Source organism: Puntigrus tetrazona, chromosome 16 (assembly GCF_018831695.1).
Source record: "Puntigrus tetrazona isolate hp1 chromosome 16, ASM1883169v1, whole genome shotgun sequence".
Lineage (NCBI taxonomy): Eukaryota > Metazoa > Chordata > Actinopteri > Cypriniformes > Cyprinidae > Puntigrus > Puntigrus tetrazona.
Window position 1 is genome coordinate 26,237,005 of NC_056714.1, and position 57,500 is coordinate 26,294,504.

The 57,500-nt window shown below is 37.6% G+C and overlaps 7 protein-coding genes across 7 annotated transcripts; 1 reads left to right on the top strand and 6 right to left on the bottom strand.

Moving 5' to 3' along the window:
• Positions 1-3,775: 3,775 nt before the first annotated feature.
• LOC122360601 (serpin B6-like) lies at positions 3,776-9,316 on the bottom strand. Its single transcript, XM_043261370.1, has 8 exons — positions 9,156-9,316; positions 8,865-9,041; positions 6,242-6,397; positions 5,961-6,116; positions 5,747-5,864; positions 4,998-5,140; positions 4,750-4,917; positions 3,776-4,407 (listed from the first exon to the last, which is right to left on the bottom strand). Exons 2-8 carry the CDS (start codon positions 9,030-9,032, stop codon positions 4,003-4,005), a joined length of 1,314 nt encoding a protein of 437 aa, XP_043117305.1. The 5' UTR covers positions 9,033-9,041; positions 9,156-9,316; the 3' UTR covers positions 3,776-4,002.
• A 3,771-nt stretch (positions 9,317-13,087) lies between these two features.
• On the bottom strand, positions 13,088-14,855 carry LOC122360605 (leukocyte elastase inhibitor-like). Its single transcript, XM_043261373.1, has 6 exons — positions 14,688-14,855; positions 14,369-14,542; positions 14,187-14,304; positions 13,878-14,020; positions 13,633-13,800; positions 13,088-13,535 (listed from the first exon to the last, which is right to left on the bottom strand). The coding sequence occupies exons 1-6, from the start codon at positions 14,853-14,855 to the stop codon at positions 13,128-13,130; spliced, it is 1,179 nt and encodes a 392-aa protein (XP_043117308.1). The 3' UTR covers positions 13,088-13,127.
• Positions 14,856-22,971: 8,116 nt separating this feature from the next.
• Positions 22,972-26,629, bottom strand: LOC122360602 (leukocyte elastase inhibitor-like). Its single transcript, XM_043261371.1, has 8 exons — positions 26,398-26,629; positions 26,103-26,279; positions 25,871-26,026; positions 25,624-25,770; positions 25,428-25,545; positions 24,368-24,510; positions 24,108-24,275; positions 22,972-23,502 (listed from the first exon to the last, which is right to left on the bottom strand). The coding sequence occupies exons 2-8, from the start codon at positions 26,268-26,270 to the stop codon at positions 23,095-23,097; spliced, it is 1,308 nt and encodes a 435-aa protein (XP_043117306.1). The 5' UTR covers positions 26,271-26,279; positions 26,398-26,629; the 3' UTR covers positions 22,972-23,094.
• Positions 26,630-27,739: 1,110 nt separating this feature from the next.
• On the bottom strand, positions 27,740-30,345 carry LOC122360603 (leukocyte elastase inhibitor-like). Its single transcript, XM_043261372.1, has 7 exons — positions 30,225-30,345; positions 29,886-30,062; positions 29,450-29,626; positions 29,265-29,382; positions 28,720-28,862; positions 28,475-28,642; positions 27,740-28,353 (listed from the first exon to the last, which is right to left on the bottom strand). The coding sequence occupies exons 2-7, from the start codon at positions 30,051-30,053 to the stop codon at positions 27,946-27,948; spliced, it is 1,182 nt and encodes a 393-aa protein (XP_043117307.1). The 5' UTR covers positions 30,054-30,062; positions 30,225-30,345; the 3' UTR covers positions 27,740-27,945.
• A 583-nt stretch (positions 30,346-30,928) lies between these two features.
• LOC122360606 (leukocyte elastase inhibitor-like) lies at positions 30,929-33,141 on the bottom strand. Its single transcript, XM_043261374.1, has 6 exons — positions 32,907-33,141; positions 32,669-32,836; positions 32,056-32,173; positions 31,795-31,937; positions 31,483-31,650; positions 30,929-31,358 (listed from the first exon to the last, which is right to left on the bottom strand). The coding sequence occupies exons 1-6, from the start codon at positions 33,072-33,074 to the stop codon at positions 30,960-30,962; spliced, it is 1,164 nt and encodes a 387-aa protein (XP_043117309.1). The 5' UTR covers positions 33,075-33,141; the 3' UTR covers positions 30,929-30,959.
• An 847-nt stretch (positions 33,142-33,988) lies between these two features.
• On the bottom strand, positions 33,989-36,687 carry LOC122360092 (leukocyte elastase inhibitor-like). The gene is made up of 8 exons (XM_043260419.1): positions 36,620-36,687; positions 36,336-36,512; positions 35,586-35,741; positions 35,315-35,470; positions 35,119-35,236; positions 34,794-34,936; positions 34,522-34,689; positions 33,989-34,438 (listed from the first exon to the last, which is right to left on the bottom strand). Exons 2-8 carry the CDS (start codon positions 36,501-36,503, stop codon positions 34,040-34,042), a joined length of 1,308 nt encoding a protein of 435 aa, XP_043116354.1. The 5' UTR covers positions 36,504-36,512; positions 36,620-36,687; the 3' UTR covers positions 33,989-34,039.
• A 4,724-nt stretch (positions 36,688-41,411) lies between these two features.
• On the top strand, positions 41,412-45,546 carry LOC122360074 (uncharacterized protein C1orf232). Its single transcript, XM_043260397.1, has 4 exons — positions 41,412-41,492; positions 43,673-43,750; positions 43,966-44,069; positions 45,195-45,546. The coding sequence occupies exons 1-4, from the start codon at positions 41,412-41,414 to the stop codon at positions 45,544-45,546; spliced, it is 615 nt and encodes a 204-aa protein (XP_043116332.1).
• Positions 45,547-57,500: the final 11,954 nt, after the last annotated feature.

Consider the following 57,500-nt stretch of genomic DNA (forward strand, 5'->3'; position numbering starts at 1 on the left):
TTAATTCACATTAATTTTTTTCTTTAAAATCACTGCTTCTTTATTAATGTTTCTCATCGGTTATGTTTATTAGGGCTGTATGTTACATCTAATGTTAAAATAATGTTTATTGCATGTTTCAGTTTAACGAGTCTCGCCCTGATGGTGTTTAGTGTTTGTGTGAGTCTTCATCTTATATATATATATATATATATATATATATATATATATATATATATATATATATATATATATATATGTTTATATTTAAAAGCTGCTTGTGATGGGCTTTGGTTCATCACATGACTTTCTCATCACCACCTGTTTTTGTATTATTATTTATTACTTTTGTATCAGGTAATCAGTTAATTTTATTTAGGACACTAAAACCTAAAACACTGTTACCGTTTTTTTTTTTACGGTAGAACCACAGTTCCAATTTTTTTACTGTAAATTTTACGTTTTTTTTTTTTTTTTTTTTTTTTTACAGTGTACCTATTTTACTATTACGGTCTTTTAATAATAGTCGTAATATTCCCCCATAACGCCATATCTTCACCAAACCATGGATTTAGTCGATTTCTTAACTCGTTTTTGTTCAGTTAGCGCAGGTTTTGCATTTATTCTGCAACTTTTACCTCACTCCTTTGTGTAAAAGTTATTTATTTGACATTTTTCGGCAATGTTTACTCAAAAAACGTATTATTGAATCAAATAAAAGGCGAATGCATTTAAAGATGTGATTTTAAGGGTCAAAGATGAGTTTCGAAGGCACTATTGACGTTTAAACCTTTTGAAATGTTGCCGAAATCAACGCGGATTAAGTGATATATTGCGATCAAGCGCTTATCGTGAAAAATAACCATGCGTCACGCTTTCTGCATTGCTGAGTCTTGTTCAAATATGAATGCCGCTGAATTTATAGGCATGCGTGGCCGTTCAATCAGATTTATTTTAATCTCTGGGAAGGTCAGAGTGTTTGAATTCTCTTAGGGTCATATTGTTTTTGCAAAGCGCTATTTTGAGCAGGAACACGGTGTACCACCCACACACTGATGCACATGTGTATTTGTATATACATGCATATATATATATATATATATATATATATATATATATATATATATATCAAGCTCATGCTCACCACCACTGGGAACGTTCCACAGCGGGATGCATGTGGGCTCAGATATATATTAGGGATGGATAGAGAGTCATTAAGTGGGTCAGTAGAGCAGTGATATATGACATAACACTCAGCACGCTCAGTATAGGTGATATGAAATGATACCGACATGAAATGAAACGCCAGCTGTCCCATCTTAACACCGCTCTCTCTCTCCCATAGATTCATTTCTGGGTGTGCATGTGTTACTGTAATCGCGAGGAAACGCTTTTGCATTAGAGATGGCACGGCAGCATTTGAGGTAAATGTTTTCGAACTGCATTGCAAGAAGAGATGTTTTAAATGCCTTTGAAATCTCTTGTCAGGTGTTATAGCATGTAGATGAATGGGTGCAGCCGGGGCATGTCGTCTCAATTTAAAGTGCAATTCAAATTTGGTTGGGTTTTAAACTGCTATGTGTTTTATCAAAATCAAATAGAATGTAATCTTCACTCTCACTGACGAAATTTAGCTGAAAAGAGAAAAGCTTTAATTTTTTAGAACACAGCATGCACAAGCATAAAAACAACAAGCACAATATTCTAAGGGTGTTTACAATTAAAATAAAACTACAATAGCACCCCAAAATAAAATAGCACCGCAAAGGGGTTTGTTACTATACATTAAAATATGTTAACTGAAAGGAAAAATTAAAAACTAACTTTATCTCAGCTAGTTATGAAAGCAACATTTCTCGTTCTCCTTTACTTACGTACTAAATAACTAAAACTGCATACATGAATATAACTATAAATACACAGACATAAAAAAACCCCGACTAAAATTACAAACCGACTAAAGCACTGCTTTAAAAAAAATCTCTTTTTTAAAAAAAGAATGTTACAAGAAATATTTTTTTAATTAATCAAAGAATTGGTTGCAAAATAAATATAAGACATCTTTCTTGAAAACGAGCAAGAATGCATTTAATGATTTCGTTTAGATTTTTTAAATGCAAAATGGTTGGGAAGTAGTAATGAAATGAGGTTTGTCTAACTCTATGCGTGTTTACACATTACACAAGACACGAGTTCTTGTTGTATGCTGCATATAGGGTGTGTAGCCTATACATTAGCCGTGCTGTAATAATAAATAAGCCTTCAGCAATGATCTCTTGACCTACGGTCACCCATCATCGCTGCTGGATATTAAAGCTCAGCTGCAGCATTAGAACGGCACAGAAGGACTAAAACGCACATACATGCAGACAAAGACTCGTTATGTGGCACGTGGGTCCTTCACAAGAACACTGTGTTCTGTACATTTTGTTCCACATGTCACGTAGAAAGAAGCGCGGGCCGCGGCGGACGTGCGCGTTCACGAAGCGCTCTGACGCCATCTGGCGGTGAAGACGCGTCATCGTCGAACTGTCTCGTCCAAATATTTCTTTTTATAGACGAAAGCGGGGCTGGCTGTCACATTTATCTGAACATTATATTAATAATTCAGAAAAAAAAAGTTCATTAGCAAAAACAGTTTTGTACAATCCAATTAATTATCAATCAAACTGCAGAATGAGTATTTTGACTGGGTTAAAAATAAATTTATATTAAAAATAAAATACTAAAAAATGTATTACATTTTTTTAGAAAATGCAAAAAAAAAATCTGTTTATATATTATCTATATATATATATATATATATATATATATATATATATATATATATATATATATATATATATATATATAAATATATATATATATATATATATATATATATATATATATATATATATATATATATATATATATATATATATATAAATGTCAAAATAATATAGTCTTAAAGTTAAACTTTAGTTAAAGTTAAAGTTAAATTAAAGTTACACATTGTAATTATGTGATGCTATTAGACTCAAAACTATTAATAGATGCATGCACAGTTTTATGCATGTATCTTACTTGCTATTTATTTTTAATAGTTTTTATTTTGATGTTATGTTATTGCCCTTGTATGTTCTGTGAAAAAAAAGAAAACTTCACAAAAAACCTATGTAGCCTATGCTACATGTGACTGGGGCTAGTGCCTTCTAGTGGTCGCACGTGTCTGTATTTGTTTACATTGCTGCACGATCGTTTAATCCCGACTCGAATTGAAAGGCATTTGTCTGTGGTCAGTAAGATACGTGCATGAAATGGATGCAGGCACATGATAACTGCGTGCATCCATCAATCATTTTGAGTCTAATATCTCTCAGTTTTCTGCCTGATATCCTGACCCTGTTTGTACCTCCTGTGGATTATCGCTCTGTCTCACCCCACTGGATTACGTTCGCCATGGACTGACCCTCGTTTGTTTTCTGGACTGCTCAGCTGACAGAATTACCAATTAATTAAATAACAATGCTCATGATAAGAGCGATCACTTCTGACATTTTTAAAGAACAGAAATCAGACCAAAAACATGCTCAATGGGCTAAAATAAAGGAACTCGTGTTTAAAATTGTTTAGAATGTAACTCAGTCATCATCACGATATTTCCCCATGACTGGCATTTTAAAAATATACAGCGATACATTTATTTTCCTCTCTTGCTGTTTATTGTCCAGCAAAACTCTCAGAAATCCATTTGAGTTTCTTACGCCATGCCTGTAATAGCTGTTAAATTATTGAAAAATCAAACAAGCTTTTATCGTTTTCTATCTTTTATTGTTTTCAGATAATCTGCAAAAAAAAAACCCAAGTGTGTAATATAAACGGATGCGTTTGATTATATTTATGACATCCAGAGACCCGCGCTAAAGCACGACATCTGAATTATCATCAACAGTTGAGACCGAGACGACCGTAATGCATTTCAATTACAAGCACATCAAGTAAACTAAACTGGCTAGATGGGTCTGAAGGAGCAGGACTCGCTCAAGGAGAACAGAAGCGTCCGTGAAACAGAATGCTCTTGGTTGGATTGTGTCGGATGAAGAAAAGGAACGGATGATCTGCGTAGAAGACCTGTGAGAGCCTCATACACCTCGTCATCATAACCACGCCGGTGGCTGCAGCCGCTTCGGTTCCTTCCTCGTTTACTTCAACAAAGGCTTTATGGATCACCTTCGTCACCACCAGATCATTGTTGGGAGACAAGCCTGAAAGATCGACCTTCTTCCCGTCAAACACGTCCTCCATTCCCATGCTGATCAGAAGACTCTTCATGTCGTAGGTTTCCTCCATCTTGAATCTGGGCAGAGATACCTGAACTTCTTGTTGACGCATGACTTCAGGTCTCGTCCACTCCATGAGCTTCTCGTAGGTCAGTGCCTTTTCAAGCTGGATAAGAAAGTCATGTTTAATGTGTGTGTGTGTGTGTGTGTTTAAACCAACATATATACTAAGAACTTGGCACATGTATTTAAAATAATGAAACAACAATCCATATACAATAAAGGTTCTATATTGGCTTCCATGGTTCCATAAAGAACTTTAACATCTGTGGAACATGTCTATTCCACGAATCAAAACCTTTCTATTCTTTACCATGAAAAAAGGTTCTTTAGGTGTTCTTCACATTCAGAAAAGGTGAAAGGTTCTTCAAAAGCTTCAATGCGAAAAATAAATCCTTTTTGGGGCATTTGATAAAGTCAGTATATACTGAATGCTCTGCTGTCTCACCTTCTGAAGGCCGGTGGTTTCGTCTTGAAAATCGTTAGGAAGGATGATCAACATACTGAGATTCTTCCCGACATACGGCAGCTCCAGAACCTGACTGTTCATCTCCGGGATCAAGGCCAGAGAAAACTCTGCCTTTAGATACATCATCTTCACTGGTTTAGTTTGAGTCTGGCAAGCATCAAACACACGTCAGAACTCCTCAGATTTCATTTGAAATATTTTAATTCAACAAGAAGGTGAAACCTCACCTTGTTCAGCCTGAACTGTCCGTCTGTGGTGGCTTCCTTTGGGAATTTCTTCTCCCAGTTCCCCTTGAAGTAGATGGCGTTCACCAAGACCAGTCTCGTCATCGCATCGATAGAATCCTTTGGAAGCAAGTCCTTGATCTTTCCTAAAAAAAAATTAAAAATGCTGTAATAGTATCTCATCTAAACTTAAGATCTATAGACAAAAAAAATGCATGAAAAATAAATTAAAACGTGGTTTTTGGTAAAGTTGTAACGTTTTGAATACATTCTAGTCTTTTTTTATTGTCGGTGAAACTGCATGTAGATATAGTCATCTTCTTATTTTAATCGTAGGAAAATAATCTAGTTAATATTAGTTCACCAGTGCTGTATGTCAAACACTCAGACTTGAGAATACAAGGGATGTGAAGGTCTATAATGCAAGGACTATAGAGCAGCCATCAAGTGTTAAAAAGTGTTCTAGGTTATTACATGCAACTGTTTTTTCCCCCCTAAACTTTTAACTACAAGGAGTTATTAATCATCCAGTTTATCAACTATGCATCCTGCTGGATTTGCAAATGCGTGCGTTTAGTCAGGCCACAAAGAAATATAGAGCTAATAATAATTCCTAATAATATCTCCCAGTGGTAATATGAAAAGTAGTGGTCCTACTGCTGAGCCTTGACTTTCAGAGTATGAAGAACATTAAGGCTCAATGACTTTAAGAATCACTTTAAATTCAGTATAAGTTAATGCTGGTTTTTTACCTTGAGTGTTTTTCTCCACCCATTTGTTGATGTTGACACGTGCATCCTCGGATTTCTTCTTGAAGTCCACCTTCTCCAGTCCGGCTTCATAGTACCTTTTTGCGTCATTAAGGAATTTCTGTTAACGTAGGAAATCAATTGAATTAGCGATCATTTCCAAAACCTTGGTCTTCATACCATGAGCTGAACTTGAATTTATTGTTTTGAGTCTTACCTCCACAAACTGGTAGGATTGCTCTCCGTAGAGGCGGTTGGCGAGACTCAACACATACGGGACTCCTGGTTTCTTCAGTTCACTCATGAGCTTGTTGAAGCTGGAATGAACTTGCTCCTCGGTTTTTTGCCCATGTGCCGGCTGAGCAGAACATCTCTGTTTGCATCAACAATATCTAACTTAACCAGATGAACCCAACGGCTACATGCATGACCACGACAAATACAACTGTTACTGCAAGTCATGAGGTTAGTGTTTTCATGTTAATACTCGTACTAAACCTTAAGTTCAGGAGGTAGCTCAAACGTCTGGGTTTGTTGCATCATTGACGGTCCATGTTGACCCTTGACGCCGCAGGATATCTGGGGTTTCTGGTCTTGTTGGTGAGGACCTGGAGTTGCTGCACTGGGTTTGGGAGGATTGGTAAAACTCAGGACCTAGATAGCATCATTATAGTAGAATAAAATCATTAGTATTCCCAGTCAGAACTGTCCGGTTTGTAAATTGTTGGTAAATATCACATTATGCTACATACAGGTGTGTGTCAATAAATTAGAATGTCATGGAAAAGTTAATTTATTTCAGTAATTCAACTCAAATTGTGAAACTCGTGTATTAAATAAATTCAGTGCACACAGGCTGAAGTAGTTTAAGTCTTTTGTTCTTTAAATTGTGACGATTTTGGCTCACATTAAAAGAAAGTATATTCATTTACTGTACATGTATCCAATACTTGGTAGGGACTCCTTTTGGTTTAATTACTGCCTCGATTCGGCGTGGCATGCTAAAAAAAAACCCTAAAGGTGGTACGGAAACCCAGATTTCTTTCACAGTGGCCTTCAGCTCATCTGCATTTTCTTGTTTCTCATTTTCTTCTTGACAATACCCTATAGATTCTCTATGGGGTTCAGGTCTGCCGAGTTTGCTGGCCAGTCAAGCACACCAACACCATAGTCATTTAACTAACTTTAACCAATTTAACTAATCTTTAAAAAGCAGTAGGAAGTGCTCAAACATTTCTTGGCAAGTGAGTGCAGTGACGTTGGTTAAAAACAAAACACACACACAATGGATCAACACTTGCAGATAACCCCAAATCATCACAGACTGTGGAAACTTAACATTGGACTTTTGGGCAAATTGAGCTACGAGCTTCTCCACCCTTCCTCCAGACTCAAGGTGCTTTGTTTCCAAATGAATACAAAACTTGCTCTCCTCTGAAAAGAGGACTTTGGAGCACTGGGCAACAGTCCAATCCATCATCTCCTTAGACTAGGTAAGATGCCTCAGATGCTGTCTGTGGTTCAGGAGTGGTTTAACAAGAGGAATACAACAACTGTAGCCAAATTCCTGGTGGCTCTTGATGTCTTGACTCAGTCCATTCTTTGTGAAGTTCACTCAAATTTTTGAATCGATTTTGCTTGTCAATCCTCACAAGGCTGCGGTTGTCTCGGTTGGTTGTGCATCTTTTGTTTCCACAATCATTTACACTGTCTGACACAGTTGCGTTTAAAAGTTAAGTGCTGGGCGTCCGGTCAGAGGAGAACTGACCCCAACTGAGTCTGGTTTCTCCCAAGGTTTTTTTTTCTCCATTCTGTATGCATGGGGTTTTGTTTCCTTGCCGCTGTCGCCTCTGGCTTACTTGGTTGGGGACACTTAACTTCTAGTGATTTAACGTCGAATTGATTACAGAGACCGTCTCTGCATTTAATAAGAAATTGTTCACTCTCGTCATTATACATCCCTGTCATTATACTGTACAGTGCTTTGATGCAACCTGTGTTGTTAAAAGCGCTATATAAATAAAAATGATTGATTGATTGAGTCAACTTCCTGTTAACATGCTTGGATACAGCACTCTGTGAACAGCCAGCTTCTTTGGTAATGAATATTTGTAGCTTACCCTCCTTGTGAAGGGCGTCAGTGATTGTCTTCTGGACAACTGTCACATCAGCCGTCTTCCCCATGATTGTGTAACCTAGCGAACCGAACCGAGAGACCGCTTTGAAGACTCGGGATACCTTTGCAGGTGTTTTGAGTTTATCAGCTGATTGGCATGCCAGCATATTCTGATTTGTTGAGATTGACGAGGTTTTCTGAAATGTGGGTCAAAATCATCACATTTAAAAGAACCAAAGACTTAAACTACTTTAGTCTGTGTGCACTGATTTTCACCAGTTTCACAATTCGAGTTGAAATAAATGTCTACTTGTTCACTCAAAAACTGAGCTGCATTAGATCACCGAGGTCTATGATCAATCATTTCCAAAAAGAAATGCAAAACTTGTGCAAACTGGAAAAAAAACAAGTTAATAAAAAGATCGAACACAAGATTTCGTGATAATATAAAACACAAGAAATATATGATACTCTATATACTCTAATATAATACTCAATACTCTCTGAGAGCAGAGTTTTAGTCAGATGTGATAAAGATTATATCTTCATTCATGTAACAACTATTATGAATCTATTTTTTAAACACCCCAAAATGCACTAAAAATTATAACATTTGAAGGAATAGATGATATCAGAAACATTTTGTTGATTTGTGCTTTCAGGGTTTTTTTTTTTTTAAAAAGTGAAAATATCCGGCAGCTTTTTGTTTTATGCAATGCCTAGAACTCAAACACTGACAAACAAGCAAAAAAGCTCTTGTTTCTGAAATCATTTTTACACATGTTCTGCGTGCAAGTTAATTATCACTGAACATCACACCTCTGCACAACATAACGACCAATGTTCATTTCTAGAGGAGCTGTTTCTTTAAAGATCTTTTGTGTGAAACGCTGACATCACTTCCTGGTCTGTTTCTATTCACTTTTTCTTCTCTCTCTCTCTCTCTCTCTCTCTCTCTCTCTCTCAGTTGAAGTAGGTGGAGAAATTCAGATTGTGTGAGATCACCTTAAACATCTGCTCCGCCGTGTTTCCTTTAGCTCCGAGAGACACCATGGCCAGAGCCGAGGAGATGCTGATCGGAGAGTAGAACACATTTTTTGAGGCGTTTCCTTCGCTGATCTTCTTGAACAGGTTGAGAGAGAACTGCGTGTTTGCTGCAGGCAAAACCTCCATTTTCACAAGCTGAGCAAGAAAGAGGAGAGATGCACTATCAGCGTAACGCACAGCTAGTTCTATTAGGCTACAAAGTATAAAAAAGCACTTCAAACTAACAGAGAAGTGAGTTAAAAGCCTTACCTAGAGTATTCAGAAGGGGTTTGGAGTGTGTTGGAGATGAATGAATTTTCTTCTGAATGTCATCCTAATAAATGCTGCCTCGCCCCAAAAACCCTGCCTCTAAACCAAATCGTCTTCCTGTCAAAATAAAGGCTTGTTAGAGCTCAGCGTGGAGGGAATGTGGGCGGTTGTAGTTGAAGGGAGCGGTGGAAAGTGTTGTCAGGCTGGATGTTTCAACATCTTACAGTAGATCGGTGATCTGGGTAAACAAAGACAAACACTGGCTTTCCTTCTCAGCTAATAGAGAACCATCGCCAAGGTTCTCTCAAAGATATTGGACAAGTTATTGGTTTTTTGAGTAAAAGAATAATGTTTTTAAAAACATCTTAAACCTTTTTAGCTGGTCTTGTCACTTTACATTGAACAATTCACAACAGCCACTTTATACTTTATATTTTATGCTTTGTACACTTCTTCATATATTTTTATATATTTTATATTTTTATATATTTTATATTTTTTTTATATTATATATATATATATATATATATATATATATATAATTTTTTTAATTTATATATATTTTTTTCTCTTATATATTCCTTTTTTAACTTTAATTTTTATCTCTTATTTATAATGCCTGCACTTCTTTTTCTTTCTTTTTCTTTTGTCCTTTCTTAAGTTTTTAGACGCTGGACGGTTGTATAAATGCATTTCACTGCATGTCGTATGTGTACGTGACAAATAAAATTTGAATTTGAATTTGATTTTTTTTTTTTACGTCAGCCTACTAGTTGTTTGGAGAACATTCAAACGTAACATCTGCGTAATATTTGCAAGCTAAACGTTCAGAGGACGTTCGGAAATTCTGCTACTTTCTGATTTTGCATCCATGCACAGTCAAGAAAATACACGACAAGCTAGATTTTGTAATTCAGTAAGGGTTAAACTGTGTTGCAACCGTTGTCATTTCCCACCACGCTCAGTTCAGAGCAAGACAGACAGCATTTTTGATGCGAGTGCACCAGTTGAATTGGAATATTAGAAATGGTTAAACAATAATTTAATGCATTTCAAATCTAATTTAGCCTCAGTGATGTGCGTTCTCGTAAATATTTGACCTTAAGTGTGGTAATGTTCCTTTTTACTCTTGTTCATGCAGCTTTCATTCATGCTCTTGTAAGTCAGCCTGATGTTATACACGCGAATGGCTATTATGTAACCTGCTTGATTTAAAATGAAGGTTAAGTCAGAACAGTGAGTTATTCTGGATGTGACTGTATGAAGACACTGTAGTGTGCAAACACGCTTTCACCATCATACAGTCAGGCTGGTGGAATCGGTGCGTCTTTGGTTTGGTGCCAAGTAGATTGTTTTCATTGGAAGTTAAAGAATTCCAGTTAATAGTCTACACAAACCACGAGATGTTCTTGCAAATGATTTCAGGTTCAGTTTCTTCCCACGCACTTGATTTGATTGATATATAAATATATGGGGTATCAAAATATATTGACCAAAAATGAATTAGATAGTCACTCTGAACAGTGTGTGTGTGTGTGTGTGTGTCTGTGTGAGTTTAATGCTCTTTTTTTTTTTGAAAAGTGGGGACATCCCATAGGCATAATGTGTTTTTATACTGAACAAACTGTACAATATGTGCTATTGCCCTACACCTGAACCTTCCCCTTACAAGAAACTACAGCCGGTTTTAGATTTTCAAAAAAACCTCACTCTTTATGATTTATAAGCATCTTGAAAACTGGGGACACTGGGCAATGTCCTGAAATGTCAGTATACAAATTCAGGTCCTTATTTGTCATGAAAACTCGTGCACACACACACACACACACACACGAAAAGAATGCACCATTGCCAAGTAAAGTGTGTCTTATCATGTGCGTATTATTATTATTATTTATAGTATTATAATATTATTATAGTATTATTATTACTTTTTGTATTTTTTACATTTTGATATTCAGTTTATAGATATAGGATTATATATATATATATATATATATATATATATATATATATATATATGTTCTGTATGTATATATATATATATATATGTGTGTGTGTGTGTGTATATATAATGTAATTTGGTTATTATCTTTATGTGTGTTCTCTATGGAACCTTTCCTTTTAGATTGTGTCATAAAATTTAGTTTATGTTCATTTACAGTCAGGATGGCCCTGTTGTGAAATCAGTTACTTACTGTGAAATAAAAAGGTCAAATAATTGGGTAGTGTAACATTTTTTGGAAAATTGTGAGTAACCTGCAGGTGAATACATGACTTCACCCTCGAGGGCCGATGAAATCAGACGGCGGCTGTTATGACTCAGGGGTCTAAAGCATTCGGATCCATTCTGAGGTTTTGCTTTAACAAAGGCATGATCAAATCAGGCAAAACACGGCAAACAGCAATATCAAAGGGAACGCAATAACAAAATCCAGAAACAAGCAAAGGTCGGGTCAGGCGGCAAACAAGCAAAAAAAACCAAAGTCAACAGAAGATCAACAGAGAAAACAAAGCAAAAAGAAACAAGGGCTTATGCAAACCACAGGCCAGGGAAAGGCCCGCTTCAGAATATATAGTCCACAAACAGGAAGTAGTAGCAGAGGAAGCGATCACAGTTCATACAGAGGTAAGAGCTCCCTCTGCTGGCTCGGCGTAACAGCGGCGATATCAGATATTTTTTATAAATCTGTATGAAATAAAGGTATTTTGAAGGACCATGCTGTTTGCTTTCTTTCACTAGCCAATTTTGCAGTTGCATTTTGTAAATTGTCTTTTTAGGAAGTTTAGGAAGCAGAATCTACGTGTGTTAGGACGAACACTCAGCTCGTGACATTACGGAGTATATTGCAAAAAAACTAAACGCACAAAGCGCACGACGTGATGAAGTCTCGTTAAGATAAGCAGAAAATATCCTTTCATATCGTAAATCAGTATATCACACGAAGAGTGACGTTTTAATTAAAAAATCAGCATGGTTACTCATGTGATATTGATTTTAAACAAAACATAATAGGTTAATATGAAAATTTTAAGTTTTAAACAGTATATACGCTGTTTTTGCTCTATTTTTATATATATACAATCCAATTAAATGGATTCTAACTAGTTGGTTAAACAAAATATGTGGACTTTTAACTCAAGGTAGCATTAGCTAGTTACTAGTTAGCTAGCCAGTTAACATCAGCTAACAATATTTTCAAATTATAATTTTGTAAATCATAATTATTCTAAATATTCTTATATGTAATATGTATGCATATATGTATTTTAACCTGACATATACATATATGTATTTATATATAAGACAGCCTGTGTCTCTGATCATGTGCTCTAATTAATTAATGATAATAATATTAATTTCTTAATTTTGTTCTTGTTAAGACAAATATGGGTATTACATGTACATAAATGAATTTATTTAATGCATTTTTATAATTATTATTTTTTAAATAGGGTTAAAATGTAATATCAAGATGCATTGCCAGCATTTGTTTTCATAAAGAGTTGCGCAATATTCGGCCAAGATTTTGTACTAACAAAGTCCTATGAAAGACAGTCAATGATCATAAGACTCTGTGGTGACCAAATCATGAAAATGATTGCTCCCTGAAACATTATTTCCCAAAAAAGGGTTAAAAAGATCTCTATTGCTATCTAGTGGTGAAGAAACTCGTTCAGTAGGATAAGTTAAGATTGTTGCTGCATCTTATGCATCTAAAATCTCACAGTTAATAGCCTTCACATATAATTCAATTTAATTTCATACTGTGCTGGAGTCCAGTCACATTTCAAAGCAAAAACTATAAGAATAACTCTTTCGAAAAATCACGAATGAATTACTATACACGAGTAACACAGTTTTAGCCCTACTGTTTTATAGTAGAACTCAAAAATCAGTGCGGAGCAAGTATAAAGTCATAGCACTTTATTTAACCGTTATTTACAAGCGCTATTATCACTACACCATCTTCAAGGAGAACAGAAGCGTCCATAAAACAGAATGCTGTTGGAGGGATTATGACGGATGAAGAAAAGGAACGGATGATCTGCAGTAAAGGTTTTGGGGGGTAATGGCATTGACATTGTTGAGATGACGACGCCGGTGGCTGCAGCCGCTTCGGTTCCTTCCTCGTTTACTTCAACAAAGGCTTTATGGATCACCTTCGTCACCACCAGGTCTTTGTTGGGAGTCATGCCTGAAAGATTGACCTTCTTCTCATCAAACAAATCCTCCATTCCCATGCTGCGCAGAAACTGCACCAACCCGTAGGTTTCTGTCATCTTAAATTTGGGCAGAGATACTTGAACTTCCTCTTGAAGCATCTTGCTGGGTTTGGTCCACTCCATCAGCTTCTCGTAGGTCAGGGCCTTTTCAAGCTGGATAATAAGAAACTCTTGTGAATTTCATTCAATAGTCGTGTAGACAGTAACTCAAATGATTTATATGCAGTCTATGCAGCAACCTCAATCTCACCTTCTGAAGGCCGGTGGTTTGGTCTTGAATCTTGTTAGGAAGGATGATCAACATACTGAGATTCTTCCCGACATACGGCAGCTCCAGAACCTGACTGTCAATCTCCGGGATTAAGGCCAGAGGAAACTTTGACTTCTGGTGCATCATCTTCACTGGTTTAGTTTGAGTCTGGCAAGCATTAATAGATCAATAGAAAGAAGTCCTCATATTTCATGACTGTTTAAAAAATGAGCAAGAAATCTCACCTTGTTCAGCTTGAACTGTCCGTCTGTGGTGGCTTCCTTTTTGAATTTCTTCTCCCAGTTTCCCTTGAAGTAGATGGCGTTCACCAAGACCAGTTTTGTCATTTCACTGACACTTCTTGGTGGCAACAAATCCTTGATTTTCTCTGAAATTCGAATGGCAACATTATGAATGAAACGGTGATTTAAATATCATTTTATCCAGCCATCAAGGTCACATTTCCATTGGAATTGTGTCATGAGCTTTCAGACGAATTCTTTAATAGCTTAACTCATACAGTTATGAAGACCAACATGCACATGCTGGTATACCTTGTGTTTTCTTCTCCACCCATTTGTTGATGTTGGTACGTGCAGCTTCTGAATTCTTCTTGAAGTCCACCTTCTCCAGTCCGGCTTCGTAGTATTTTTGTGCATCACTGAGGAATTTCTGTAATATAATCAGGTTGCACAGTTAACACAAAACAAAATAAAGCTATTTATTTGAGTCTTACCTCCACAAACTGGTAGGATTGCTCTCCGTAGAGGCGGTTGGCGAGACTCAACACATACGGGGCTCCTGGTTTGTTGAGTTCACTCATGAGCTTGTTGAAGCTTGAATGAGTTTGTTCAGCTGAATAATGAGCAGTCGTAGCACTGGGTTTGGGAGGATCGGTAAAGCTCAAAACCTACAGATTTGTTGAGGTAGAACCGATAAAAATAAGCATTCTGATCATTTCAACGCCTATTGTGAATGCACTGCACAAATAAATAAATACGTATATATCTTCTGAACTACTGACCACACAAAGTAAGTCATGAATGCGAGATCACCTTAAACATCTGCTCCGCCGTGTTTCCTTTAGCTCCGAGAGACACCATGGCCAGAGCCGAGGAGATGCTGATCGGAGAGTAGAACACATTTTTTGAGGCGTTTCCTTCACTGATCTTCTTGAACAGGTTGAGAGAAAATCTTGTGTTTGCTGCAGACAAGCGCTCCATTTTCACAAGCTGTGCAAGAAATAGACAACAGCAGATCTTCTTCATCAATAACACGAGCTGTTAGTTCTGTCTAAATCAATAATGCATTTTACAGTGTAGATTTGCCGTTTACGTTCCATGCATAGAAAGGTACAGTAAAAGCATTACCTGGAATAATCAGCAGAAATGATCGAGTTTCTAAGTGTCTGTGTCGAATGAGCCGATGGTTATGGATGTCAGTCTAATAAATGATGCCTCACCCTAAAACAACAATAGCTTTTAATCCAAGTCCAGCTTTCCTGTAAAATATAGATTATAGCTTCTGATATTAATTGGTATACTTAAACCGAGTGATTCATTCTTCATTTCACTTTTTGCTTACAGTAAATTAAGAGTGTAGCTGAGGAAACAAAAGCTGAGTACGAGAACCATGAATCATGATTGTATTAATTATTATTAGTCATGCTTAATCATCATGTGCGTACGAACCTGTAACGGCAACAACATCAGCTGATGAGGGCGAAAGTAGCACGTTAAAAAAAATTATTGCGACCACAAACCTCGAGCAATTCCTTTTCTGAATAAAATTAAGTGAGTTACACTATGTGTGTTGAGGATGCACACCTCACCAAAAACATTTTTACATGTCGTATAAATTATACATAATTATATAAGTCATATAATTACATAATTGTGGAAATATAGTACATTATGTACTGTAAACAGGAATGGGCAGCTTTTCAAATAGATGCATTTAAAATATGTATTTATTATTTTTGTATTTTCAAAACACATAAAATGTTTTTTTGCGAGGCGGGTGTATATACAGAGTAATGCTGCCTTTGCAGTCCAGTGCTTGCTGTCAGAAAGAACAGATTTCTTGCGGAAACATTTATTGAAGTCCAAATATATTTAAAGTCCCAAGTTCGAGTCTCGCTTGAGGACATTTCCAGATCCCATCCCCTTCTTTCTCTCTCTCTTACGTTCGTTTGTTGATCGATCCCTCAGCTTTCTGATGATTTTAATCAGAATTAGTTTTGCCGTGTATAAAGCTTACACACTTCTTGAAATGCTCCTTCATTGACACGCCTGACTTTAACATAAAAAACACTGTGATCTAGCTTTTGCAGGAAAAAAAAAAATTGTTTTCCCCTCTCGGAACTCTAAAGTATTATAATGATTTAATTTACCAGTAGTAAATATGACTTGTATTAACATTAATCATAGTATATTAATCATAGTATATAAAGTAAACTTGCAACAGCTCCAGTCTTCCTCATAATCCTGTTCAAAGCGACCCGTCAGTCATCTTGTCACAGTTAGCATCATGCATAATATATAATTAATTTCTAAAGTGGATCAAATCAAGTCAAGTATACAAATCCTTCGGATTTTAAAAGTGAATAACACAATAACTCTCTAGTAATGACTGAAATCCTTTACATGAAATATTGGATAGTAATGACTCGAGTTAAGATCATGCTAACTTCCTAGTAAGACAGATAGTAATTCCTTTCTGATGGATTTGAGTCATTACTAGGTTACCGTGATCTTCACTTTAAAATACTGATTCATAAAAGCGAATTAATTCCTTTAGAAAGAGGCAATGCTTGAGTCATTACTGTAAAATAACTCGTATAACCCTCACTATAATTTCAGTTTTTACTAGAGAATGACTGTGTTTTCAATGCAAATACAAATGAATAGTAATGCTTTCTGAAGGATTTGTTAATACTTGAGTCAATACTACAATGTATTTATGCATTCAAATTAATTTGGATGGCAGTTGTTATGTGAAAAAATATAGATTAGCTAACAAAAGTGAACTTACACCTAGAACTGATCACTAATACTTAGTTATTCATTTTTGACAGAGCAATATTACCAAATGCTGTTACCAAATATTCAAATGTGTTTGAATAATGATGCATTTCTGTCACGGTCTGAGGAGAGATGAGGCAGGCAGGCAGGAAAATACTGGCAACGTTTTAATGCAACTTAGGATTGGCGTAACGCCGAGCAAACATTAGCTCAAAACAAAGTGGAACACAAAACAAATACTCAAATGTGGGTAGTCCGTATCAGCAGGGGTAGTCACAGGAAGAACGAGTTCGAGAGTGCAGACAGAAGCAGGAGAACGTAACATCAATCCCAGCCGAGGAAAGACTGGGTTTCTGGAGTATATGTGGAGGTGAGTTAATTACTAACAGGTGTGGTGAACAGGTGGCTAGAATTCCGGAGATGATGAGCGGGTGATTGGCGTGGGAGACGGTGATCTGGTGGGTGTGTTTGTGACACTACCCCCCCCTCTACGGGTGCCTCCTGGCACCCGCGAACGGCGACGGGGACGGCCACGGGGACGTGGAGCTGGGCATTCTGGATGGGCCTGGTGGAAGTCTTGGAGGAGCGTCGGGTCCAAGATGTCATCGCGGCTTACCCACGACCGCTCCTCAGGGCCGAATCCCTCCCAGTCCACTAGGTACTGGAGGCGGTTGCCCCGTCGCCGAGAGCCGAGGATTTCCTGGACCCGGTAGACGTTCTCGGTGGGTTCGATCTCGGGAGGTGGGGGGGGTAGTTCCGCGTCTGTGGAGGGAGGAAGAACAGGGTTAGTGAATTTTTTCAGGAGTGAAACGTGGAAGGAGGGTGAGATGCGATATTGACGTGGTAGTTGGAGCCGGTAGGTGACAGGGGTGATCTGCCGGACCACGGGAAAAGGACCGATGTACCGGGGACTCAGCTTTTTACAGGGCAAGGCGGATGTCTCGGGTGGAGAGCCAAACCAATTCTCCCGGCTGGTAGATGGGGTTAGGTGACCGACGGACATCCGCCTGGTGTTGATGGCGTCGCACTGCCTGTTGAAGTTGGACATGGGCTGAGTCCCACACCCTCTCGCTCTCCCGGAACCAGTAGTCCACTGCGGAACCGAAGAGGGCTCACCCGACCAGGGGAACAGAGGAGGTTGGTAACCCAGCACGCATTGGAATGGGGTGAGCCCGGTGGTGGCCTGGCGGAGTGAGTTCTGGGCATACTCGGCCCAGGGCAGGTACTGGTTCCAGCTGTTCTGGTTCTGGTGGCAGTAAGCGCGCAAGTATCGGGCAAGCTCCTGGACCTTACGTTCCGTCTGGCCATTAGCCTGGGGATGGTACCCGGAGGTGAGGCTGACTGTCACCCCCAGTAGACGGAAGAACTCTCGCCATACCCGTGATGTGAATTGCGGGCCCGGTCCGACACCATGTCTTGGGTAGTCCGAAGTTTCGGAAGATGTTGTCGAAGAGAGCCAGAGCGGTGTCCAGAGCTGTGGGAATACCAGGTAAAGGGACAAATTTACACATTTTAGAGAACCGGTCTACTATTATTAATATAGCTGTGTGGCCGTCAGAGGGAGGTAGATCGGTGGCGAAGTCAATTCCGATGTGGGACCAGGGCCGCTCGGGTATGGGGAGAGGTTGGAGCTTGCCTGCCGGGAGCCGACGAGGTGTAGAGGTTACAGCACAAACTGGGCAGGAGCGGACATACCTAGCAACGTCTTGTGTCATCCATGCCACCAGAACCTTTGGGAGAGAATGGAGAGGGTTCGGTACCTGCCAGGATGCCCGGTTCCCGGAGAGGTGTGTGCGGAGTCCAGGAGGGCGAGGCGCAGGCGAGATGGTACATATAGGCGGCCCTCCGGACCTCCCGGCGGAGCGGGTTCCTCGCGGCTGGCGGCACGGATCTGGTCCTCCAGTTCCCACACTATAGGAGCGGCAAAGATATGAGGAGGAAGAATAGGTTCGGGTGAGTCGGGTACCTGATCAGGTTGATGAATACGGGAGAGCGCGTCGGCTTTGCCGTTCTTGGAGCCAGGTCTGTAGGAGATGGTGAAATTAAAGCGTGTGAAGAATAATGACCAACGGGCTTGTCGGGGGTTCCGGCGTTGAGCGTTTCTGAGGTATTGGAGGTTTTTGTGATCGGTGATAACCGAAGGAACTGGGATCCTTCCAGCCAGTGCCGCCACTCCTCCAGTGCGAGCTTGATGGCGAGGAGTTCCCGGTTGCCTCACGTCGTAGTTCTGCTCCGCCGGGGACAGTTTGCGGGAGAAATACGCACATGGACGGAGTACAGGAGGTTCGCCATGCCACTGGGAGAGGACGCCACCGACTCCCAGGGTAGCCGCATCCACCTCGACCACGAAGCGCTTGTTGGGGTCTGGATGATGGAGGATGGGTGCAGTGCAGAAAGCGGCCTTTAGGGTTTGGGCGCATGTTGTGCCTCAGGGGTCCAGGTGAAAGGTCTGTTGGAGGAACGGGTGAGAGAGGTTAAGGGAGCAGACAGGTTACTATGAAGGCGGGAATGAATCGATAGAAGTTAGCAAATCCGAGAAAACGTTGTACTTCCTTTATTGAATTGGGTTTCGGCCACTCCTGCACTGCCCGGGTCTTCTGGTGATCCATCTGGAGGCCCGCAGGGGTGATTGATATAGCCCAGGAAGTGAACTGAGGATTGGTGGAAGCTGCATTTTTCCAGTTTGAGGTAGAGGTGGTGGTATCTCAGGCGGGTTAGGACTTGACGACGTGTAGACGATGAGTTGGAAGATCCGGGAGTAGATGAGAATGTCGTCAATATAGATGATGAGAAGCGGTTTAGCATGTCTCGGAAGATCTCATTCATGAAGTCCTGGAACACTGAGGGACTGTTGGCGAGGCCATACGGCATGACAAGATATTCGTAGTGTCGGTGGGAGTGATGAACGCTGTTTTCCATTCGTCACTTTGCGGATACGAATAAGATTGTAGGCGCTTCGGAGGTCGAGTTTTGTGAAGACGGTGGCTCCACGAAGGTTCTCCAAAGCGGCAGGAATAAGAGGAAGTGGATAGGCAAATTTGACTCGTAGTCGATGCAAGGTCGGAGGCCACCGTCTTTCTTAGCCACGAAGAAGAAGCTGGAAGCGGCTGGCGAGGTAGAGGGACGAATGAAACCTTGTTGGAGGGCCTCCTCCACGTACTCCTCCATCGCTGCCCTCTCCGGGACCGATAAGGGGTAGACATGACCTTTGGGAAGTTTGGCACCTGGTAGTAGGTCAATGGCGCAATCCCATGGCCGGTGTGGAGGAAGGTGAGTGGCCGCCGACTTGCTGAACACATCCTGGAAATCCAGGTACGGTTCGGGAATTGGCGTGTCGTGCTCGGGCTCCGGACTCTCCACTGAAGTGGATCCTACGGGTATGGAAGGAGAATTACAAACAGGCAGGGGCAGATTCTTCAAGCAGTTTTGGAAACAGAAAGCACTCCATTTTTGGATTTCACCGGTTCTCCAGAGGATGTCAGGCTGGTGTTGTTCCAACCAGGGTCTGCACGACATCCACCACGGCGTCCTCTAGGACGAGGAGTTGAAGTTCCTCCAGATGAAGCTGACCGATCTGCAGGGTGAGAGGTGGTGTGGTGCGGTGGACGCGGCCCCGGCCCAGCGGGGTTCCCTGGATGGTGCTGATGCTGTAGGTAGTGTCATTTGGGTGAGAGGGAATCTGGTGTCTATGGAGGGTCCTCGAGGAGATGAAGTTTCAGCGGCACGGAGTCCACGAGGATATAAACTGGGAAGAGGTGGTTGGCATGGATCAATGTACCAGATATATGGGGTAGATTGGTAACTTGAGGAGTGAAACGAATCGTACTCACCGCTGGGCGCGGGGGCCGGACAGGACAGGTGTTGAGGCGGTGATTCGGGTGTCCACAGTAGAGACATAGGTTGGCAGCAAGTCGGCGGGTGCGTTCGGCGGGAGTGAGATGGTAGGTGTCCGTAATCATGGGCTCGTCGGCTGAAATCGGAGGCGGTGAGGTAGATGGCGCTGGTGGCTGACGGGTATCCACACAGGCATTAAGGTTTTGGGAAATATGGATCGCTTTGTTGTTAGCGCTTCTAGTCCCACGGTATCCTCAAAAATCGCCATTTGTTGGCGGCGCGGCTGTAATCCCGGCGGAACACGGAGAGTAGCGCCGGCTCATTCCAGCCACTAGCCACCGCCAGAGTTCGGAAGCGAATGGCGTAATCGTGAATTCCCGCGCGTCTGCCTGTCGGAGATTAAACAGTTCATCATGTACCGAAAGTCGGGAGGTAATGGGTCCAAATACCTCCTTCAAATGAGCCAGGAAGTTCGAGGCTGAATTCACGACAGGGTTCCGGGCTGAGTGGAGGGCTTCCGCCCACTGCAGCGCCGTCCGTGTAACAGTGCGATGATAAAAGTGACTTTGGCTGCTTCAGAGGTGAATTGTGCGCCTGTGACTCCAGATATAGGGAACATTGGAGCACAAAACCATTGCACGTTTCCCTTTTATCGGTCGGCGAGGACATGCCGGGGCTGGAGTGGGTCTGGACAAAGCGCGTGGATCGCTGCGGCGATCTCGGATAGCGGATTCGCGAGCTGGTGGGTTCCGTGTTGGCGTCTTCTTCCATCTCGTTTTATATAGGGCTGGGATTCTGTCACGGTCTGAGGAGAGATGAGGCAGGCAGGCAGGAAAATACTGGCAACGTTTTAATGCAACTTAGGATTGGCGTAACGCCGAGCAAACATTAGCTCAAAACAAAGTGGAACACAAAACAAATACTCAAATGTGGGTAGTCCGTATCAGCAGGGGTAGTCACAGGAAGAACGAGTTCGAGAGTGCAGACAGAAGCAGGAGAACGTAACATCAATCCCAGCCGAGGAAAGACTGGGTTTCTGGAGTATATGTGGAGGTGAGTTAATTACTAACAGGTGTGGTGAACAGGTGGCTAGAATTCCGGAGATGATGAGCGGGTGATTGGCGTGGGAGACGGTGATCTGGTGGGTGTGTTTGTGACAATTTCCATATGCATCTTTATAAAAAGTATTTGTGTTTGTCCTCCAGGCAGCTTCACAGTTCACTTTACCCCCACTCAGCTCTTAATATTTTGAGATTTAACTGCATAACTTAATATTTTTGCTGCACAGTTTATTATATGAATATTTTATTGGTTTGTGTAATTTTATAGGCTTATATTTATTTGTCAAGCACAGATCTTCCAGCTGGGATGCAGGATGTTTTTTCCCCTCCTCTTCCTAATCTATTTTTCTAATTTACCCGCTATTGTATATTATGTGTATTGTTGGCTTTTTGTGTGCTTTTGGGTTTTAATAATGCACAAATGTTTCACAAATTTCCCTTATGGAAACTAGAACATATTAGCAGAATGGAAAAAAAACAACAAAAAAAAAAACTGAAAAGATAAAAATGCCTCACCCTAAAACAGCAATAGCTCTTAATCCAAGTCCAGCGTTCCTGTAAAACACAGATTATAGTTTTTAATATTAATTTGTGTCATTAAAACTGAGTGATTCATTCTTCATTTCACTTTTTGTTTGCAGTAAATACGGGTTGTGTAGGTGAAGAAACAAAAACGGCATACAAGAAAGATTAAACATAATTGTGTTAATTATAATTAGTCATGTTTGATCACAATGTCGATAACGGTTTAGCTGATGAAGGTGGGAGGAGGCGTCTCCGTTAAACTTTTTGGTTACACTTTACTTGAAGGGGTGTGCATACGACTGACGTGACACCTTCAAAAATCAAAGATGACATTATTTGAGATAGGTCAAATAATGTTATCTTTTCGTTGCAAATGACATAACTGAGTGAATGACACTGTATGGCAGTCATCATAAACATGCATAAAACCTCCTTTGTGTTTAATGACGCGCCGTGTCATGATTATGAAGGTGTCATGTCAGCCTTACGCACACCCCTTCAAGCAAAGCGTTACCCTGCTTATCTAAAGAATATTTAGTTAGTTACAGTTATTAACAGTTCATGTAGTGATCGTGATCTGTGTAGTTTCTACAGTGTGGGCATGTCAGATTGCAAACACACATCATGAGACGTGGATACATGTGTCACGAAACACCTTTTCCTTGGTGATATAATCACATATAAAACATATAAAGCCAAAGACTTTTTGGTTAAGACTTCGTTTTTTCTTCAGCTCTATCACAAGAGACCTGCAACGGCGGTCTATATTCAGTATATAACCAAAATGACTAGGGAGATCTTTTTTCTTATATGAAGTAACCTTTTAATTATTTCCCAAAACATATGGATATTTCCCCATTCTGTAGCTTGTGTTGCATCAAAACTCAGTGCCGTAAGTCATCAATGATATATACACACAATATTTATGTATTTATACACACCCAGTGGTTTAATAGAGCCTTTATTTATCAGAGTAGCACATGCAACTAGAACGAACACTGCATCATAATCTCCCATCTTCAAGGAGAACAGAAGCGTCCATAAAACAGAATGCTGTTGGAGGGATTATGACGGATGAAGAAAAGGAACGGATGATCTGCAGTAAAGGTTTTGGGGGGTAATGGTATTGACATTGTTGAGATGACGACGCCGGTGGCTGCAGCCGCTTCGGTTCCTTCCTCGTTTACTTCAACATAGGCTTTATGGATCACCTTGGTCACCACCAGATCATTGTTGGGAGTCATGCCTGAAAGATTGACCTTCTTCCCGTCAAACACGTCCTCCATTCCCATGCTGATCAGAAGACTCTTCATGTCGTAGGTTTCCTCCATCTTGAATCTGGGCAGAGATACCTGAACTTCTTGTTGAAGCATCTTGCTGGGTTTGGTCCACTCCATCAGCTTCTCATAAGTCAGTGCTTTTTCAAGCTGGATGAAAAGAAAGTAGTGTTAATGTTTGTACAGCATAAATCATGTGATCATTTTTGTGATCAGATATACAAAAGGTAAAAGAATAGAAGTTTACAAGAGAATTATACAAAATTACAAATAGAAACAACTCTTACAGTAACCGTGCAAATTCAAAAAACAGTAGTAAGGACAATTTCATGGTAAATTTTCAACAATTTATCAAAAGTTTAGACACAATATTAACTTCTTTTTTTTAATTGAGTATCATATTTGACACTTCAGGTTTTTATGGCTTATATAGTAGGAAGGAAAGAAATTTCCTTGATGTATGAGCAAAAATATGCTGTGCTTGCTGGCATTTATAATAGCCAAAACATATGATGAAATTATTTCTGATGTCTGGTAATGTAATAAGTGTGACTAAAGATGATATTTAAATGCTTCTATGAAGATGATATTTTAAACAAAATTTGTTTTACATTTACTTTATAAAAATAAGTAAATATTTCACAGCAAAAAGACCATTTTTGGTCATTTCGATCTTTTTAGGCCTTATCTATCTATATATGATGCAGGATTTATATGGTTAAGCAATTCTACATAATTAAAACACCATATCTCACCTTCTGAAGGCCGGTGGTTTCGTCTTGAATCTTGTTAGGAAGTATGATCAACATACTGAGATTCTTCCCGACATACGGCAGCTCCAGAACCTGGCTGTCAATCTCCGGGATTAAGGCCAGAGGAAACTTTGACTTCTGGTGCATCATCTTCACTGGTTTAGTTTGAGTCTGGCAAGCATCAATAGATCAATAGAAATATGTTACATATCCTCATATATCAAGACTGTTAAAAATATTTCAAAAAAAGCATGAAATCTCACCTTGTTCAGCCTGAACTGTCCGTCTCTGGTGGCTTCCTTTGGGAATTTCTTCTCCCAGTTTCCCTTGAAGTAGATGGCGTTCACCAAGACCAGTTTTGTCATTGAATCGATTGATCCCTGTGGAAGCAAGTCCTTGATCTTCTCTGAAATCGAAATAGACATTTTGCACTTTATGCATTGGTTTGGACTGGTTCACATTCAGTATGAGCGCAAATTAATCACCAACAGTACTGTTAAAGCATCTCTGCCTCAAAGCTCACGACAGAGCTTTTTTACGGACGTTTTTACAGAGATGTAAACCTAATGGGCAAAATTCATAAATTCAAAAATATTTTAAAACTTTTAACTCTAAAGAGCTAACAGGGCATGTTCTGGAAGGTTCTCTCGAAGTTATGAACAAATGGTTAACGCCAGGTCAGCAGAGGGAGCTCTCACCTCTGCTCAGACTGTTTTCGCTCCCTCTGCTTCCTCTCCAGAGACTTCCTGTTTGGTGGCCATATAAGCAAGGCCATGCCAAACGGTAGATGCAAAGTAATGTTTTGTTGTTGCAGTGTATTCATTGTTTATTAATGGAATGTTTTGAAAATGTTCTGAAATGTTTCAGAATGTTCTGAGGTGTTCGCGAAAAAAAACTATGGAATATTCATTTTTAACTGTTTTATATTAAATCAAATGCTACTTTAACCTTAAGCCCTGTTTTTTGAAAAACAAAAACATTCTTAAATAACATTGCAACTCAGCACTTTAAAATTAATTCTGCTTGACTTAGAGGAAGAGTTCACCAAAAAACTGAAAAATCTGTCATCATTTTCTCATCCTCGAGTAGTCTTTGTTCTGCTGAACACAAAGGAAGATATTTTGAAGAAAGTTTGTAATCAAGAAAGTTTTGAGCCACCATTGACTTCCATAGTAGGAAAAAGAATACTATGGAAGTCAATGGTGACTCAAAACTAATCAAGGGTGAGTGAATAATGACAGAATTTTCAGTTTTGTGCGAGACGTTTCCTTTAAAGTACAGAAAAAAAGTGTAAATTCAAATTAAGTTCATGCTGGTTTTCACCTTGTGTTTTTTTCTCCACCCATTTGTTGATGTCCACACGTGCAGCCTCTGATTTCTTCTTGAAGTCCACCTCCTCCAGTCCGGCATCGTAGTATCTTTTTGCATCATTAAGGAATTTCTGAAACACGACAAAATGGCAAATCGGTTGAATAAGAGGTCGTTTCCAGCACCTTGAATTATTTGCTTTGAGTCTTACCTCCACAAACTGGTAGGATTGCTCTCCGTAGAGGCGGTTGGCGAGACTCAACACATACGGGGCTCCTGGTTTGTTCAGTTCACTCGTGAGTTTATTGAAACTGGAATGAATTTGCTCCTCAGTTTGTACTGCTTGAGTAGGACATTTCTGTTTGCATCAGCAATGTCACAATTAATCCCCAAGGATATATGCACCACTATGAAAAATACATAAAGTCATTGCGATCGTGTAAATACTTATACCAAACCTTGAGTTGAGGAGGTATCTCAAACTTCTGTGTTTGTTGTGTCACTGATGGTTCATGCTGATCCTTGACACCGCAGAGCATCTGGGGCTTCTGGGCTTGTTGATGAGACCCTGGAGTCGCGGCGCTGGGTTCGGTAGGACTGGTAAAGCCCAAAACCTACAGAGCATTGTTGCATATAATGCATTTTCAATTATGAACAACTGGCCAGAAATATATATAAGTGTGAGACCACCTTAAACATCTGCGCCGCCGTGTTTCCTTTAGCTCCGAGAGACACCATGGCCAGAGCCGAGGAGATGCTGATCGGAGAGTAGAACACATTTTTTGAGGCGTTTCCTTCGCTGATCTTCTTGAACAGGTTGAGAGAGAACTGCGTGTTTGCTCCAGACAAGCGCTCCATTTTTACAAGCTGTGCAAGAAATAGTAGCGGTTTAATTAACGTTAATAAATTGTATTATTGCGCAGGATACCGTCTAAACTGCATATAGAAAAGTACCTCTAACAACCAGAATTCAGTAAAGCATTACCCGGAATGATCAAGTTTCCCAGTGGGTCTGACGCGAATGAAGCAATTGTTATGGGTGTCTTGCTAATAAATGAAGCCTCGCCCTAAACTCTTTATCCAGGTCCAGCCTAAAATATAAATGGATGTTTCTATTAGATATTGTTATATTTATCCACTTGGAACACCATCAAAGATAAACTGGATGAATCAGTTTTCATTTCTCTCCTATCATAGAAGTTAAATAAAGGAAAGATCGATAAATCTAAATTATATCATTCGCAATTTGTCATTCTTAAGCCCGATGTCCGCACGGCCCATAACAGATATTAGCTCTGCAGTCAGGAGCCAATGACTCGTGAGCCACACCTGCCTCTTTCACACATGAAAAAACATATCCTTTTACCGCAACAGTTTCTTTGCTGTGCCAAAAGACATTTCAAAATGAAATCGCTGATGAAATATGACAACAGCGGTCACATAAATGTTGTTTTTTCATGCTCAAATAGCAATGTAAAAAGCATGTGCCTGTGAATGTGAATGCTGACTGTTTCTAAAGCTATTTCTATTTCTAAATACTAATGTTTATGTGCACATGAGAAACCAATAACCTTAGCATATAGGACATTGCACACTGAGTCTGCACTTATTTTGCAATGTGGTTTCTTGGCCTCAACGTAGTATGCATTAAAGAGACATGTTTCAGATTTCATGTCATGTCCTGCTTAAATTGGACATTAGGACTTAATATTAGAGGTACACATTTTAAACAAGTATGTCTCTTTATTCATGTATGAATGCACTAGTTTTATTATAATGCACCTGTTTTTAGATTGAAGTTTGAAGATTGAAGTGATGCACAAAGGAAATAGGTTGTATGAAACTAGAAGTTGGAAGCATATGACTAGTTTCTCAAAGGCACATAGAGTTTCTTGTATGCATGCAAAAGTCTGTATTGTATTATTAGTGTTATTATTTTAGGGGCTCTGTATGTTTTCACTTCAAAATTATTTATGAAAAAGCCCAGAAAATAAAAATAGAATTCACAGAATACTGTACCTCCCAAATATAAAGCTTAAAACAATGCTTTAAGAATTGTTTATGTTAAATGTGGCCTGAAAATCTGAAGAAAGTATGAAATGGAAAATGTGTAGGAACCCTGCATATCGCACATTAAATTTGACTTTGACTTTGCTTAAAATGACCATTGAAACCTCTCATTGCAACAAACAAGATGTAAATAAGAGATGATACGTCAAAATGCTCTCTTTGGTGAGTAAAGGTTTAGGAATAGTAAAGATCCACTTATAAAACCAAACATAAAATAACATTTGAAAAAATGTATATGCTAAAAACACGATAAACTGTTTTATTCATCTCATATTTATTTATTATTTATTTTGTCATAATTTTGTTCGCAGCCATTTTCGTTACACAAAAAACTATTGACATGACTGGTACATCTTTATTATGTAATCTGTTTTGTGTCAGAAGTCATGATTCAATATAGTGAAAGCAAGTGAGTAGACCAATTATCTAGAGCCTTTATTTATCAAATGCATCATCACTATCTTCAAGGGGAACAGAAGCGTCCATAAAACAGAATGCTGTTGGAGGGATTATGACGGATGAAGAAAATGAACGGATGATCTGCAGTAAAGATTTTTGGGTCGACTGGCATTGAAGCTGTTAGACCGACCGTGGCGGTGGCTGCAGCCGCTTCGGTTCCTTCCTCGTTTACTTCAACAAAGGCTTTGTGAATCACCTCTGAAACCACCAGGTCTTTGTTGGGAGTCATGCCTGAAAGATTGACCTTCTTCTCATCAAACAAATCCTCCATTCCCATGCTGCGCAGAAACTGCACCAACCCGTAGGTTTCTGTCATCTTAAATTTGGGCAGAGATACTTGAACTTCCTCTTGAAGCATCTTGCTGGGTTTGGTCCACTCCATCAGCTTCTCGTAGGTCAGGGCCTTTTCAAGCTGTATAATAAGAAAATCTTGTGAATTTCATTCAATAGTCGTGCAGACAGTAACTCAAATTATTTATGTTTAAGCAGCAACTAGAAAAAATGCACCTAGAAGGTGTATTCTGCAATCTCACCTTCTGAAGGCCGGTGGTTTCGTCTTGAATCTTGTTAGGAAGGATGATCAACATACTGAGATTCTTCCCGACATACGGCAGCTCCAGAACCTGGCTGTCAATCTCTGGGTTTAAGGCCAGAGGAAATTTTGACTTCTGGTGCATCATCTTCACTGGTTTAGTTTGAGTCTGGCAAGCATTAATAGATCAATAGAAAGAAGTCCTCATATTTCATGACTGTTTAAAATATGAGCAAGAAATCTTACCTTGTTCAGCTTGAACTGTCCGTCTGTGGTGGCTTCCTTTTTGAATTTCTTCTCCCAGTTTCCCTTGAAGTAGATGGCGTTCACCAAGACCAGTTTTGTCATTTCACTGACACTTCTTGGTGGCAACAAATCCTTGATCTTCTCTGATATTCAAATGGACATTTTTCACTTTGAGTATTGATTTAAAGGGACATTATTAAAGAATCAATTCTGATAGAATTGTAAACTTCAGGGCCAAATATTATATGTTGCATAGTATTACACAGCTGAAACTGCCACAATACATGCCTATATCAGCATAATAAAATTGTGCCAGGGCTCACATATTGAACCTGTATTTTAGTGACACTCAGTGGACGTTTCTCTTTGAAATGTGCAATAAAATGTGCACAGAGATACAAATTTATATAAGAACAGGTTGTAACAAAACTACTGAAAGTATATCAAACCCTTAACTTCCAAAGAGCTATGTAACACATGAAGGTGTTACAGTGCTGAAATACAGTGTAGACTACATGTAAAGTTCAAATTATGCTGATTTTCACCTTGTGTTTTTTTCTCGACCCATTTGTTGATGTTGACACGCGCAGCCTCTGAATTTTTCTTAAAATCCACCTTCTCCAGTCCGGCTTCATAGTATTTTTTTGCATCATTGAGGAATTTCTATAACATAGAAAATCAACTGAGATGCAATAAAATGAAAGTTGCCGATTATTTATTTGAGTCTTACCTCCACAAACTGGTAGGATTGCTCTCCATAGAGGCGGTTGGCGAGACTCAACACATACGGGACTCCTGGTTTGTTGAGTTCACTCATGAGCTTGTTGAAGCTGGAATGAGTTTGGTCCATTGAAACATCAGGTACTGGCGTCCCGCAGTGTGTGGGAGGACTGGTAAAGCTGAGCACCTACACAGCATTATTGATTATTATCTATCGTTTTACATTGATGCAAAAGGTTTTTTTTTGGTTCCCCAAAAAACCTTTTAGTTCTTAAAAGAACCTTTTTTTTATCTTAGTGTGAATTGCATTTATTAACACTGAAGAACATTTTCCAATATAAACACCTTTTTGTGCAATAGAAAGTTCCCATGTAAATGGGATGCCAGTAAAGATCTATATTCAAGTATGAACAACTAACCATAAAAATGCATAAGTGTGAGATCACCTTAAACATCTGCACCGCCGTGTTTCCTTTAGCTCCGAGAGACACCATGGCCAGAGCCGAGGAGATGCTGATCGGAGAGTAGAACACATTTTTTGAGGCATTTCCTCCGCTGACCTTCTTGAACAGGTTGAGAGAAAATCTTGTGTTTGCTGCAGACAAAGGCTCCATTTTCACAAGCTGAGCAAGAAATAGAAATAGTTGAAATAACGGCAGATCTTCTTCATCATTAAAACAAACTGTTGGTTCTATTAGATCTGTTTTAAATGATACATTACATTGCTGTGTTGATACGCCATCTAAATAACATTCAAAAAAATACCTTTAACAGAAAAGCATTACCTGAAATAATCGGCAGAAATGAGATTCTCTGCGTCTGTGTGGAATGACTTGACAGTGGTGGGAGTCAGTCTAATAAATGATGCCTCACCCTAAAACAATGAGTTTTCCATCCAAGTCCAGCCTCCAGTAAAAAAAAAATAATCATATACTTATTTCCTTGTTCCTGGTGAGACAATTATATAATTACACAATTATATTATGTAACATAAATAGAGCCTAATAATTATGCAAGTGAATTATCAAACCTGATGATGCTACTGAAGTGGCCACAAAAGGAACTATTTCCTGGAGTTTTTTTTTTTCATTTAAAGCTACCACAACAGACATGCAACCCAAGTTTCTGCAAAAATGTATGTAGCTGTTCACCAGAAGGGGCTCTGCCAATGACAATAAATGCATGTAAAGAGCATAAAAACTTTAAATATTGGGGAAAAACTAAGTTTTTCCTGCATTTAAACCAATTTTAGCCAATCTCGTTCTGTTATTTCAGTTGTAGAGAAACATATCTAGCCAATTAACTGTTTTAGAGGTGAGCAAAACTAGTATTTACATTCACTATGGACTGTGTTTGTACACTTCTATCTGCCTATCTACAATTATTTTTCATTGTGTTGCCTGTTTTGTGTCAGATCGAAAGAGTTAGTGCTGTTAAAGTAAATGCACAAACATTTATTTTCAGATATTCAATAGACTTTATTTATCAGAAGAACATTACTATCTTTATTACTACCATCTTCAAGGAGAACAGAAGCGTCCATAAAACAGAATGCTGTTGGAGGAATTATGACGGATGAAGAAAACGAACGGATGATCTGCAATAAACATCTGCGCAAATGAACGATTGGCCACGACGGCTCCGGTGGCTGCAGCCGCTTCGGTTCCTTCCTCGTTTACTTCAACAAAGGCTTTATGGATCACCTTGGTCACCACCAGATCATTGTTGGGAGACATGCCTGAAAGATCGACCTTCTTCCCGTCAAACACGTCCTCCATTCCCATGCTGATCAGAAGACTCTTCATGTCGTAGGTTTCCTCCATCTTGAATCTGGGCAGAGATACCTGAACTTCTTGTTGAAGCATCTTGCTGGGTTTGGTCCACTCCATCAGCTTCTCATAAGTCAGTGCCTTTTCAAGCTGGATAAGAGAAAAAATGGTGTGAATTTTTTTCTTTTAAGAACTGAAGATTTTTTTGAAATCCAAAATGGTTCTTCTGTTGTGAAAACCCCATTTTGGGAGTTTTATTTTTCTGCCATCTCACCTTCTGAAGGCCGGTGGTTTCGTCTTGAATCTCGTTAGGAAGGATGATCAACATACTGAGATTCTTCCCGACATACGGCAGCTCCAGAACCTGACTGTCAATCTCCGGGATCAAGGCCAGTGGAAACTTTGATTCCTGATACATCATCTTCACTGGTTTAGTTTGAGTCTGCCAAGCATAATGGAAACACACTGAAACTCACGTGATGACGGTTACTGCATAAACAACTAATTTTTACGTCGCTTTGGATAAAAGCGTCTGCTAAATGACTAAATGTAAAATATAAATGTAACTTAAAAGATGAAATCTCACCTTGTTCAGCTTGAACTGTCCGTCTCTGGTGGCTTGCTTTGGGAATTTCTTCTCCCAGTTCCCCTTGAAGTAGATGGCGTTCACCAAGACCAGTCTCGTCATCGCATCGATGGATCCCTGTGTGAGCAAGTCCTTGATCTTTCCTGAAATACAAGTGTACATTATTTTTTAAATAACTACAGTTCATTTTCAAGAGCCACACGAAGCCAAACATTGAGTGTAGTGTAACTTAATCAAAAATAAGTTAATTCTGCTTTTCACCTTGTGTTTTTTTCTCCACCCATTTGTTGATGTCGACACGTGCAGCCTCTGATTTCTTCTTGAAGTCCACCTTCTCCAGTCCGGCTTCATAGTATCTTTTTGCATCATTAAGGAATTTCTGCAACACAACAAATGAACTGAGGTGCAAATTAAATTAGGGTTATTCCGTGTCAGCTCAACCAGAGGTTTACTGGTGAAAGAAATAGATAATGGACTATATGGAGTCATATTCTCTTTGGACGCTAAAAAAGAAAAATGTGTTAAAAAACTAAATCTAAAAGGACAATGTCTTTAATAACCCTCAGATTTTTTTCTATTTTGGAGCTTTAACTATTGGCATATAATACAATAGAAATCGCAAAAGTAATCAGGTTTTACAAATAGACCATAAAACATCTTTATGTTTACACCTTGACAAAATATTTTATTATTCAGTAAATATTCCTCCATGACATTTAATATTTTGACTTTCAGTACTATTTATGTTTGTTTTCAGAAAAAATGTGAACAAAATAAAAAAAATTACCAGAGGGAGTTTATGAAACTTAACACGGACAGACCAGTTAGAGTTCAGAACAGTTATAGATCCTTGAACTATTTATTTGAGTCTTACCTCCACAAACTGGTAGGATTGCTCTCCGTAGAGGCGGTTGGCGAGACTCAACACATACGGGGCTCCTGGTTTGTTGAGTTCACTCATGAGCTTGTTGAAGCTTGAATGAGTTTGTTCAGCTGAATAATGAGGAGCACTGGGTTTGGGAGGATCGGTAAAGCAGAGGACCTACAGAGTGTTGTACGTTTTGAATTCTGAACAACTGGTCATTAAAAAAAACACATAAATGCGAGATCACCTTAAACATCTGCTCTGATGTGTTTCCTTTAGCTCCGAGAGACACCATGGCCAGAGCCGAGGAGATGCTGATCGGAGAGTAGAACACATTTTTTGAGGCGTTTCCTTCACTGATCTTCTTGAACAGGTTGAGAGAAAATCTTGTGTTTGCTGCAGACAAGCGCTCCATTTTCACAAGCTGAGCAAGAAATAGAAGTAGTTGAAATAACAGCAGACCTTCATCCTCAACACCAGCTGTTAGTTTTGTTAGCTCTAAATTACAAACAGAAAAGTTCAGCAAAAGCATTACCTAGAATAATCAGCAGAAATGATGCAGTATCTTGAGATAAATGAGTCTACAGTTATGGGTGTCAATCTGATAAATGATGCCTCACCCTATAATTAACTAACTTTAATCCAGCCTACTGGTATATTCAGTCTTAAAATTGCTCTAAAATAATAATAACAATGATACAAATATAAACGTTCCTATTATTCATTGATATATTTATCCACTTGGAATACCACAGAACGTAAATTGATTGCCATTTGTCATTAAAAAAATGCAAATGTTTTTTCATTTGCTTGCACACATTTCTAAAACTTTGCCTCTTTTCTTACAAAACTTTACACACAAATTCAAGAATTGCACGCACAAAATGCCTCCCATCTCTTGCAAAATGAGGCACTGCATTCGAAATAACAAAAACACATCTCAAAGGCAATCATTTGCAAACACTTTTGCCATAAAATGAATTCCTGTTAGATTTTTGTGTTAAATAGAGAATTGTGTTTTATGAATTTAAAAATTGAGTAAAATGCTGAGAGTTATGGTTTTGCAGATTTGGTGCAAGCTTTTGTGTGTAAGCACTTGAAAAAAAACAACAACTGCATTACTCATAAATAGTCAATCTTAATCATAATTATATAAATTATATAATAATATGTTATAGTCATGTAGGCTAAGAATTCTGCATTGTGTGTCACCATGCCACTGAATTGATCTATGTCCTTTTTTTTTGCCTATTTTGTGTAGGACTCAAGAGTCAGGGCTTTCAAGGTAAATGCATACAGACAATTTCACTCAATTATTTAATAGACTTTATTTATCAAAGGAAACATACAATTAGAATCATTGCTTCATCACTGCCATCTTCAAGGAGAACAGAAGCGTCCATAAAACAGAATGCTGTTGGAGGGATTATGACGGATGAAGAAAACGAACGGATGATCTGCAATAAACATCTGCGCAAATGAACGAATGGCCACGACGGCTCCGGTGGCTCCAGCCGCTTCGGTTCCTTCCTCGTTTACTTCAACAAAGGCTTTATGGATCACCTTCGTCACCACCAGATCATTGTTGGGAGTCATGCCTGAAAGATTGACCTTCTTCCCGTCAAACACGTCCTCCATTCCCATGCTGATCAGAAGACTCTTCATGTCGTAGGTTTCCTCCATCTTGAATCTGGGCAGAGATACCTGAACTTCTTGTTGAAGCATCTTGCTGGGTTTGGTCCACTCCATCAGCTTCTCATAAGTCAGTGCCTTTTCAAGCTGGATAAGACACAAAAAAAGCATGAATACTCTTCACATGTATTTGCTGTTAACATATAGATCTTTAATCTCTGCTGTCTCACCTTCTGAAGGCCGGTGGTTTCATCTTGAATCTCGTTAGGAAGGATGATCAACATACTGAGATTCTTCCCGACATACGGCAGCTCCAGAACCTGGCTGTCAATCTCCGGGATCAAGGCCAGAGGAAACTTTGTCTTCTGATTCATCATCTTCACTGGTTTAGTGCGAGTCTGCCAAGCACCAATGGACATGTCACAACTCCTTATACTTCATGCCTGTTACTACAACTTAATTTATTTTACCTAAAAAAGAAAATAAGAGCTCAAAATCTCACCTTGTTCAGCTTGAACTGTCCATCTCTGGTGGCTTCCTTTGGGAATTTCTTCTCCCAGTTCCCCTTGAAGTAGATGGCGTTCACCAAGACCAGTCTCGTCATCGCATCGATGGCTCCCTGTGGCACCAAGTCCTTGATCTTCCCTAAAATACAAACGTGCATTGGCCACTTTAAGCATTGGTTTGAACTAGACTGGTTGGTTTGATCTTTTTGTAAATAGCTTATTAAAGCTCAACCCAAGAGCCAGCGTAGACAAACATTGCCATTTCCGTTGTACCTCGTGCTGCCAAAAACATAAAATATTATACTTGCTGGTTGTTTTCACCTTGTGTGTTTTTCTCCACCCATTTGTTGATGTTGACACGTGCAGCCTCGGATTTCATTTTAAAGTCCACCTCCTCCAGTCCGGCTTCGTAGTATCTTTTTGCATCATTAAGGAATTTCTGAAACACAACAAAATGGCAAATCGATTGATTAAGAGGTCGTTTCCAGCTCCTTGAACTATTTGCTTTGAGTCTTACCTCCACAAACTGGTAGGATTGCTCTCCGTAGAGGCGGTTGGCGAGACTCAACACATACGGGGCTCCTGGTTTCTTCAGTTCACTCATGAGCTTGTTGAAGCTGGAATGAATTTGTTCCTCAGTCTTTTGTTCAGGCGTTGACTGAGCAGGAGATTTCTGTTGGCATCAGTAATATCAAGTTTAGATAAACCCAAAATCTACATGCACCAGAATTCAGCTGTCATTGCAGTCATGAGAGTACAATTTTATTATGAAAATACTCATACTAAACCTTGAGTTGAGGAGGTATCTCAAACGTCTGTGTTTGTTGAGTCATTGATGGTTCGTGTTGACCTTTGACTCCACAGAGCATCTGGGGTTTCTGGGCTTGCCCTTGAGGAGCTGGAGTCGCAGCATCAGGCTTGGCAGGATTAGTGAAACCCAAAACCTACAGCATTTTTTTGTAGAATTAAAAAGGGCAACCTCACTGTGCTGATAAATTCAACGTCTTTTGGAACGCATTGGTCAAATAGTTTAAAATAGTGCATCAAACGCCATCTTAATTTATTCAGCTGATTCATTCAGTCCTATCTAATACCCAAGAATGATTGTCTTTTTCCGTGTGCTGCTCTTTAAAGAAATAGTTCACCCAATAATTTAAATTTTGTCATCATTTAGTCACCCTCGATTAGTTTTGGGTCACCATTCACTTCCATAGTAGGAAAAAGATACTATGGAAGTCAATGGTGACCCAAAACAGCCTGCTTACAAACTTTCTTTTTTTTTTAATATTGGCAAAACTAAGAAATTCAAACAAGTTTTGTTTGTTTCACCACAATGTTCTTGTCTGTACACGCCCAAAGCTCATTACGCCAAAACAAAAAATTCCCACATTAGTCACTTCTCTGAGCGGGAATGTGGCAGCATTCCATGGGTTTCCTTTAGACGCACATCCCTGAATTTGCAGGACGCAACTCTCACTTCTGTTTTTAGATTAAAATAAAAAAAACTGTCCGTGATAAGTGCATAATTGCGAGGTCACCTTAAACATCTGCGCCGCCGTGTTTCCTTTAGCTCCGAGAGACACCATGGCCAGAGCCGAGGAGATGCTGATCGGAGAGTAGAAGACATTTCCCGAAGCGTTTCCTCCGCCGATCTTCTTGAACAGGTTGAGAGAGAACTGCGTGTTTGCTGCAGACAAGGGCTCCATTTTCACAAGCTGAGCAAGAAATAGAAACAGTTTAAACAACAGTAACATCGTCTTCATCGACGCACACAGATATCTCAAACCGGGTGGCTCTGTTTAAATGACAGACAGAAAAGTACCTCTAATGAACGCCGTTTGACAAAAGAATAATCTGCAGTTTCTCCGTGTGTCTGAGGTGAATGAAAAGGCGTCTGGGCGGCTTTCTAATAAATGATGCCTCACCCTACAAACCTGCCCAGGTTTTAATCCAAATCCAGCCCTTCTGCAAGACTGAAACTATAAACCCTGGAATTAAATTATTGTTTCTTTCATTGATAAATTAATACACATTTGACACTGACAAAACCAACAATTTGTGTGATATGTTATGCTTTATCCTTCAAATATTGCCTATGGCTTAATCTCACTGTTACGTTTTATTCATTGGCTTTTTACATAGATGATAAAATTTACATTTTTTTGTAATAAACACTTTTTGTATAACCTAACAGTTAAATTACAGCTTGATTACAAATGAAACACAATTAAATATTCATATGTTATATTTCAAGTCATATTGACTTTGATTGCACGTGAAGCTCTTCACTAATAACTGAAGTAAACAAACTAAATCATTATTAGTGGCAAAATGACTGCAAGACACTGATCATTTGTGTTTGCCTCTTTTTTTAGGTTATAGATGTAATCATATATATGTAACTTTTTTTAAGGAGGAGAATAGAACAATAAAATCCGTAGATAAATGTCATTTTAAAATTAGTCAGATGAACAAACAAAAAATTATATTAAAAGGCAGGGTAACCTTCATATAAAAACGTATTGTTTTGAATAAAATCAACCCTGGAAATAAAAGTGCATAGCTGAAAAAGCAATCATTAATTCAAATTGTGTAATTAGTAATTAGACTAATTAGTGGAAAAAAAAAAAAAAAAAAAATAAAATAAATAAATAAATAAATATATATATATATATATATATATATATATATATATATATATATATATATATATATATATATATATATATATATAATATAAAAATCACCACACACAGAGCATGTAGTGTGTTGATTATTTTTCAAAGCGATATTTCAATTCAAAATGTATAACAATTTTAGGAAATATCTTTTTTAGGACCATTAGGATTTAAATTTTTTTTTGCATTAAAATAATGTCCCAAAATATTATTTACCTCAAATTATATTTACATAAAGTGAAAAAAAAATCTAAGATATAATTTTTTTCTATATATTTTTTACTTTATTATTTATCTTATAGATCCCACACTGCATTATAAAATAATGAAATTTATTACAGAATTTTTTTTAAGTTTAAAATGCACCCAAGCACAAGGTATTTAGCACAGCAAAGTAAATAATGAGAAATGATATTGCAGTGATTAAAATTTATTTTTATGTCACATAAAATGCGAGTAGAGCTGTTATTATACCCCGAAAGGTGAGAAAATATAAATGAAGTGAAATAATATGAAGATTAGCCAGGCAGCTGCTTAACAAAAGAGTACAGAACAGAAATTTTAATTAAATATTAAAGGTGCATTGCTTTTTTTCCACTAAAGCATTAAGATTAATGCATTAACTAACATGAATAAACAATATATTACAGTATTTATTAATCTCAGGAAATGTTAGTTAATAAAAATACAATCATTCATTGTTATGTTTTCTCAAAGTGCATAAACTAAACTTGTTATTTTAATAATGCATTAGTACAAGTGAGTAAAATCAAGTGCTGCAGAAGTATTGTTCAGTCTTAGTGCCTCAATGTTTTTAACTAATTATCCAGCATTGTATTATAAATGAATATTTATTTCAAGCTTCCCACAGCGTTCTCACTCGGGGAATCGTTGCAAATCAGAGTCAGGGTTGCTCGTTTAAATGAAGGTAAAATGAGTCAAATGAAACTAAATAAACATTTGAGTCATGTGGGTGCTGCAGTTAGTTCACATAGGCGTGTAAACACCATGCTCTCATCCCCACGCTTTGATTTGAAGTCAAATAGTCCAAATTTGGACTTTACGAAACGTTCTTTCAATGTCACAAAACCCTATTGTTGGCCCTCTTCAGTCGTGCCGCTCTCTTTAGCTCTTTGGTGAACCCGTAGTTGTAGCATTTTACGATGTCGGGCCTGTCAGATGTAATTCTAGTGATGTATGCGGAGCTTTAGACGTGTTGTTTCTGCTTATAAGTCATGCTCGGTCCTGTCACTGAGATGTTTTTGTAAACTCATGCCATCTCGTGGTTTCTAGGGCCCCACCTGCAAACTCTAGTAGGTGCAATGGCATTAGTTTCCACACACCCCAGTTGGGAAATTTACTAAATGACTTCATTGTATGTCGAAGGATTGTTCGCAACTGTACAATAATGCAAACAACCCACACGTACGCGGCTTCAATGGCGTAATTGTCATGATTCGTTTAAAGGGAATAGTTCACCCAAAAAGGAGAATCTGCTGAAAATGTCTCCATCCGGTCGGTTGTAGATGTACAGTTTGTTTCTTCACCAGTGCACGCCAGTGTAGTGGATGGGTGCCGTCAGAATTAGAATCCAAACAGAAGATAAGAAGATCCACAGGACTCAGATAACATAGTTTCAGGCTAAAATACAAGTCCATAATCCATAAAAAAAGCTTCCTTAAGTCATCTGAGTCAGGAAAGAAAGGATCTTTAGAAGCAAAAAGCTGCATTTTGTAAGAAATAAATCCATTATTAAAGCATATTTGACTTCAAACTGTTGCTTTTTTGTGAAGCTCATGTTGTCCTTCACGTCAAAATCCACACACGTGTTTTGTTTTGGCTTGACCTGCATTTATTTCTCTCCTGATTCAGATCAGACCGCCCTTTCACCGGAGGAAACAGTATTAAGGACAAGGGACTCCTATTTTAGCCGGAAGCAGCAGTTTGAAGTTAAAAACCTTGTAATTGTGGATTACTTCTGAAGGTTTTACATTCATTTTTTGGGTGAGCTATTAATTTGAAGCATTCGGACTGGTTTGTGACAAAATGTACGTTTGCATGCCGGCCGTTCGCTTATTGCACGTTCACCATAGCCTCTAGTCAGTTCGAGGCTGCTGTTCTGATTGGTCGATCTGGTTGCGACAAGAGAAGGATTTGGTTCCCAGGCATGAATAGCTGTGCCAGAGCCCTCTGAATAATGGAAACCAGTGAAACTCAATGCAGCACATCAAGAGCGCTAAGAGACCTTCCATGCGCTTCTCTCTGAAACACGGTGTTTCTGACTAAAAGTTACAACTTTCTGGTTTCAGACCTGTGAAGAAAACGGCGCATTATTGCAGTGAAACGCTTTGAGGCTTGAGCCGCAGGTTCAAATACAGGCCTTGATGTCCACGAACGTAAAGGCTACCTATAAATAGTGAACTAAATCATCCCATAGTATATCAGCGGCCGCCACAGATGTTCCAAAGTTAAGTGACACCTCGTGCATTTTTAATAATGTCTGTCTCCATATATTGCGCTGGCAACTTCAGATCAGGTTAACGGGAAACAAGCTACAGGAAACTAATGTGTCAGGTGAAATTACACAACAAACGTTAGCATTCGATGAGCTGGGTTCTGGGTCTGACGTGCACGGGTCTCTATAGTAATTCTGAAAGCACGGGTTAGTGAAAACACACAGAGGTGGAGAGTCGACTTTAAACACCGCTCGGTGTCATCGCTGCTGCTGTTTATGATTTTATTCATTTTAAAAGGGATAGATAGATAGATAGATAGATAGATAGATAGATAGATAGATAGATAGATAGATAGATAGGTAGATAGATAGATAGATAGATAGATAGATAGATAGATAGATAGATAGATAGATAGATAGATAGATAGATAGATAGATAGATAGATTGCATAAAGGGAATTTATTTTAGTGTCACAAAAGCATAATTTATCTCAAATTCTCTTTACTGGAAAGAGAAAAAACAAAGATATTGGTGGTGTTTTATTTCAATTGTTTAATATTTATATATAATGCTATCATTTGTCATTCTGCCTTTAATTTACGATGATTAAAATAAAAAAAATACGGTAATAAACATTTTTTAAAAAGCATTTATATACAAATGTTTTGATATTTAAAATTTTGTATTTTTATATTTAAATTTTTTTATATTATTTATATATTTTTGGATATTATTATTATTATTATTATTATTATTATTAGATTTACATTATAGTATTTAGCTTTATTTCAGCACTTTTAAATATATTATTAATTATGCATTTTAACTTAAAATATTTATAACAGTTAGTTGCCAGCATATTTTTTGTACTTCCCCTTCATTTCAATTAACGAAAAAAAAAATGGCAAAAGTAAATAAAATAATCAATGCAGATGGGCGCATTCGAAACTGCAGACCTGTTTTGGTGTGTTCAGAAAATAATTATAGGATACTTTACAGAATACTACGGTATGTGAAGATCTGACCTTATTGGCCGCTGAAACATGGCATCTGTATGTGTTGATTCAGCTGGGTTAATGTTACACGGCCTGCTCTTCTTAAAGCGGCCAACAATGAAGCTCAGCTATTAGCGGAGCTGCTTGAAATATTCAGTAGGAAACCAACACCTGTTTCCAGGTAACCGATGCTGGGCTTTTGAGCCGTGTCACAGTGTGTTCACCACTAAAACTGCCTCTTGCGTCTACTTCACGCTGAATTCAGGGACTCGACCGGCAGCCCAAGTTTTTCGTTTCATGTAAAGTGCGGGCACTGAGACAATGAGGAGAAGCTGGTTTCCTTTCGGCGCTGAACACTGACTGCCTCTAACTGATGGAAAAGGGGGATCGTTAAAGATCGAGATTTAAACTAAGGCTGGGAGCTTGTTGATGGTGGCGTAGAGACACCTTGGACCGTATCTGAGGATATTTTGAAGGCGCCCGCCATGAATCCCCTGTGGAAAGTCTATAAGAGTAAGGTCATGAAGACCCTCAACCCGGAGATGGAGGAAGACGCGGTGGAAGAGGTAAATGAGTGCAACATGCATTAAAAGAAAAAATTGAGATCTAAAAATCACAGCATTAACTATTTGCATCTGTTTAACCATATTAAAAAAGAAAGAAAGAAAGGCATAAATCTCTTGAGCAGAAAACAAAATAATATAAAATTAAATGAATTTTTATTAAAAGAAATAAATACAAATAATATATATATATATATATATATATATATATATATATATATATATATATATATATATATATATATATATATATATAGTATATATATTATATAAATAATATGTATATTATTAAAATAGTTGTGGGGTATGCAAAAGTTGACAATTAGTTCAAACTAACTTGATTTATTGATCATGTATAAACCTGTTTATTGTATATTTAAAACACATGCAGACAGATGGAAATTTTGACATGCATAAATATTTGTTTATACTGGAACTCTTTAAATAACTGTTTGCAATGAGAGAGAAACCTTTAAAGTACTCCAATTTTTTAAATAAAGAAAAGAACGACTAAATGCTACATTTCAACTACAACGGTAAATAGTTTTTCATTGATTATTATCCCAATTTCTAGAAAGGCAGGGTTTCTGGTGTTGGAATAAGCGACGGTATTACAATAATTAATTAATATGCATAAAACAATTTTTTCTGCCTGACCGGTCACCTGTATGAGTCCAGTTTCTGGCCTCTGATCACTTCACACTCTTAAAAACGAAGGTTCTTTATTGGAACCGATGGTTCTCAGAAGAATCTTGAATGTCCATGGAACTTTTTAAATGCAGAAAAAGTTCAAAAAAAGGTTCTTTAGATTTTTTAAATGCTCTTAAAGATGGTTATTTTAGGGTAAAAAAACGATGCAAAAACGCCTTTATTTTTAAGAGTGTAGCCACCCTGAGAAATAACAGCGCGCAAATGTTCGTAAATGTTAATTAGCAAGAGCGTGTGTTTTTAAAAACCTAATGAATGCAGTTCAGGATGCATTCAAATATTTAACATATTCTTTCACGTATCTGATCAAGGGAAACCTTGACCCACTTTTCGAAGGCCTGTAACTAGATCTCCAGGGGTGAGAGGAATAGGATGGCATTCCAGCGATTGATTGGAGACGGATAGCATACACTAGGGTGTGTTGGGCTCGTTGGCGGGTTCCCCGCAGTTCTCGACTGTCCGAGTGACCTCTCGCTTACCAGTGAACCTGCATAGTTTCCACAGCCTGCTACAACACAGCAATGCTAACAGACCACCGCGGCTTAGTCAAGATAAACACTGCACCCCTTCCTTTAAGTCGTGGCTCGGTTTATGCATAGTATATACAGACTTGTGTTGTTTTCAGATCATTTACACGTTTCGTTTTATTTCGACTAAACCAACTAAACTGGTTTGCTCATTTTGACCTGGGCCACCGGTCAGGTTTACCCTGGTCAAACAGAACTAGTCGGTTTTCGACACAGGTAATATATAGACGCAAAATTGAATTTAATGCGGATGAAAACGAAGCTGCGATCGCTACGTAAGCTTTGGGGAGCCTGGTTACGCGACAACAATGTACTAAAAAAAGTAAAAATGTTCAAAAACGATTCCCGCGCGCTGAACTCGTAACGCGCATGCGCAGAACGTCACTTTTCGTTGTACGTCGGGGGTTTGTTCTTGTTTTGCGATTTCCACGGAGACAAACGAATAAAAACGGCCCCAAAATGAGCGCCAAAAATACCCGCGTTCGTGTGTACGCATCTTTACAATGGCTTTGTAGACTTCCCGTCCAGTTAAAGTTATATACAGAAAGCGGTTTCATCTGAACAATCGCCATTTTGTCAAACAGCAGCAGGCTGCATTTCAGCCCCTCACAGCCTCACTTCCCTTCATATCGTTAATTAAATACAGTGCTGCTCTAATAAAGGTATTATTTTTCGACGTACTTTGAAAACTTTCTCGCTCGAGTTAAAACGAACTCGATGTAATTTCGCTACGAACCGCACGAGGGAGACAAAATGCTGATTTCCATCACGTCGCGTAGTTTTATCCGCAAAAAGAGCTAGAAAATCAACCTGTTTGTTTTTTTTTACTCTTGAATTATTCAGTGTACAAATATCGTAATACAATTTCACCTTCTGTAACTCGCAGCGTTTATTTTTTCTTTACCTCTTATAACTTTCTCTTCGATAAATGTTTTTTTTTCTGTGAAGGTCACTGATGCTGCTGAAGATATCACACCCATCCAGTCCGATGAAGGACCCAGTTCCATGACACAGCTGGCCAAGAGGGTAAATCTGGAAAATGCATACTGCGTAATGCATAATGCATATAATAATTATTTTATCCAAATGCTTTGGAAAGAAAAAAAAACTACTGCAAGTAGTAAAAGCGAGCTTTAAACGCAGGGGCGGTGAATGCACATGCAAATGCAAAAAGTTGTTACTAACAATATGTCCTACGGGCCGCTGCTGAAACTGCTTGATATGTTTGTGTTCGTGCACAGATGCAGGGAGCCGGAGCTAAAGGATGGAAAAGTGTTTCGTCTCTATTCAACAAGGACGATGAACACCAGCTTCTGGAGGCGGACAATCAGCCAGCAGCGGATCAGTGAGTCTCTTGTGATGCATTTAGTTCAGTCTAGTGGGAAAGCATGTTGCACCGAACGTTTCAGCCACTAATTCTTCTATATTCCAGCTCCTTGCAGCAGACAGGAAAAATACAAGCATCCGGAGTGGAAAATGCTGTAGTATAGTGACATTTGTAAGATTGAAATGAATGCTCAAGTGTTTGAGGGCTTTATTGTTTATTTTTTTTTTTTAAAGAAGCCTCTTGTGGTCCACAGGTGTGCATATAATCGTTAAAAAATACATCAGACGTTGTGAAATATCGCTGATTTTCAAATATCAGTTTTGTCTTATGAATAAATGCTAAAAATCATTTGTTTCTGTGATTTTCAGCGTCTTCAGTGTCACGTGATCCGTCAGAAAACATGATTATCATCGATGTTGGCAACAGTCGCACTGCTGAAATGTTGTGGGATAAATGTCTTTACTCTCACGGCAGTGCGTCGCCGCCGAATGAAATAGTTCATTTCTTTAAAAAAATATATTGCTAAACCCACGTTCTTGAAAAGTACTGAATGCATTTGTTGCAAAAACATATTCTTTGAGCAATAAATCAATCGCAAGAACAGCGTTGATTCGAAATAGGAAACATATGTAGTATTATAAACTGTCACTTTTGATAAATTGATGTATGTAAGGTATATGTATATATATATATATATATATATATATATATATATATATATATATATATATATATATATATATATATATATATATGTATGTATATGTATATATGTATATATGTATATATATGTACATGTATATAAATATATATATGTGTATATAAATATATATATATGTGTATATAAATATATATATATATATATATATATATATAAATATATATATATATATTCTACATAACTTTTATATATAATTTCTAACTTTTTAGAACGCACAATAAAATGAATATTACAATAATATATATATATATATATATATATATATATATATATATATATATATATATATATATATATATATATATATATATTTATTTATTATTTATTATTTTTATATATATATAATTCACATTTTTTAACAGTACTGAACATGCTTCTTGCAAAAACTTGTAGATCAAAATACATTTTTATTGTCTTTCCAGTCCACTGGCAGTGAAGCCCGAAGAGCCTCCTCGACCCAACAAGCGCAGCACTGGATTCTGGGATAACTTTGCGACTAAGTGGCACCAAGGGGCCGCCATGAGGCAAGCGGAGGCGGCGGAGGCAGGAGGCGAGGCCGGTCAGGAGGCGTGCAGCGAGAGCGGGGCGAGAGCAGAAGACGGAGAGCAGGTCGGTCAGGAGGCCGAGGCGGGCGACGGCGGCGGCACGGGAAACAGCTTCTCCAAATACGCCACGCTCGGAGGAGACAGCGAAGACGCCCCGGCCTTCAAGTGGAACTTTGTCACCAGCAAACTGGCCGAGCTGAAGACCAAGAGCATGGCCAAGAGCAACTAGCCAACAGAGAGAGCAGGTCATCTCAGTTCAGACCACAGAGGCCACGGTGCTTCACACGGGCCTCATCCTACACCGATGCGCGGAGGTCGACCTTTCACTAAACTCGGCGAAAAGCACCGAGCGCGACCGACACTGTGGCCTCTCTGGACTTGAACTGGTTCGGGCGTCCGTCTGGAAACCGCTGCTTACGGGAAACGTCCGTTCGGTAAAAAAGATTTTTGCGAGAAAACACCGAATCGTCATTACTTTTGCAATTCCTTTTTGGTGCGGAAGAAGTCACACGCTGTAAAAAAAAAAAAAAAAAATTAATTAATTCATTAAAAATCAGGGATGCGTGAGAACGAAGTGTTTATATGTAGATTAAAAGCTACAGTTCTATGCTGAGGATGTTTGTCAGAAACGATAAGTCAAGTGAAATTAGTTTCGTAGTAAGAAGGTTAGTTTTAGTAATACTGCCTAGAAACACTGCAAGCTGCGCTTAGCAACGCCCTAGCAACCGTTGCACACCCACACGCTGAATAATTGTTATTTTTGCAGTTCATAAAATACACACAAAAAAGAACAAAACATTCAGGGGATTAGATGAAAAGTTTAGAAAATAGTAACTATGTAAGTTATTAATTCCTTACAAAGTGGATTACGCTCAATAATAGCGCCTAGAAACACCTTAGCAACCATATTTAATGATAAAATGTTAAATTATCATTATTTTTGCAATTGAATGTAGTTCAGCAGGAATTCACACTTTTAAAAAAGGTGGTAAAAATCAGGGAAAATAATGGTATTGATAATTTATATATATATATATATATATATAGAGAGAGAGAGAGAGAGAGAGAGAGAGAGAGAGAGAGAGAGAGGATAAAAAGTTTCAAAATAAAAGTTAATTGTGCATTTAAAAGATTTAAAATATCTTATTTTTTGTCAAGTGAAATCAGTCTCCTTCAAAAAAGCTTAAGCTCAATAACAGCTCCTTGTAACACCCTAGCAACCAGTCAGAGCGTCTTAGCAACACCCTAGCAACCTGCAGCAACTGTTTTGAACACCCTAGCGATGACCGACCATCCGCTGCAACCGGCCAAGTAATCCAAGTCACACGTGTATCATTTTCATCGATTCACGCCATCAGGTTACGTTTATAAGCAGTAATAATTGCCCCAGTAAATCACCAAGATCACCAAGAAGAAGCAGCACGAATCAGATCGATTAATTTTGCTATTTTATATCGTGCATATCATGCACGGTACTTTTTATGTATCGTATATTTAGAAATGCAGTTGGCAAAGTTGAGGGATGTTTAATTTACGATTTTACGTTATTTTAAAAGGTGTACGTTTACAGATGTGTCTGGTGCAGTTCATGCAGTGTGCTGTTCCTGTTTTGTCTCTGAAGTCTAATGTAAGTGTTCACAGTTTGCTCTGTTGTCAGAAGTCGCACCGAATGATGAGTTTTCCTGCTTTGATGTTTTATTTTATGATATAATAAAGTTATGTTGCAAAAGACTTAAGTTTTGAATATCATTTGAATATTATTACAGGGGCTGAAGGGGGTTGTAGTGAGTTTCCCTGCTGTTGCCAAAAATGGCCAGCAGGTGTCAGTGCAGGCTATTAACAAACAACATTGACTCGGAAATAATAGCTTTTTAACTTTACTTTTCAGCAAAATAGGTGATGAGAAGTAACGTGTAACGTCAAGCGTGGGGTATTGACTATCAGGATCCTCCGCAAGCTGGCAGATAAAAACTTAAAGAACGATTCTAGGTTTATTTCAAATGATTCAATAAAAAGAATCGGTTCAAAATAAAGATTCGTTCTCAAACCGAACGTGCTCCGTGAATAATACATGATGGGAAATGCGTTTGCGGCTTCTTTCATGTCGGAGTTACCGTCTGGCATTTTTAAATTGCGTAACTTGTGAATTAATACTGATACGAGTCGCGAACTGATTCAGACGATTCAGTCGGATTTGGTGAATTGGTTCATTCGAATAAAAAACGATTCATTTACAAACCCGAGCGTAACTAAAGCTAGTCGCCGAGGCGGTACATAACTAACACCTCACTAGACAAGAAAGCACGTTTTGTTCGTGTTCTCCTCGCGTGGTTTGCCGCGAACGCGACGATTCAATAGAACCGGTTCAAAAGAACGACTCGCTCGCGAACCGAACATAAAGCTGGAAGCGGCTTATCGCACCAGAAATCAAAACTATTTTTTTTAAACGTTCTCGCAAGTCCGCACAAGCTCAAAAATTGACAGATGTTTATCATTTTGCAGTGTTTTGACACGGCCTACTTAAAACCACAGTTCCTTCAAGCAATAAGCTAAGCAAACAGAACGGTTTTATCAAATTGGCTTTTTGTTACCCCGTTATTTGATTGTCCACACAATCAACAGCTAGTGTTTTGGTGGGAAAATGGTGCATGTCACGTTCATGACTCCATTAAAGGTCAGCCATTGTCTTTCGTGGCCTGCTCTGATCCCAGAGACAGACTGGAACTGCTGTTTTTATTGTCTCACAGTAATATAACCCTCTCCGAGCTTGTCATAACATATGGCTCCATGCAGGATTTGGTCGCTTTGCTCGCATAGTTTATGGCCTGCAGGTATGTTTTTCTCATACAGGTGTTGTGAGAAAGGGTTACAGCCCTGCAACAATAACTCATTACAGCGGGCAGATAACTCTAATGGGAACAGAAGCAATATGAGTTTAGATGTATTGACTTTCAGTTTTACAGAAAGTCAATTTCTGCATTTCTGAACCGTACTCGAGTTCATGAATAGGCCTGATAAATATGCAGACCTAATAAATATATTTTTGCATATTTTCGGAGCGTTTTTGTTATTTTTACGTATTAAAATGACAATTACACGTATATAAATAAATAAATAAATAAACAACAAGAAAAAATTCCTATAACATATTATAATTTTATTTGTTGTAGCGCATTAATGCAGATGAATAGAAATAATATTATAGTATTGATGTATTATAGTAATTTTCCTGTAGTAGCTACAGTATTTATGATTTATTCGTAAACCTTGTGAAAAGATAAACATAATTAAGGGCCATATGTTTTAATGATTACATGCACACCTGTAATAAAAAAAAAAAAAAAAAAGAAATTACAATTTACACACACACACACACACACACACACACACACACACACACACACACACACACACACATATATATATATATATATATATATATATATATTTGTTTGTTTGTTTGTTTGTTGTAGCATATTTATGCAAAGATTAATAAAACTCATTTATTGCATGAAACTAACGGGACTGTAATGTATATCATAACCATAACGATAACATAAGCTAAACAAAACAAAAAAATGAGAGTTTGGAGGTTAAATGTGCTTAATGCCATGCAACTAACCTCAAAATGTTAAAAAAAAAAAAAAAAAAATATATATATATATATATATATATATATATATATATATATATATATATATATATATATATATATAAAAATAAATTGGCATTTTATATAAATATATATTTTAAATTTTATTTATTTAAATTTATTTATTTTTACAGTGTTTTTGTTTTTTCATACCACAATTTTAAAGTGTTCCAGAAGTGAGTTATGAAAATGCACAAATTAAAATTATTATTATTATTATTATTATTATTATTATTAAAACATTTATTATAATTTTTTATGCAAAATATAATTTTTCTTTATTTCATTATAGCTATTTTGTGTGTGTGTGTGTGTGTGTGAGGACTGTGATCTTTGTGCCTTTCATTTTCTACCAGCTTTGAGTTTGTTGATGTCTCGTCCTCCTGTGAGGTAAGACATCACCTCGAGTGCAATTACAAGACAAGCACAATAAAACACATACCAGCTCAGCCCGGGCTTTAGTCATCCTCGCGCAGACAGACATGCCCGCCAGCACCCGTGGGTGACACGGGCTCGTCTGCGAGGGTCTGTGACTCATCTGAGCAGGCAACAGGTCCATCTGGAAGATCCGTGTCTGAACGGAGCCACACCAGCAGAGCCGCCCGAGGCCAGGTGTGGTTTCCCATGATACAGACTACAAACTACGGTGAACAAATGTCAGGGAAGTGTTGACCTCCTCACCTGCGTTTCTTCTCTGATGTGGCGCGCTCGCCCATTTGTTACCGTTTGATGTCTCGGTAAAAGCTTTGCAACTGGACTAAGCATGCACTTACACTTCAGTGGCTGACTTTTCACGTGAGGTGTAGAGGAAAGCCTGTGATGTCGGGGAATAGTTGAACGTGGGAAGAAACTGTGCTGATTATTTATGCAGCCTAGCCTGCAGGCCACAGCAGCCGCTTCCTGAGAAACTTTTCTGCTTGTTCGTAGATTTCTAGAGATTACCCGCTCTCTCGTCCCCTGGCGTAATATACAGGCGCGTAACGCTTATAGAAACGTTAGAACAGAACCAAAGTGTTGGGAAAGCAATAAAAGACCGGAGGGGCTTATGGATTGAGCTTTCCCATGAATCAAAAATAAATCGAGATGTAAAAAAAAAATCATATGTCAAAAAGTAGATGCATTTAGTAGATAATTGTTTTTGCGTTATATTGCATAATATTTTTTATCTCTAATGTAATGCAAAAAAAATACATTTTATATGTTGTATTATATTATATTATTATATTATATTTATGTATATAAATAAAAATATATATATATATATATATATATATATATATATATATATATATATATATATATATATTTTATTTATTTTTACAAGTTTTATATATTTAAAATAAATAATATATAAAAAATATAAAATATTATTAAAATTTATTTATAAAATTATTTATTTTTAACAGTTCTAAGGCTGTATTTATGCACTTTGATATTATATTAATAACAATTATTAGCAATCTGTAATGCAAAACAAAAAAATTATATTATTCCTATATGTTATTTGTATTGCTGAGCTTATACAACTAATTTATTTTATTTGCATTACAGTATTTTTTCAGCAATTATGCATCACAATATTAGAAAGTAATGCAATGCAACTGACCGTGAAGAATAATGGGGAAAAATAAAATACAGCGTATAAATGTTTGAAATGCATAATGCTAAGGATTCTGGGGGATTAAATGTGCTTAACTGTCATGTCGTTAATGTTAAAGAATGACTTTTGTGTGCATTTTAATGCAATGAGGACATAAAACAAATAAAGGAAGGAAGTTTTACAAGCACGTATATCTATGGCATCATGGCAAAAACACGGTTTTGAAGTCTTCTCTTCTAAGACACTGAAGATCAAATTGTAAAGAAATCGTGTCCAGAAAAACTAGTTTCTTTGGACGTTATTTATATGACCTGTTTACATGCAAGAGAGCTGACCATGTTTTATATTGATTTGTCTGTATGTTATTTGTTAATGTTACTGTCATACACGTCAGACCCAGGATGACGCTTGATGGAAAGCAAATGGAAATCACGGGAGACGAGCTTTTTTCCCATGACACTCATTCACAAATCAATATTGATTTTTTTTATGCATTACTCATGAACATGCATATTGATGCATGCACTTTTTTTTAGCCTGACACTTGTTAGTGGTAAACTCAAACTATTAATATCTTTTTTTTTAATTGAATTGAATTAATTAGTGCATACATTTAAAATTAAATAACTAAAATAATGAATTAAAACAAATAATGTTTACGATAAATATTATGATACAATTATATTAGATTGAAAAATGATTTAAGATAAAAAAACATGAAATAAAATGTTTTTTAATGAAATATGTTGCCTTGGCGTCTATCTTAAATAAATTTGAAGCACAAAACAAGAAATAAAAATGAATCTAAAAATACATTAAAGAAGCTGATTAAAATGACACTTAAAAATATTAAAAACCAAAAAAGAAAAAAGGAAAAAAAATATATATATATATATATATATATATATATATATATATATATATATACACATTTTTCCCCAAAATAGCTATTTAAAAATATTCATAAATATTATCATATAAATATGAATAATATAAATAAATAACACAAAAATGTACTAGCATTGAGCTATAGCCTTTATGCATCATCAACATTTTGTTCAGAATTTCGTTTCATTCTGATTTTTATTTTATTTTATTTATTTTTTTTGCACATGCAAGTCAAATGCCGATATTTCAGCTCGCCGTAACACGCCGGTGGTTTTGTTGTAGAGAGCGGGTATAGGAACTGACATGTTGGCTGTTGTGTGTTTGTTTATTGTATTTCAGGATGCGAGTGTGTCTTTGACCCTCTCCCCACTGCTCCAAATCCACGCCGGTGTCCGTTTACTGTTTCCACAGCTGTTTGGGATGTTGTCTTTACTTTGCACCCGTGCTGCCAATATAGCTTCAAATCCCCTTCCCCCGGTTCCCTACGATCCTCTAAGGCCCATCCAGAGTCCGGATGAGACCTAGCAGCACCGTAGTGACAGGACACTTAACATAATCTACTGACATTTTACATTATGAGACAATAAACGGATTTTAAAGGTCGCATTTTTTATGTAAGGTAATTCTTACCTTTAATCATTAAATTCAATTAGAAGAGAAATACTATATAGGGCTCTTCTTTTGTCGTTTGATTCACTTTTATAATGTAGTCGGCGGCAGCAGCACGTTTACGCAGCTTTTGCTTTAAGGATCATATATTTTTTTGACACAATCATATTTCTCCCAACTGTTCAGGTTCACTAGACACAAGACATAAGCAACTATGTTTACCTGAGTCCAAGTACTTATAGCTTAGGTAGCTTATACCAGTCAAATGAAGTCAATACCAACAAAATCCATCTTTGCACTCCAGAAGTGGCACAGAATCTGAATCTGAAGTGGCGTTTAGGACTGTTTAACGCTCAGCGACGTCACAATACCCTTACACTGCATTTACAATCGCACAAATAATGTTTTAATAGATGTATCTATGCAATTAAACTTTAAATATGATTCCGAAACCTGTCAATAGGTCGCATCAAATTAAGTGATTCGCTGATTCGCTTATTTAACTGATTCATTCAGGAACGAAGCAAGTGGCCATCTTTTATGAATGGCTTACTGAATCAATGAGTCATCTGTTTCTCAACGAGCATCATGACTATTTTATAATATTTCGTGACAATATTTGTTGACTAACTTTTGGATTTCATCGGAAATATATTAACTTTGCGCTCTGAAGGAGAATGAAGGTCTCACGGGTTTTGAACACGAGGGTGAGTAATTGGTGACAGAATCGTAATTTAAATGTTCGCATATTTGATCCGAACTCGGTTCAGATCGAGTCTGAATCACTTCAGGATTCGCTCTGAGACGTTTGCGTCGTTCAGCTCTCAAACTGAATCGTTTCAGCTATAACGAGTAAGCCATTGATTGACTGATTGATTCATTCAGGAATGAAACACAACTTTCAGCAAAACGGACCAGAAATCTCTTAAAAGGAGGGCAAAAGATGGTCTGTTTAAATCCTGCATGGGTAGACCAAGATTTTATGTTTATATACACTATTCTCGGCGGTGCCTGGTACCAGACGCCATTAAACAGAGGGAAGATCTCAACTATCTTGCTGTATTTTCACCTAGCGTGATCTGCTCGGGGTCAAACATTCCCTCCTGTCCGGCCTGTCAGCAACAACTCATTACAAACACACTTCATCATGAAATTCCTCCGGACTTGAGCTCCCGTGTCTCCATTTCTGGTGTGAGGTACCAGCCTGCGTGCGCTCGAGCGCTTTGATATGAAATGGACGTCTCAGAAAGTTAGAAGACAGTTCACAGGTCACCCTTTTGGCTGATACGCTCATCAGAAACCGGCGTAATTAGCCATTTATGTCCAGGTGTTTAGAGGCTCTCAGGTGACAGCGGTCTGTTGTTTGGCTTGTGGACAGATTAGATCGAGATAAGGGCTCTTTTTTCTCAACGTGGATGAAATGATTGCCATTGAGCTCTTAAGTGTTTGTGGAGCTTGTGGAAACTGACCCCGAAGCAATACACACGGCTCAGGTTTAAATGCGGCTCATTAACCCTTAGTTACCAGATGCACTGATTTCTTTTTTCCCCTAGCAACGTGCATTTGAGCAGTTTTACTTGCCAGTGAGCTATCTAAAAAAATATATAAATACTTAAGTAGATACTACAAGAATGTGTTTTAGACCTCATGAAGCCTTAGTCAACAGGTTAACATTTTTTCATTACTTCAACCAGTTTCATATATTAAGTTAAACGAGATTCAACTCCGTTTAAGTGAGTTTAATGTAACTTAATGTAAGTTAGTGACTTGTACAGCCTGTTTGGTTAAACATTTAAAGCAGCAATTGAACTTAAGTGGAAATGTGCCTTAAAAGCTCGAATTGAATCCATTTGCATTTCAATTCTGACTCATTCGGGAGGTTTTCTCATGCACTGATCTGTTTTCTCACTCACACTTTTCCAAACCTTCAATGAAGAAGATCTTTAGGTTTAGTTGTTCTGGCTTTGTGCCACTAGCATGCTGCTTCAAGTTTAATTTCAAAAGTATTTTCTTGCCAAACTATTGTTGATGTTGTTATTAGCAGGTAAATTCTATTAGCATTATTTTGCAAGTTGTTTTATATTCAGCCTGTGAGTGTTGCTTCTCAGACAAACATAGTCTTGCCTAAAGTCTTTGAGAAATTAATTTCCTAATGATGAAAAACCCAAAGCCTCATTTCTGTACAGGAAATTGCTGGCGAGTAATGAAACCTTACTCCGATTTCTAAAGAATTTACAAAACCGTGTTGCCTGAAGCATTCAAATAATCTCATTGTATTCAAATCTAATTTAGCAAAAAAGCTGGGGGAAAATTAAGTCATTAAAATTGTTATTATTAACAGTTTTTACCTTTTTTTTTGAATCAGTCATTTAATTTGTATACTGTTTTTTCACTTTAAAACTTATGAAATGCACAAATTGCAATGCTTAATAAATATAAAACATCAGCATAAGATCACTAGTTTGTGTCCAAAATATTACAAGATATATTTAAAAATATTTCTATATAAAAATATATATATGTGTGTATATATATATATATATATATATATATATATATATATATATATATATATATATATATATGTATATGTACACTGTATGCATGTCTTTCATTTATTTATATATATACACACACACACACACACACACACACACACACATATATATATATATATATATATATATATATATATATATATATATATATATATATAGTGCACATTTTGGAAATATTTGCATGCATTTTCATGTCTATATTTATATTAAAATAATTTATATTATATTTACTATATAAACAACATATTTGTTGCCGAAAGGCATGTGTGTGTATTTATATATACATAATAAACACACATTTTATCATGATAAATCATGTTTGACAGCACCAGTAAATATAGTAAATATACATAATCCTGGTTGCAATTTCTCAAAATTAGTCAGACACCTATAGCTGCCACAGATGGAAGGTAAAAGCTCATTCATCGTGTCCCAAAAGGCACAGCCTCTCCGTCGTACAATCGTGAACGCGTCGTGATAAAGCGTGTTTATTTGCGTCGGAAGACCAGGGTTAAATACAGAACGGCTCACCCCAAAGAAACTGTGGGCGAGGTCCCACCCCAGAGTCTTTGAAGCGTCTCCTCTCATTGGAGAGCTGCAGACGGGGATGCACGCGTGCACACAAACACACACAGATGCTCTTTCCCATGGAAAACATATGGGCTTTTTCCAGCTCTCGGAGCTGAACGGGCTAATTCCCCCAATCTCCCGTCCATCCGATTGAACCTTTCCAGAAGTACCTGATCCCGGGAGAAGTACCCTTAAAGCCCAGCGTGACCGGCCCTTGACTGTGGGAACGGCACTGTTGACTCTTCACCCATAAAAACCACTCACAATTACAGAGAGGAGGACAAGCGGGCGTGAATTAAGAAGAAATCCAGCTGAACGAAACCGCTTCATAAAGGCTTTTTGATCCAATACCAAGAATAATGAAAACCAATACAGCTGTAATTAGATAGATAGATAGATAGATAGATAGATAGATAGATAGATAGACAGACGGATAGATAGATGGATAGATAGATAGACGGATAGCGGATGGATAGATAGATAGATAGACGGATGGATAGATAGATAGATGGACGGATAGATAGATAGATGGATGGATAGATAGATAGATAGATAGATAGATAGATAGATAGATAGATAGATAGATAGATAGACAGACGGATAGATAGATGGATAGATAGATAGATAGACGGATGGATAGATAGATAGATGGACGGATAGATAGATAGATGGACGGATAGATAGATAGATAGATAGATAGATAGATAGATAGATAGATAGATAGATAGATAGATAGATAGATAGATGGACGGATAGATAGATGGACGGATAGATAGATAGATAGATAGATAGATAGACGGATGGATAGATAGACGGATAGATGGATAGAGAGACAGACGGATGGATAGATAGATAGATAGATAGATAGATAGATAGATAGATAGATAGATAGATAGATAGATAGATAGATAGATAGATAGATAGAGAGACAGACGGATAGATAGATAGATAGATAGATAGATAGATAGATAGATAGATAGATAGATAGATAGATGGATAGACATATAGATGGATAGATAATGATGCTGAAAATCCAGCTTTGATCATAAAAATAAATGACAACTTACTATGTTTTCAGATAGAAACCAATTATTTTAAATTGTAATAATATTTAACAATATTAGTTTTTTTGCTGTATTTTTGATCAATTAAATGCAGCCTAGGTGAGCAGAAGTATGGAAGTAAGTGTAGTAAAAGTTGAACAGACTGAACATATGCACGCATGCTTTAAAGGGGAATCCAATCTGACATGAAGCAGTCTGGAAAAGATGAAGGCATGACTTTTTGAAGTAATGTGTTCATGGTTGGGTAAAGGTATAGTGCACTGAACTCGGACTAAACATGGCACAGCTGCTGGCCTGATGTTCCTGCTGCTTTACTGAAAGTGTACCTCCAACACTTCGCTGAGTCTCCAAATCTGCAGACGCGTTCATGTGCCTGGTTGGAGAAAGCGCCTCGTTTTTTTGCATTACACAAAACACGGAACGAAGTAATGCGATGGATTCATTTGTAAAGGAATCGACTTGTTGATTTGCATGGACTTACACACAATATTTAACTAGAAAGCAGTGGGAGACGTCAAGCGGCGCGTTACTCCTGAGGCCTTTTACCTCCCGTAACATCAAAGTCCAGCTTTACTCAGCTCAAAACGTATTATTATTATTATTATTATTAATTATTATTATTATTATTATTATTATTATTATTATGTTTACAGCGCTTACAGTTATATTAAATATAATGTATTATATAATTTATTTATAAAATATATATATTATTTTCTATTTTATAATTTTTAAATAAATAAATATATATATATGTGTATATATATATATATATATATATATATATATATATATATATATATATATATTGTTCATATTAGTGCTGTAAAATGATTAATCTCAAATAATCGCATCCAAAATAAGTTTTTGTTTATATATATATATATATATATATATATATATATATATATATATATATATATATATATATATACATATATATAATTCTAAAAATATGTTTATATTTATATATAGTATAAATTATCTGAATAGAAATATGTAAATATTTTTCAGAGTATAAACTGTGTGTGTTAATAAATGTACACAGTACACACATACATTATTTATATATATATATATATATATATATATATATATATATATATATATATATATATATATATATATATATATATTTATATATATTTTTTAAATTTTATTTTATTTTGGATGCAATTAATTGAGATTAATCCTTTCACAGCAATAATTTGAACACACACACACACACACAGATGTACTATA

Excerpts from the sequence above, each read along its gene's own strand:
- LOC122360074 (XM_043260397.1), top strand. The coding sequence starts at position 41,412 with ATGAATCCCCTGTGGAAAGTCTATAAGAGTAAGGTCATGAAGACCCTC. Across the intron at positions 41,493-43,672 it reads AGGAAGACGCGGTGGAAGAG|GTCACTGATGCTGCTGAAGA; the intron begins GTAAATGAGTGC and ends TTTTCTGTGAAG. Across the intron at positions 43,751-43,965 it reads TGACACAGCTGGCCAAGAGG|ATGCAGGGAGCCGGAGCTAA; the intron begins GTAAATCTGGAA and ends GTTCGTGCACAG.
- LOC122360602 (XM_043261371.1), bottom strand. The coding sequence starts at position 26,270 with ATGGAGCGCTTGTCTGGAGCAAACACGCAGTTCTCTCTCAACCTGTTC. Across the intron at positions 24,511-25,427 it reads GGTGGAGAAAAAAACACAAG|AGAAGATCAAGGACTTGCTT; the intron begins GTGAAAACCAGC and ends TTTCGATTTCAG. Across the intron at positions 23,503-24,107 it reads AAACCACCGGCCTTCAGAAG|CTTGAAAAAGCACTGACTTA; the intron begins GTGAGATATGGT and ends CTTTTCATCCAG.
- LOC122360603 (XM_043261372.1), bottom strand. The coding sequence starts at position 30,053 with ATGGAGCCTTTGTCTGCAGCAAACACAAGATTTTCTCTCAACCTGTTC. Across the intron at positions 28,863-29,264 it reads GGTCGAGAAAAAAACACAAG|AGAAGATCAAGGATTTGTTG; the intron begins GTGAAAATCAGC and ends TTTGAATATCAG. Across the intron at positions 28,354-28,474 it reads AAACCACCGGCCTTCAGAAG|CTTGAAAAGGCCCTGACCTA; the intron begins GTGAGATTGCAG and ends CTTATTATACAG.
- LOC122360092 (XM_043260419.1), bottom strand. The coding sequence starts at position 36,503 with ATGGAGCCCTTGTCTGCAGCAAACACGCAGTTCTCTCTCAACCTGTTC. Across the intron at positions 35,742-36,335 it reads CGGCGGCGCAGATGTTTAAG|GTTTTGGGTTTCACTAATCC; the intron begins GTGACCTCGCAA and ends AAAATGCTGTAG. Across the intron at positions 35,237-35,314 it reads AATCCTACCAGTTTGTGGAG|AAATTCCTTAATGATGCAAA; the intron begins GTAAGACTCAAA and ends GTTGTGTTTCAG.
- LOC122360601 (XM_043261370.1), bottom strand. The coding sequence starts at position 9,032 with ATGGAGGTTTTGCCTGCAGCAAACACGCAGTTCTCTCTCAACCTGTTC. Across the intron at positions 5,865-5,960 it reads AATCCTACCAGTTTGTGGAG|AAATTCCTTAATGACGCAAA; the intron begins GTAAGACTCAAA and ends CTACGTTAACAG. Across the intron at positions 4,918-4,997 it reads GACAGTTCAGGCTGAACAAG|ACTCAAACTAAACCAGTGAA; the intron begins GTGAGGTTTCAC and ends GATGCTTGCCAG.
- LOC122360606 (XM_043261374.1), bottom strand. The coding sequence starts at position 33,074 with ATGGAGCGCTTGTCTGCAGCAAACACAAGATTTTCTCTCAACCTGTTC. Across the intron at positions 32,837-32,906 it reads CATCAGAGCAGATGTTTAAG|GTCCTCTGCTTTACCGATCC; the intron begins GTGATCTCGCAT and ends AACACTCTGTAG. Across the intron at positions 32,174-32,668 it reads AATCCTACCAGTTTGTGGAG|AAATTCCTTAATGATGCAAA; the intron begins GTAAGACTCAAA and ends GTTGTGTTGCAG.
- LOC122360605 (XM_043261373.1), bottom strand. The coding sequence starts at position 14,855 with ATGGAGCGCTTGTCTGCAGCAAACACAAGATTTTCTCTCAACCTGTTC. Across the intron at positions 14,543-14,687 it reads CGGCGGAGCAGATGTTTAAG|GTTTTGAGCTTTACCGATCC; the intron begins GTGATCTCGCAT and ends ACAAATCTGTAG. Across the intron at positions 14,305-14,368 it reads AATCCTACCAGTTTGTGGAG|AAATTCCTCAGTGATGCACA; the intron begins GTAAGACTCAAA and ends ATTATATTACAG.